Here is a 72,089-nt window from a genome sequence, read left to right as displayed (position 1 = left end):
CTATCTTTGTCTTTAAATCTGGGTGGTTTTATTCATGCTTTATTTTAGCTAAGTTTTCAAGGGTGCCCACAACCGAACCACGAAATGAAAATGTCCAAAATGTCAAATTTTCTAAATTGTCAATATTTTTTTCTTAATCGATGAAATCATATTAATTTCTTTGCAGTAGTAAGGTTATAAGTTTAGCTTTCGACTTATGCAAATGTCAACATAAGATCAACCAGGGCCAAAGTTATGACCAAACACAAAAGGGTGCCACAACCAAACCTCCTCCCCACATTTTGAAAAGTATTCTGCTGAATCATGCGTTTAACAACTAGATTTTATCCTAAATATTTATTACACATTTTCAATTTGGTCAAAAATACTAGCTATCATGGGCATGTGAATTTAATCCTAAACATCTTTCAGCACACCATTTATTTCATTTCAATTTCACTAATGAATATTGTATCTTTTGTTTGATCTGGAGCGAGAGTACGAAATATGATTTCGTGTAGTTTGATTTCACCTGTCGATTCAATTCAATTCGTAAGTTTATTATATTTTATCATCAAATAATATAATTCTATGGTCAAAGATGTAAATCTTGCAAATTATTTTGAAAACAATTTTCAGATTTAACCAAAACAAAAGTAAACAGAACACATGATGTTTATTTTCACAATAAAAACGGACGGTATTGCGAGAAAGAGAAAAATTCTAATTTTGCGGAGCAAAGAAGAAGAAGCAGACTGAGTGTAAACTTCAAAATGGCACGCACTGTACGAAAAGTGTTGATATTTCTTGATATCAAGAAGATTCGAGAAATCTAAAATGTTTCAAAATCATAAATATATGACAAAATGCTCAGTACCATAAAACTTGTTTAAAAATATAGCGGCATGAAACACTCGTTTAAAGATGCATATTCTCGTTGATTTTAATAATCAACATTCACACTAAAAATAAACCAAAAATTTTACTCGCAACAAGTGTTTTGACGTTTGCGGAACAGCTTTCGACAGTCGACCGTCGGACCCACGTTCGATTTTTCAATCTTCTCGCAATAATGAGCTACCGTCCGTGGACATGGTGCTATTGTCAAACCCTTGATAGTATAGGACGCCAGGGCAAAAGTAATGGGACTAGTAGCTATACAAAGTGGATGGTATTTGTGATCATAGTTTGTGCTCTCCATTAACATTGATATTTACTCTTCCTAAAATCTCAGTCTTTTTTCCTCATCAAAGATTGTCCCTGATAAGAGCTGTTTTAAGTGGGTGCCCGAAACAGTCCATTTCGCAATTAACTTTTTTTCCATAAAATGATGGTCCTGAAGACCCAATTTTCTTTTCCCAATGCGCCTTTCTAAAACTAACTGCATCCAAACGCTTATCGGCACCTTGCGTTGAAACGTCCGACCACCACTCGATGATTTTTCGCTGCTCCACCATTTGGAAAATTTTCAGTTGCTCACTGCAACCCACGCCTTCGTGTGCTGTGTCTCCGCTGCATCAAATGGAATCGATCAAAATGGTCTTGGCGCGGGCAGCAGCCTTCTTGTATTCAATAAATTAAGCCCGTTAGCCCCGGCAGAAGAAAGTGCAACAAAAATAAAATAAAGAAAAAATAGGTTTTACGTAAAACAAATCGTAATACGTAATACGTTAGTTGGAAAATGCATCATAAGTGAAAAAAAATTGTTTTGCTCTTTGCTCCCAAGCAATTTTGTCAAAAATCCAAAACGTGATGTAGTGGATTGGTTGGATTACCTATTTCAAACTTTTAACAATTATCGATAATAAATACTTAAAAATTAGTATAAAATACAAAGAAGCGTTGACTCATTTTAACTGAATGGTCCAAAAAATTGAAAATCCATCGAGAAACGGCTGATATATTAAAGTTAAACAGACAAACAGACGTAACACTAGAGATACCATCGACATGACTTCAACGATCAATTTGAATTTGATTGATTAGGCACACAACAGAGGCGCTAGTGTCGTAATCCTTCGGGTTTGACATTTTACTCCAGCGCCTTCTGGTGACGATGTCATACGAAACATCGTTTCGTGTAAATGCCTCGCAAGAGTGGTAGAGAGTTGAGGATGGATTTTTTGAAAAATGTTCAAGCTGTTACGTCTGTTTGTCTGTGGTTTAAATCTATCATATTTGACGGTCCCGATTTTCGCAATCGTAAAGTGTAACTAATATTGAAAAGAAAGATAGTCCTACGTCAAAGAAGTCACCACCCAGAAAACGCAAAGTTTCAGGCGCATTTTGACGCGTGCCGGATGTAATTGTACCGAAGGTCACTGTGTTTGAATTGCATATTGCAATTATTAGAGTAAGATCAGCAGAATAAAATAAAGGGATCGTTTGAAAGATGCGTATTAAACTATTTACAGTGGTAGCTTCAATCGATCTTTTAAATTAAATATTTTGTTACATGAAAATAATCGAAACGTTGATTAAAGAATTGTACACATGGATGTCAATGTAGGTCCACTGTTTATCTAAAAGTATATCTTTCCAGATTAAACTGTTCTACCCTTGAATTCAAGATTAAAACACTTGAGAACTCAATTACAGTCCTCACCAACATCAAGTGTGTGTTTCTATAAAGTGAATACACGTGGTCTCGCCCTACTAGTCAGAAAAGTGACTTCAAAGTGTAAAACACTTTCGATTCAATCGTTTTGGATTTGGTAATAAGAGAATTCTGTTCTGCTGGAAGTCAAACTATAATCGAAAGTGCTTTACACTTTATTCAAACATGTTCTAGTTTGAAAAAAATGCAAGTTGTGGCAGTTCAAAGCGATCCACGTTCTAATAAAATAAACCAAGATGTTTTCAGAAGGTAAAATTGATAGAAACTTATAAATTATTGTGCATATTTGTTCATATATGATGCTTATGATTATTATTAATTCGACAGGAAAAATCATTATTGTATAGAGCAAAGGAACATGGCTAGTATGTATATGAGGTAGATATGATTTATTTAAATAATGCTAATCAAGTTGAAAACGGAATGGAAGACTATCGAAGGTGGATTTTTTCCTAATTAATTAAACCTATTTCGCTAGTAGTGCCAGTCTTATTAGCCCCTAATTAGATTGGCGCACCATAGAAGTTCGGTTTAACGTACGGATTGCGAGAAAAATCAACCTCAATAGTCTCACATTTCGGTTTACATTTAGATTAACGATACAGTTATCATTTAAATCATACATTTCTTTACAGTACTCTGCAAATATTCCGACCGGAGGAACAATCGAAAACAACGGTCCGAGAAAATAATAAAATGTGTGTCATGATTATGCAGAAAATGAAAAATGATAAAATAAAACTATAATTATTCTACCAAAACGAGTTTTATATTATTGTCGAAAATAATTGAAATAAAATGTTAAAACATGGGATTTGAACAGCTAAAACATTCACTTTCAAGTCATATTCTGTTTCAACAAATAACAACACTTTTCGAATTCAATAGAATTTAAAACAAATTGTCTCGAAAGTAGCTGTTGAAACAATATGTGCCCGGTGAGTTGCGAAAGTGTTTCACACTGATGTCTCGTTTAACCAGTAGGACAAATCAAAGGCCAACACTTGTCGCGTGTATTTTTTGAGTGTAGAAAATAGCTGTACGGATTATGAACCTAGATTCGAAATTTGTCCACGGTTGGATTTCGAATCAGAATTCTTAATTTTATTCAACATTTTGTCATATTTATCGTTTTTTAAGTACAGTGCACATAAAAATATAGATCCTCGCACCTGTATCAATAACTAACGTTCTATTTGAATTTGATTTGCATTTCTAGAGGCACCAACACGGTAATATTATGCATCTCGAGATAAAATAGAATACTGCGGCTTTCTGCTGGTTGCTTCTCAGGTAATCGCACTATCCAAACACGACAGAGACAGAAAATCTTACCACCGTATGCACTTGCCATTAAATACTCTCCGTACTTAGTGACCTGGTTGCTCTCACTAATACAATCGAACAGATGTCATTTGGCGAAAAGCACGTGGTTTCGTTTTGAGCGGGGAAATTCTGCTATCTTTAACACGGCGGCTATCTTGACGTTTATCTTCGCAGTCGAGCCTGGGCGTAAGACCGCCGCGGTATTCTAGAAAAGATGAGGCGACAATAATCAAATCGCTGCGAAGCGTAATTAATGAGAACGAGTGATTCGATCAAAAAGCAAATTCATTTCACAAATGATGTGGCTCTTTCAAATATTTTTAACAAATTACCATACCAGTTTTTATGATATCCAGGTATCAGTACAGAACGTCGGCTCAGGAAGCACGTTCCCTCAATTTGGAGAGAGTGCCATTGTTCACTGGCTTTTCATCATTTACCCACGGAAAATGAAGTGAAAAGGGAAAGGAAGAGGAAGTGAAGTTGGAAAGGAGAATGGAACAGGTTTCTGGAGAAGGAGGATACAAAACGCATAATGCGAATCCATGTAGGTGACTATTTTTAAAACTAAGTAAAACTTATTCATAACTGTACCTTATTTAACCTCACGTGAGATTGAACGAGAGTAGCAAAGACGAATGTCAAAGACGAAACACAGAGTACACTGTGAAAACCGTATATGGAACTCATATAGGTGACAAACCCAGGGTACATTTGAAAAACGCATAATGCGAATCCATGGTGACAATTTGTTGAAAAACTAGAAACACATATTCCTAACCCACCCTTATTTAGCCTCAAGTTGAAAATGAACAAAAGTAGCCAAAGCGAACGTCAAAGAAACACAGAGTACACTGTGAAAAACGCATAAGCGAATCCATATAGTGTCAAGCAACACCATTGTTTCTCAGTGAGTAACCTCAACTGTGGTGTGACTTACTAAAGGTGAGTTATGCACAACAAGTCGTCTTTAACTCCTTTAGACACAAAAGCGCAAGAGGTGGAACCTATTTGCAACATCTTGCGGCTACAATGAAAATAAAACACAAAACCCAACCACGAATCGAACCATGGACCTTGAGATTTGCAACCTTCTACATAACCAGCACAATCAATTCCATTTGGAGATACTGTTACAAGTGCACTATATAAACAACAAAGTCATTTGTAACTTTATTGTACCTTATACGAAACATGAGGATTGCAAAATAAAATCTACTCAGCTGAGCTCAAGGGCTTTGTAACATATCAGAAACATTTTCGTAACAGCAATGAACCGAAGTGCTATCAATTCTGCAACTTAACTGTTTTGTTTCTGATATGCAACATTGAATTCAAATCATCCAAGAAGTCAGATGCATTGCGTATTGCGACGCCACTTAAACGTAAATGAAACGTTTGTGTTCTGAAACTGAAAAGTGGCTTTGATGTGACTTGATGTATTGCTGCGTCTTCAATGAAATTTAATAGGAACAAACAGTTATTTGAAAGATGTTGCGCGTATGTTATAATCATTTTTTTTTTACCGGAAATAAGCGTTAGTTTTCCTGATTTGGCATGGATTATAATTTAAATGAAACCAGCTAGCTTCTGGTTACCCAAAGGATACCAAATCATTGCTCTTATCTACAGTATGCTGCCTTAATTCCTGGTGAAACTCCTGTTGGAAATCATGGAGGAATTCATTGAACCTGAGATCTTGGAGTCTCCCAGAGGTTCTTGGTGAACACAGATGCTGCTTACGGCAATTGCGGGAAAATATGCTAATTGGAGTAGCAAATCTTTTTTATTCATAAATATGATTACAAAAATTCAGGACATTTTATGAATTTGAAAAGGACGAATGAAGATATGTACAAGCAAACGCAGTGTGAAGCGATGAACTATTTGAAAAACTTTATTTGGAAAGTGTTTTGAACCATTTGAATTGTGAATAAGTTATGATCTTACAAAAGGATTCTGTTAGAAACCTGTAGAAAAGTATAAGTTTTATTCTACGATAAATTAAAACCCAGATTAATCCACCTAGTTGGGTGCCTTTCTCGCATTTAGTTGAGAACCAACCTTATATGGAGTATATGGTCCGATGTACCATTTTCTTCATAACTTCTAAATGCAACCGATCGTTATAAAATTCAATAGTGATCAACAAGGCTTGTCCCTGTCGAATAAAACTTGTTGCGAGAAAATCGTTAAGGATTACTATACGAAAAGTTGTCTAATGTTTTTGTAAGCACACACATACACACACACACACACACATACACACATACACACACACAACACACGGACAGACAGAATGTGCTAGCCGCGAGCTGAGTCGATTATATAATAATTATGGGACTCAGAGGCTTCTAAAAAGTTCGTTTTGGGAGTTATAGCCTTTCGGTACAACTTAGGTGTAAGAGAAAGGCAAAACAAAACAGTTAAACCAGAGAAAATTTTAAGATATAGCAATTAAGATAGAAATCATGTGGAACTAAAAATCCAACATCAATTTGATAATTTCATGAAAATCCTCAACGGAATTGGAGCCAAGATTTTTTCGAAAAATATCTTAGATGTTTTATTTAACTACTTCAGAAATGATATGTATATTTCTGTTCTATAGTTCTATATAGACTTTATTTAATTTCTGGAAATACTCATGAAATTTTCTGATAGTTTCTAGAACACTATTCTGATGGCACTCTTGGAGGAGCTCTTGCTGGAACTCCTGAGGGGTTTGGAACTGAAACTCTTGAAAGATTTCTAGATGGAACTCTTGAAGGAATTCTTGATGGAACTCCTGAAGGGTTTCTTGAGGTAACTCCTAGAGGATTCTTGGTGGAACTCATGGAGGAGTTTTGATGGGACTCTGGAGTAATTCTTGATGGAACTGTAGGAAAGTTCTGAACTCCTGGAAGAGTTCCTGGCTTGGTGAACTCTGGAAGAGTTCCTGAAATCCTTTGGTGGAACTCCTGAAGGATTTCTGAAGTAACTTCTAGAGGATTCGGAACTCATGGGGCAGTTTTGATGGAACTCCTAGAGGGATTCTCGATGGAACTCTAGAAGAGTTCTTGATGGAACTCCTGAGGAGTTGAAACGAAACTCTTGGAGGAGTCTAGTGAGCTGCTGGAAGAGTTCTTAATGGAAATCCTGAGGAGTCTTCTATGATTGATGAACTCCTGAAGGAGTTCTTGATGGAACTCCTGAAGGAGTTCTTGATGGACTCCAGAGGAGATCTTGACGGAACTTCTAGAGGAGCTCTTGATGGAACCTAGAAGAATACTTGATTGAGCTCCTGGAGGTTCTTGATAAAACTCATGGAGGAAGTTTTTAAGGACCTCTCTGGTGGAACCCTGGAGAGTTTTGATGGAATTCCTGGAAGAATTCTTGATGGAACTCCTGGAGGAGTTCTTGATGAAACTCCCGGAGGAGTTCTTGATGGAACTCCTAGAGGAGTTTTGATGGAACTCCTGAAGGAGTTTTGATGGAACTCCTGGAGGAGTTTTAATTGCATCTCCTGGAGTAGTTCTTGATAAAATCCTGAAAAGTTCTTGAAAACTCCTGGAGGAGTTCTAATACTCTGGAGGAGTTTCGATAGAACTCCTGGAGGAGGTATTGATGGAACTCTGGAACAAATCTTGATGGAACTCCTGGAGCGTTCTTAATTGAACTCATGAAGGTTCTTGATGGAACTCCTGAATCATGGAGTTACATGAAACTCCTGAGGGGACTCATAATAAAATTCCTTTGGGAATTTCTGGTGGAACTCCTGGAGGAGTTCTTGGTGGAACCTGCAGAAGTTATTGATGGAACTTTGAGGAGTGTTTGATGGAACTTAGAAAATTCTCGATGGTGCTCCCGGAAGAGTTCTTGATGGAACTCCTGGAGCCATTGCTAATGGAAACTAGAGAGATTTCTGTGAAACACTTGAGGACCTGAAACTCCTGGAGGAGTTTTGATGGAACTCCTGAGGAATTCTTAATAAAACTTCTGAATGAGTTCTTGATAAAACTCCTGGAGAAGTTCTTGGAGGAACTCGTGATTCCTGGAGGAGTTCTTGATAAAACTCGTGGATGTGTTCTTAGGAACTCGTGGATGAGTTTTAATGGAACTCCTGGAGGTGTTCCTGATGGATCTTGGTGAAACTCCTGGATGAGTTCTTAATTAAACTTCTTAAGGGTTTCTTGATGGAACCCTGAAGGTCTTAATGGAACTCCTGAGGAGTTCTTGATGAAACCCCAACTAACAATTTCAGCTGAATAAGCCCGTTTATCAGATAACGAAGTCTATTTTTGCCTAACATGTGGTGTTCCTCGTGAATTTCCTGTTGAATTACTGATTAATATCTAGTGAAGCTTCTGGAGGAACTGATGGTAAACTACTTGGGAATTCTGATAACCCTGAAGACTGACTGCGGAACTGCTTAATTTCTGATGGAGTTCTTTGGGAACTCTGAAAGAATTTCTTGTGGAATTCCTGATAGAACTACTGGATAAACTCCTGGCGAATCTACTGGAGGAATTCTTATCAATTTCGGTGGATTATCAAATTCTGGAGGAAGTTCTGACGGAACTCCTTGAGGAATTCTGTTTGAATTCAGGCACATATAGCGGAACTTCTTACATAATTATTACTGGAACTCCTGGAAGAATTCTTTCTTGGAGCAATTCCGGATATTTTGAAGGAATTCCCAGAGCTTCTGGGGATTCCTGCTGATTCGTAGGAATTCCTGGAGGATTTAATGGTTTCCTGGAGGATTTCTGGTGGGATTCCTAGAGCAATTCTTTGGCAACTCTTATAATTGACTAAGACGAGTCTTTACCACTAGTTAATTTTGTTATCTTTGAGATACGTATTTCGACCACAACTGTGTGGTCGAAATACGTATCTGCAAGATAACGAAAATTAACTGTGGAATTAAATGACAGTACTTAATTCGTCTTAGACGTTTAATACATTCCATAAAAGAGCTTAATATATTTTTCTGAACTCTGGTAAATTTTCTGAAGGATTTTTTATGGAACTCCTATGGATTTTAAAATTATATCCGCGAGGAATTTTGAACAAATTTGGCGGATAACTGGTGAAATTCCTGGAAGATTTACTGATGGAGTTCATGGAACTTCTGGGAAATTCTGTAATTCCGTCATTAATTTCTTCATAAATGGTGGTGTATTTTACGTGCTAATTCAAACATTCAGGACAAATTATATGCATCTTCTACACAATTCCTTGCATTTCTGTATGAAATATCTGTATTTCTGCTTAATTTCGAGTATTCATCGACTATTTTTCGCATTCAAAACATCTTAAGATTTTGTTGGAAGTTCTAGAAATTCTAGGCAAATCCTCATTCAGTACCGAAAGAAATAAGCGAAAAGTACTGTTTATTTAATGAGCAAACGCGTTTGGGATTACTTTTAATGCATTTCATTTTTATTACACAATTTTGATTAGGTATATTCTTTATATTCATGTTTTTTAACAACACAATAACTTCTACTCGCTTATAAGCTTTAGTCCACATATCGTATTTATGCTGATTCCAACGCATCTGAAACGCAATCAATCAGGTGGTTTCGAATCGTCCTTAGTTCCGATATTTTTCCTTGAGAAAATTAGACAAATAAATCAAGAGCAGATCATCAGTAGTTCAGAGTGGGGTCCTACAAACCGAATGCGTTTCAGCTACCTTCGACCGCTATTATTGGCATTGTCTTCACAAGATCTGAAAACTGGAAGATTCAAGATTTAACAACTTATCCCGAAATTCAATGTTAAACAATAAATTCGAAAGTGCATCACCCTGCTTCAATCCGTCTAAGGTCACAAACGATGTTGACACTTGGTCTGCAATCCAATTTTACAATCAAACCTTCATGCCAAACACTGTCAAATGCTTTCTCTATATCAAGAAGAAGCAACTCCAGTCGAATATCCTTCAGATTTGTTGAGCCGAATTAAGTTCGTAACTCTTAATAACTGATGAGTGGTTGAATGCCCATGGCGAAAACCAATTGCTCATCAGCAAAATAGAATTGTCATTAATATGAACCATCATTCTATTTAAAATAATCTTTTCAAACAGTTTGCTTATTGAAGAAAGCAAACTGATTGGGCGATAACTAGAAGCCTCAGCTGGATTTTTGTCCGGCTTCAAAATTGGAACAACTTTGGCGTTTTCCATTTATCTGGGAAGTATGCCAATTGAAAACATTTGTTAAATAAATTAACCAAAATGATAAAGAGCTCTCAGGAAGTTTTTGATAAGTATGTAGAAAATACCATCATCACCCGGGGCTTTCATATTTTTAAATTTTCTAGTAATAGATCTCACTTCATTCAAATTGGTTCCCAACGAAGGGTCAAAACAATCTCTTGATTGAGAATGTCTTTGAAGCTCCGTGTAACCTGATCCTCAATTGGACTGAAGTGAGACCTAGACTAAAATTATAGGGACTCTCGAACTGCTGAGCAAGTTTTTGAGCCTTTTCGCCATTTGTTAATAAAATTTTATTTCCCTCTTTAAGCGCTGGAATTGGCTTTTGAGGTTTTTAAGAATTTTGTTAATTTCAAAAGGGTTTCGAACTGGGATCCAACTTCGAGACATTATTCTCAAAGTTGGTATTTCTCAGAATAGCGAAACGTTTTTAATTTCATTTTGCAAATCTCGCCAAATAACTTTCAACGCGGGATCGCGAGTTCTTTAGTATTGCCTTCTTCTCACATTTTTAAGACGGATCAGTAGCTGAAGATCGTGGTCAATAATAATGGAGTTGAATTTAACTTCACATTTCAGGAATTGCAATGCCTCTGGCTTCGACAATTAAATTTGTCAAAGATACGAGAGCATTATCAATATCACTTTTGGTATCGAGAGGAATATCAACATCAAAATTCCTATCGATATACGTTTTATAGAATCCCAATCAGCTCTATGATAATTAAAAGTAGAGCTGATTGGATTATAAATAAGCTTCTTGTGAGATTTCAAATGTCACAGGAAGGTGACCAGAGTCAAAGTCAGCATGAGTTACCAATTGGCCACACAATGACTTGAATCCGTTAAAACTAAATCAATTGTAGAGGGATTTCGACTGGAAGAAAAACAAGTTGGTCCATTGGGATATTGAATAGTATAACATCCCGCAGAACAATCTTCAAATAAAATTTTACCATTGGAATTGCTTTGAGCATTATTCCATGAACGGTGTTTGGCATTGAAGTCACCAATTACGAAGAATTTTGATTTGTTGCGAGTCAGAATTTGAAGATCAGCTTTCAACAAATTCTTTTGCTGCCCATTGCATTGAAAAGGCAAGTAGGCTGCAATGAAGGAAAATTGTCCAAAATTTGTTTCAACAGAAACTCCCAAGGTTTCAAAAACTTTGGTTTCAAACGAAGAAAATAATTTATGTTTGATACGTCTATTAATGACAATGGCGACCCCACCACAGGCGCTGTCAAGACGATCATTTCTGTAGATAAAATAGTTTGGATCTCTTTTAATGGAGAGTCCTGGTTTTAAGTACGTTTCAGTTATAATGGCAATATGCACATTATGAACTGAAAGGAAGTTGAATAATTCATCTTCCTTACCCTTTAGAGAGCAGGCATTCCAATTTGGAACTTTCACACAATTATTTGGATCCATTGAAAACGGAGTCCGATAACAATTTTTGTATGTACTTTATACCAACCTGAACAGCTTCAGGAATGGTATTTGCTTTGAACATTGCATCAATCATGTGATGCAATTGTTCAGTTAAAAAATCAAAATCGGAAGCAGTCATGCTACCTGAATCGGCAACATGACCGTTATTTTCCGTTGGGACATGGGTATAAACCTCATTTTGAGAAGAGAAATTTGGTCTACCAGCAGCGATGTTTGCATACGTAGGTGCATTGGAAAAATTGGAATTTACTGAAGTGCTTGCTACCCGTTGACGAGCGGCAAAATTTGTTTGTGAATTGTGGTGGGTATGAATTGCTCGACCGGTAACCGGTTTAGAAATTTGAGCGTTTGAAAAATTTCTACCCGCCGAATCTGGGATCCGATTGGAATTTCCCGTCATCAATTTTGCACGGGAATTCAAATCTTTTTTGCGTGAAGGGCATTCCCAGAAATTGGATTTATGATTGCCCCCACAGTTTGCGCACTTAAATTTATTGGAATCTTCTCTCACAGGACAAGCGTCCTTGGCGTGAGAGGTTCCACCACAAATCATGCATTTAGCATCCATGTGACAATGTTTGGTTCCATGACCCCACTTTTGGCACTTACGGCATTGGGTAGGGTTTTGGAAATTTCCCCAGGCCTGCGGAAATGTTCCCATGTAACACGGACATGAGACATAATACAGGCCTTTTCCAAACTTTTCATATTATTTAGTTCACTTTTGTTAAAATGAACTAAATAAAATTCTTGAGAAATGCCCTCTGGGAAGTACCAGAATGGGATTTCTTTTTCATCTTAATTACTTGGACTGGTGAAAATCCAAGTAATTGAGAAATTTCAATTTTAATCTCATCCAGTGATTTGTCATCACTGGGGAGACCTTTCAAGACGACTTTGAACAATCGCTCAGTTTTGTCGTCGTATTTGAAGAATTTATGGCGCTTCTCAGTTAAATAGTGAAGAAGACGTTTGCGATCGTCAAAGGATCCCGGTAAAACGCGGCAGTCACCCTTCCTAGCAATCTGAAATGAAACCTTGATCCCCTGAAGGTTACTCAAAATCTCATTCCGGAAGCCAGAAAACTCGGCAACAGATACCACAATTGGCGGAATCCTTTTGCTTCTTCGCATGAATCGTATCACACCTGGGCTAGAGGTAGATTCGATTTGCTCAATTTCATAATTTTCATTAATCAAATCGAACTGATTGCTCAGTTCGATTGGAGAAAATTATTTCCGATATTAGAGTTAGAAGGAATATCTGAATTCTCCAGCTTCCTTCTATTTTTTCCGCGCTTGGGCAGGACGGTCTTGAAACCTTGTTTCTTTGAAGGAAGTGGAGAATTCAGAGACTCCCCCTTCCTCTTGTTTTTGTTAATACTCATTGCTGAGCGTGGAGACGTGACCTTCTAAGAGTTTTTTTTTCCCAGAACGGTGTCCCTGCAGGATTACCACCGCTTGTCGGAATTTTACTTCCGCAAACGGGTCCAACGTAAAACGAAGGCACGGGTCCTTGCAAAGATCGTAACGGGATCAGTGGGTACAAATAGCGCTAAGAAGCACCGTTGAAATTAAAATAGCTTCGGGTAGTATTAAAAACTTCCTTCCGCAAAGAGAGAAAGAACCGCACAGCACGAAAGCACGATGCGGTCTGATCCGTAGCGTTATTCTTAGCCAGACAACCGGCTGCCGACACCACACGGCTATCTTGGCTGTTCGGGGAGAGAAGTTGACATTGACTTTACGTCAACTCTCAATGTGGCCGAACAGCCGTCTAACACCGTTCCTGGAATAATGCTTAAAGCAATTCCAATGGTAAAATTTTATTTGAAGATTGTTCTGCGGGATACTATACTATTCAATATCCCAATGGACCAACTTGTTTGTCTTCCAGTCGAAATCCTTCAACAATTGATTTCGTTTTAACGGATTCAAGTCCGCTGTGTGGCCAATTGGTAACTCATGCTGACTTTGACTCTGATCACCTTCCTGTGACGTTTGAAATCTCACAAGAAGCCATTAACAATCCAATCAGCTCTACTTTTAATTATCATAGAGCTGATTGGGATTTATATAAAACGTATATCGATAGGAATTTTTATGTTGATATTTCTCTCGATGCCAAAAGTGATATTGATAATGCTCTCGTATCTTTGACAAATTTAATTGTCGAAGTCAGAGGCATTGCAATTCCTAAATGTTATTAATTCAACTCCATTACTAATGACGACGATCTTCAGCTACTGATCCGTCTTAAAAATGTGAGGCGAAGGCAATACCAAAGAGCTCGCGATCCCCCGTTGAAAGTTATTTGGCGAGATTTGTAAAATGAAATTAAAAAACGTTTCGCTATTCTGCGAAATATCAACTTTGAGAATAATGTCTCGAAGTAGGATCCCAGTTTTGGAAATTAACGATAATTCTTAAAAAAAACCTCTTCCAGCGCCTAAAGAGGGAAATACAATTTTATTAACAAATAGCAAAAAGGCTCAAAAACTTGCTCAGCAGTTCGAGAGTGCCCATAATTTTAGTCTAGGTCTCACTAGTCCAATTGAGGATCAGGTTACACGAAGGTTCGAAGACATTCTCAATCAAGAGAATGTTTTTGACCCTTCGTGGGGAACTTTTTTTTATTTCTTTATTACTGAGACTTTCAGCCCGAGGCTGGCTTGTCTCGGAACGTGGGGAACTAATTTGGATGAAAAAAAAAGACAGAATCACCGTCTTCGACAAGAGGTCGTACAGTCTGAACATTTAATGGCGTGTTTGGTAGAACAATATTATCACAAAAAATGAGCATCACTAAAATTTCAACTACGTGAAAATATAGCTTCTTATCTTTCATTTTCTGGGTATTTAAAAAAAAATTCCCAAGGGATCCCGAACAACTTTTTTTTCTTTTCCAAATGGAACCTGCATTCTAATCTAATACCAGCAGCCAGTCACGAGTCACTCCCAAGTTGAGTCTTTCATTCATTTTTTAACCATTCTTCATGAATCAAATGCAATGAATGAATATTCTTCTTATTCTTTAATTTAAACCTAATTTCAACGGCTCACATGTGGATAAGCATAACGGAGCCGAAATTATTACATTCACCATTTGGCTAGCAAACATTACCGCTTCGCAATGGTTAAACTCACTGGTATGCAATCTCTCTCTAAACAATATACTTTTGTTTTGTTTATCCAGATATATGAGAATTTACAAATTGTTTAAGTTTAAGCTCGAAAAACGATGGATTCCGACATTCAAGACAAAGGATTTTTGAAAACCTGACAATTAATTATCAAATTTCCAAGGATGATATTATCAAACCATTTTTACGTACCTGTGTGCTGAGCATGCCCAGTCCATGCTGGAGGTGGCTGATCTGTATCCCCGGTTCAGGCTAGGCAATATTTAGGTTAGTTATTTTCTCTGTATTTCTATGTGGGACGATTTTTTGGTTTTGATGATTTATTGATTTTGATCATCGGAATGTCAAGATTGTCATCGGGGATGCACATGTGCAGAGCGGAAGAGAAAGTTTCGTTAGCCCTGTTATAGGTACGGAAAGCCTTCATTCCGCTGCCGACGATAATAGATTGTGGGAACATATCCACGAAGCTGTGACTACAAAAGCATAGGAAATGTTGGGCACTACACAGCGACGCCAACGAAATGGTGTCGGACGAGAAAAATGTCGAATGGAGTCGGATGCTAGTGGCTCGTACCCGTTGCAACAGAGAGCGGTACAGTGTAGCAAGGGCAGAAGAGAAACGAATCCACCGCAGAAAAAAAGCCAACACGAAAAGAGTGTGATAGCTGAAGCGTGGGAGAACATGGACGCAACTGTCAATGGCGCGCGGCATAAGACTGCCCCAGTGCCCCCCATGTGCAATGACCGAGAGGGGAATTTGCTGACAGACAAGACTATGGTGACAGCCAGGTGGAAGGAGCACTTCAAAGATTTGTTGAACGGTGAAAATGAAGGTGTATTAAGGAGCAGGATGGACATAGTCGGCGACGGTCAAGCTGTGGAACCACCAACGCTGGACGAGGTTAAGAAGGCTTTAAATGAGCAGAAAACAGTAAAGCTGCTGGGAAGGACGAGATCCCGGTCGAGCTTTTCAAACACGGAAGTGAGCAGCTGCATCGATCAATCTACCACATTATCCAGAAAATATGGGAGGATGAAGAACTGCCTGCTGGCTGATTGGATGGTCATATGCCCAATCTATAAGAAAGGGCACAGACTAGAGTGTGTCAATTACAGAGGGATCATCCTTCTGAACTCGGCGTACAAAATCCTGTCGCGTATCCTGTTTAACAGATTGAGACCGCGTGATGGGTCCTTCGTCGGAGAATACCAGGCAGGGTTTCGTAAGGGCCGATCTGCGAATGATCCCTGATAAATTCCGGGAGTACAACTTGCACCACCTGTCCATTGATTTCAAAGCAGCGTACGATTCAGTGAAAAGAAATGAGCTGTGGCAGATAATGTCCGAACATGGTTTTTCGGCGAAACTGATTAGACTGATACATGCAACGCTGGATGGCTCGAAATCAAGTATTCGGATTGCAGACCAAGTGTCAACCTCGTTTGTGACCTTAGACGGATTGAAACAGGGTGATGCACTTTCGAATTTATTGTTTAACATTGAATTTCGGTTGATAAGTTGTTAAATTCTTGAATCTTACAGTTTTGCAGATCTTGTGAAGACAATGCCAATAATAGCGGTCGAAGGTAGCTGAAACGCATTCGGTGTTGTAGGACCCCACTCTGAACTACTGATGATCTGCTCTTGATTTATTTGTCTGATTTTTTCAAGGAAAAAATATCGGAACTAAGGACGATTCGAAACCACCTGATTGATTGCGCTTAACAGATGCGTTGGAATCAGCATAAATACGATATGTGGACTAAAGCTTATAAGCGAGTAGAAGTTATTGTGTTGTTAAAAAAGCATGAATAAAAAGCAATATCTAATCAAAATTGTGTAATAAAAAATGAAACGCATTGAAAATAGTCCCAAACGCGTTTGCTCATTAAATAAACAGTACTTTTTCGCTTATTTCTTTCGGTACCGAATGAGGATTTGCCTAGAATTAGCTAGAACTTCCAACAAAATGCTTAAGATGTTTTGAGAAATGTTGAAAAATAGTCGATGAATACTCGAAATTATGCAGAAATACAGATATTTCATACAGAAATGCAAGGAATTGTGTAGAAGATGCATATAATTTGTCCTGAATGTTTGAATTAGCACGTAAAATACACCACCATTTATGAAGAAATTAATGACGGAATTACAGAATTTCCCAGAAGTTCCACCATGAACTCCATCAGTAAATCTTCCAGGAATTTCACCAGTTATCCGCCAGAAATTTGTTCAAAAATTCCTCGCGGATATAATTTTAAAATCCCATAGGAGTTCCATAAAAATATCCTTCAGAAAATTTACCAAGAGTTGCCGAAAATTGCTCCAGGAATCCCACCAGAAATCCCCCAGGAACACCATCATAAAATCCTCCAGGAATTCCTACAGGAATCACAGCAGGGAATCCCCCAGAAGCTCTACCGGGAATTCCTTCAAAATATCCACCAGGAATTGCTCCAAGACCTCCACCAAGAATTCTTCCAGGAGTTGCAGTAATAATTATGTAAGAAGTTCCGCTATGTATGCCCCTGGAATTCGAACAAGAATTCCTCAAGGAGTTCCGTCAGAACTTCCTCCAGAACTTGATAATCCACCAGAAATTGATAAGGAATTGCTCCAGTAGATTCGCCAGGAGTTTATCCAGTAGTTCTATCAGGAATTCCACAAGAAATTCTTTCGAGAGTTCCGCAAAGAACTCCATCAGAAATTACTTAAGCAGTTCCGCCAGTCAGTCTCCAGGAGTTCCATCAGGAATTCCACCAAGTAGTTTTACAATCAGTTCCTCCAGAAGCTTCACTAGATATTTATCCAGTAATTCAACAGGAAAATCACGAGGAACACCACACTTATTAGGCAAAAAATAGACTTCGTTATCTGATAAACGGGCTCATTCAGCTGAAATTGTTAGTTGGGGTTTCATCAAGAACTCCTCCAGGAGCTCCATTAAGGACACCTTCAGGAGATCCATCAAGAAACCCTTAAGAAGTTTAATTAAGAACTCATCCAGGAGTTTCACCAAGATCCATCAGGAACACCTCCAGGAGTTCCATTAAAAACTCATCCACGAGTTCCATTACGAACACATCCACGAGTTTTATCAAGAACTCCTCCAGGAATCCAGGAGTTCCTCCAAGAACTTCTCCAGGAGTTTTATCAAGAACTCATTCAGAAGTTTTATTAAGAATTCCTCCAGGAGTTCCATAAAAAACTCCTCCAGGAGTTTCACAAGGAGTCCCTCCAAGTGTTTCAACAGAAATCTCTCTAGGATTTCCATTAGCAACGGCTCCAGGAGTTCCATCAAGAACTCTTCCGGGAGCACCATCAAGAAATTTTCTAGTAGTTCCATCAAACACTGCTCAAAGAGTTCCATCAATAACTTCTCCAGGAGTTCCACCAAGAACTCCTCCACGAGTTCCACCAGAAATTCCCAAAGGAATTCTATTATGAGTCCCTCCAGGAGTTTCGCCATGTAACTCCATGTTTCAGGAGTTCCACCAAGAACCTTCATTTTGAAGCCGGACAAAAATCCAGTTGAGGCTTCTAGTTCAATTAAGAACGGCTCCAGGAGTTCCATCAAGATTTCTTCCAGAAGTTCCATCAATACCTCCTCCAGGAGTTCTATCAAGAACTCCTCCAGGATTTTTATAAGCACTCCTTCAGGATTTTTATAAGAACTCCTCCAGGAGTTTCATCAAGAACTTTTCCAGGATTTTTATCAAGAACTACTCCAGGAGATGCAACAAAAACTCCTCCAGGAGTTCCATCAAGTACTCCTTCAGGAGTTCCATCAAAAACTCCTCTAGGAGTTTCATCAAGAACTCCTCCGGGAGTTTCATCCAGAACTCCTCCAGGAGTTCCATCAAGAATTCTTCCAGGAATTCCATCAAGAACTCTGCCAGGGGTTCCACCAAGAGAGGTCCATAAAAAACTTCCTCCATGAGTTTTATCAAGAACTCCTCCAGGAGTTCAATCAAATATTCCTCTAGTAGTTCCATCAAGAGCTCCTCTAGAAGTTCCGTCAAGATCTCCTCTAGGAGTCCCATCAAGAACTCCTTCAGGAGTTCCATTAAGAACTCCTCCAGGATTTTCATTAAGAACTCTTCCAGCAGCTCCACTAAGAACTCCTCCAAGAGTTACAGTTTCAACTCCCTCAAGGAGTTCCATCAAGACCTCCTCTAGGAGTTCCATCGAGAATCCCTCTAGGAGTTCCATCAAAAACTGCTCCATGAGTTCCACCAAGAATCCCTCTAGGAGTTACTTCAAGAAATCCTTCAGGAGTTCCACCAAAGGAGTTTCACCAGGAACTCTTCCAGGAGTTCCACCAAGAAATTTCCCTACAGTTCCATCAAGAATTACTCCAGAAGTTCCATCAAAAACTACTCCATGAGTTCCACCAAGAATCCCTCTAGGAGTTACTTCAAGAAACCCTTCAGGAGTTCCATCAAGAATTCCTTCAAGAGTTCCATCTAGAAATCCTTCAAGAGTTTCAGTTCCAAACCCCATCCAGGAGTTCCAGCAAGAGCTCCTCCAAGAGTTCCACCAGAATAGTGTTCCTAGAAAACTATCAGAAAATTTCATGAGTATTTCCAGAAATTAAATAAAGTCTATATAGAACTATAGAACAGAAATATACATATCATTTACTGAAGTAGTTAAATAAAACATATTTTTCGAAAAAAATCTTGGCTCCAATTCCGTTGAGGATTTTCATGAAATTATCGTAAATTGATGTTGGATTTTTATTTCCCACATGATTTCTATCATAATTGCTATATCTTAAAATTTTCTCTGGTTTCAACTATGTTTTGTTTTTGCCTTTCTCGTACAACTAAGTTGTACCGAAAGGCTATCATTTCACTCCCAAAACGAACTTTTTATAGAAGCCTCTGAGACCCATAGTATTATATACCAATCGACTCAGCTCGGCGAGCTGAGCACATGTCTGTCTGTCCGTGTGTATGTATGTGTGTATGTATGTGTGTATGTGTGTGTGTGTATGTGTGTGTGTATGTGTGTGCACAAAAGCTATAAAAAACATTAGACAACTTTTCGTATAGTAATCCTTAACCGATTTTCTCGTACAAATTTTATTCGACAGGGGACAAAGCCTTGTTGATCTCTATTGAATTTTATAACGATCGGTCATTGCGTTTGAAAGTTATGAAGAAAATGGTACATCGGACCATATATACTCCATATAAGGTTGGTGTCTCAACTAAATGCGAGAAAGGCACCACCAACGCTAGGTGGATTAATCTGGGTTTTTAATTTATCGTAGAATAAAACTTATACTTTTTCTACAGGGTTCTATAACAGAATCCTTTTGTAAGATCATAACTTATTCACAATTCAAATGGTTCAAAACACTTTCCAAATAAAGTTTTTTCAAAATGGTTCATCGCTTCTACACTGCGTTTGCTTGTACATATCTTCATTCGTCCTTTTCAAATTCATAAAATGTCCTGAATTTTGTAAGCACATTTATGAATAAAAAGATTTGCTACTCCAATTAGCATATTTTCCCGCATTGCCGTAAGCAGCATACTGTGTGTTCCACCAAGAACCTCTGGGAGATTCACCAAGAGCTCCTCCAGGAGTTCCATTAAGAAATCCTCCATGATTTTCAACAGGAGTTTCACCAGGAATTAAGGGAACATACTGTAGATAAGAGCAATGATTTGGTATCCTTTGGGTAACCGGAAGCTAGCAGGTTTCAATTAAAATTGCATAATTCATGCCAAATCAGGGAAAACTAACACAACAGCCGGCTTATTTCCGGTAAAAAAAAATGAAATTCCACCAAGATTTCAGAAATTCCGATAACTTTTTGAAGCGAAATAATAATAAAAATAAACAACAAAACAAATTGTCATATATATGGATTCGCATTATGCGTTTCTCGCAATATACTCTGTGTTTGTAACCTATATGGATTCGTATTACGCGTTTTTCACGTACTCTGTGTTTGTCACCTATATGGATTCACATTATGCGTTTTTCACAGTGTACTCTGTGTTTCGTCTTTGACATTCGTCTTTGGCTACTCTCGTTCAATCTCAACGTGAGGTTAAATAAGGGTACGGTTATGAATAAGTTTTTACTTAGTTTTACAACAAATAGTCACCTACATGGATTCGCATTATGCGTTTTTGTATCCTCCTTCTCCAGAAACCTGTTCCATTCTCCTTTCCAACTTCACTTCCTCTTCCTTTCCCTTTTTCACTTCATTTTCCGTCAGGTACCGTGCGGGACCGAAATCCGTACAGCACCGAAATCCGTCCACCTCATGAGATATCAATAAATTAAGAGAGGTTAAAGGTAATTAATGTAGGAATAATTAATCCTATTCTGTTCAGATACTTGACAGTAAGCTTTTAGGGCATAGAATTGGAAAGAAGGCTTTGAAATTAAAACCAGAAAAATCAAAAACAAATCTCCACCCACCAAACGCGGAGTTTGTGCCGCCATCTTGTTTTCGGGTAGAGCATAATTGCACCAAAGGTAACTGTTTTAATTGCTAATTGCAAATCATTACATAAGATAGCCGGAATACAAATCGACGGGATCGCTTCTCAATGTGCACATCGAACTATTTACAGTGGTAGTTTAGTCAATTAGGTTGTTTCAATTTAGATATTTAGTTAAGAAATAGCTGTACGGATTTTGATCTTTTGATTCAAAATCCGTCCACAGTGGACGGATTTCGAGTCAGGAGTAGTTGATTGAATTCATTATTTTATCATGTTTTTCGTAGTTTTTAATAAGTAAATGTAAAAAACTTCAAAAGTAGAAGCCTTCATGCGCCTGTGTCAATGACAAACGTTCTATTTACATTTTATTCCTATTTTCTAATGATTTTTCCATATACGAAGGTGCTTAAGTGTACGGATTTCGATGCCCCACGGTAAATGATGAGAAAGGCCAGTGAAGGCAATGGCACAAATCTCCCATATTGAGGGGAACGTGCCTCCTGAGCCGACGTTCTGATACCTGATACCTGGATATCATAGAAAACTGGTGTGGTAATATTTGTTAAAAAATATTTGAAAGAGCCACATCATTTGTAGTGAAATGAATTTGCTTTTTGATCGAATCACTCGTTCTCATTAATTACGCATCGCAGCGATTTGATTATTACCGTGGTGCGTCGGTGCCTCTAGAAAATGCAAATCAAATTCAAATAGAACGTTAGTTATTGACACAGGTGCCCGAGGATCTATATTTTTTATGTGCCTCACTGTATTGCTTAAAAAAAAACGAAAAATGTGACAAAATGTTGAATAAAATTAAGGCATTCTGATTCGAAATCCGCCCACCGTGGACAAATTTTGAATCATAGGTTCATAATCCGTACAGCTATTTTCTAACAAAATATTTAATTTAAAGCAGATCGATTGGCCAAGCTACCACTGTAAATACAGTGAACTCTCCCTTACTCGATATTGAAGGGACCATCGAGTTAGGGAGGTATCGAGATAGGGAACACATTTATATTTGACCGAATGCCGTTAAACCGAACAGTTAAAATTGATTTCCTTATTAAGTGAAGTGAGAAGAGAGATGTTCCGAGTGAATGTTGAACAGCCAGAACTGAGAAGGGAGAAATGAGATTTTTTTTTAAATGAGTACAGAGTAGTGAGAAGTGAGTACTGAGAAACGGAAATGAGTATTGAGTAGTGAGATGTGTGCAGTAACATGTAAGTAGTGGAAAGTGAGAAATGAGAAGTGAGAAGAAAGTGGTGAGAAGTGAGTTGTGATAGTTGCGAAGTGAGAAGAAGGATGTGAGTAGTGAGAAAAACAGAAGCAAGGAGTGAGAAGGAGAGAGAGGATAATTATGAGGTGAGAAGCGAGATGTTAAGTAGTGAGAAGTGAGTGGAGAGATACAAGACAGGAGAAGGAGATAGAAAAAGGAAGAGAAAAAAAGAAAGGAGGAAAAAGAAAGAATATCGTTTCTCACTTCTTGTTTCTCGGTTCTCACTTCTCATTTCTTATTACTCCCATCTCATAACTTACTTCTCACTCTTAATTTCTCACTTTTCACTTCTTACTTCTCTCTTCACACATTTGGCGTCTCATCTCCCTTTGAATTTCTCACTTCTTACTTTTAACTTTTCATTTCTCATTATTAATTTCTCACTTCGCGCATCTCACTTCTCACTTCACACATCTCACTTCTGACTTCTCACATGTAATTTTTATTTCTTACTTCTCACTTATAACTTCTTATATCTGACTTCTGACTTCTCATTTCTTACTCATCACTTTTCACTTCTCACTATTGCTTCGATCTTCGTACTCTAAACTTCTCACATCTCACCTCTCATTTCTCACTTCCACTACTCACCTTTCAATTCTTACTTCTCATTTCTCGCTTTACTTTTCTCACTTTGAATTTCTCACTTTTAACTTTCCATTTCTCACTATTAATTTCTCACTTCTCACTTCGCGCATCTCACTTCTCACTTCACATATCTCACTTCTGACTTCGCACATATTACTTCTCATTTTTCACTTTTCACTTCTAACATATAACTTCTTATATCTCACTTCTGAGTTCTCATTTCTCACTTATCACATTTCAATTCTAACTTCTAACTTTCCACTTATCACTTCTCCCTTCATACTTTTCACTTCTCATAACTCTCTTCGCACTCCGAATTTCTCACTTCTTACTCTGTATTTTCCACTTCCCACTACTTATTTCTCACTTCTTACTTCAAACTTCTCACTTCTCATTTCTCATTTCTCTTTTTCCATATCTCACTTTTAATTTCTCATTTCTAACTTTTCCTCTCACTTCTCATATCTCACGTCTCATATCTCACATCTCATTCTTCACTTCTAACTTCTTATTTCTCATATCTCATTTCTTACTTTTCACTTATCACTTTTCACTTCTAAGTTCTAACTACTAACTATGTCGTGCATGTACTGCTTCTAACAACATCGAGTTAGCGAGGTGAAAATGCTTTAGAAAATTACTTCGACTTAGAGAATATTGAGTAAGGGAGATATCGACTTACGGAGAGAGCGCAATATGCTTGATTCAAGGGACTTTGAATTTCATCGAGTTAGAGAAAATATCGAGTTACAGAATATCGAGTTAGGGAGAGTTCACTGTAGTTTAATACGCATCTTTCGAAACGATCCCTTTGATTTTTATTCTGCTGATCTTACTCTAATAATTGCAATATGCAATTCAAACACAGTGACTTTCGGTACAATTACATCCGCCACGTGTCAAAATGGCGCCTGAAACTTTGCGTTTTCTAGGTGGTGACTTCTTTCGACGTAGGACTGCGTCTGTCTTTTCAATATTGGGGTACACTTTACGATTGCGAAAATCGGGGACCGTCACGAAAATATGATAGATTTAAACCACAGACAAACAGACGTAACAGCTTGAACATTTTTCTGAAAAATCCATCGCTCAACTCATCTACCACCATCTTGCGAGCATGTTACACGAAACGATGTTTCGTATGACATCGTCACCAGAAGGCGCTGGAGTAAAATGTCAAACCCGAAGGATTACGACACTAGCGCCTCTAGTTGTGAATTGCCTAATCAATCAAATTCAAATTGATCGTTGAAGTCATGGTCGATGGTATTTTCTCTAGTGTTACGTCTGTTTGTCTGTGTTTAAACTTTAATATATCAGCCGTTTCTCGATGGATTTTCAATTTTTTTTTGGACCATTCGATTAAAAATGAGTCAACGCTTCTTTGTATTTTTTTTTAAAATACTAATTTTTAAGTATTTATTATCGATAATTGTTAAAAAGTTTAGAAATAGGTAATCCAACCAATCACGTACATGCATCACGTTTTTGGATTTTTGACAAAATTACTTGGGAAAAAAAGAGCAAAACAATTTTTTTTCACTTATGATGCATGTTTTACGTAAAACCTATTTTTTCTTTTATTTTTATTTTTGTTGCACTTTTTTTCCGCCGGGGCTAACGGGCTTAATTTATTGAATACAAGAAGGCTGCTGCCCGGCGCGCGCAAGCCATTTTGATCGGGATTCCATTTGATGCAGCGGAGCAGACACAGCGACACGAAGGCGTGGGTTGCAGTGGCAGGCAACTGAAAATTTATTCCAAATGGTGGAGGCTTAGCGAAAAAATCATCGAGTGGTGGTCGGACAGTTTCAACGCACGGTGCCGATAAGCGTTTGGATGCAGTTAGTTATTAGAAAGGCGCATTGGGAAAAGAAAATTGGGTCTTCTCAGGACCATCATTTTATGGAAAAAAAAAGTTAATTGCGAAAATGGACTGTTTCGGAGGCACCCACTTAAACAAACGGCTCTTATCAGGGGCACCAATCTTTGATGAGGAAAAAAGAGCTTATACTGAGATTTTAGGAAGAGTGAAATATCAATGTTAATGGAGAGACACAAACTATGATCACAAATACCATCCACTTTGTATAGCTACGTAGTCCTACGTCACTTTTGCCCCTGGCGTCCTATACTATCACAGACTATCACAAGGGGTTTGACAATAGCCACCATGTCCACGGACGGTAGCTCATTACTAGGGGTGGTGGAAATTCGCGATTTCGCGGAAGCCGCAAAATCCGCGAAATTTAAACATTTTCGCGAAAAACCGCGAAATTAACCTTTCCCGTCAATAATTTTATTCCATTCTATTGCCTCAGTCGATTTCTTGACCTAGTCAATACCAACTCGACAAACAACGCATTTTTTGACGTCTCGAAAATATTTTGTTTTGGTGCAAAGTCCGAAATTTGTCGAATGTTGAGCCAAAATTAAATTGAAGAACAATTTTGCCCTTGTCATAAGACGAGTTTGCACCTTCCCATCCAATTCCACCACTTGATTGTACCTTGACAGATACGTATACGAAGCACTGAAGACGACCTTACTGTTAAGGTCGAAATACGTATCTGTCAAGGTACAATCAAGTGGCGGGACCGAATGAAAAGGTACAAACTCGTCTTATTACAAGTGAAGACATTCCACTTAAAAGCTCAAAATAATTTTCTTGAACAATTTTGTTTTTTTTTTTCAATTTTTAAAAATAGTTAGAGACGTAAAAAATATTGGTTCTTTAGGAAAGTTAGAGGTTCTCAAAGGGCTACTACCGAATTGCATTCACATGACCTGCAATACTCACATTAAGGAATTGCTTGGCGATGCACAGAAGAGTAACTAGAACAAATTCGTGGACAAAACCCCAAAAAAAAATTTTTTTTTTTTTGACTTTTATACATTCTTATATTATTGTAAGATACTTAAAAACATTCTGCATACTATGACTGTTTCAGAAGTGACCCAAAATTTTGTAAAAAAATATAATTAGGGCTCAAAAATGAGGTATTGAATTGGATTTTATTTACTTTATTTGTGGAGTATTTGGAAAATCTGATTTTTACACAGCATAAATGTTATCAACAAGCTATTATTAGTACACAATGAGTAGATTATAGTTGTATGTCTACATTTTGTTCATGTTTATGATCAAATTATAAATTTTATATTTCAGTTGATGACCACTTGGAAATCACCATTTTTTTCTATTTTTTATGTTTTTCTTCAGAGGAAAAGTTAATCTATACGGCAAGATCCGTGAAAACCCGTCCGCAAACGTCCGCAAATGAGGTTCTGAGCTATTTGAATAAAATGCGATTTTTCATCATTTTAAAACAAAATTTTAACATTTGTTCATAAATTACCACATTTAACGAATCCAGGAAAAAAAAGTAAAAAGCATGCTATTTAGCATGCATTTTGTCAAGACACAAATAGAATAATGGGTCTCCCATGAGTTGCGTTGATATCTTTTTGGAAACCTTATATTGAAATCGCTTATCTATAAATTCTGCATTGTAGAGAAATCTGTTACAACCTAGATTTAGGATGAACCCGAAAATTGAAGTGATCATAATTCATGAACGGTGCCTTAGGGGTCGTGCACATATTACGTAAGCATTATTTTCTGGGTTTTTCGACTCCCCCTCCCCCCATGTATGATTTTTTTTCATGCAAATGAGGCCCCTTATTATGATAGTTTCGTCATGGCTAGCTATGATATTTTGTGGGCTTCGACTCGGACATGGTAATAGTTGTTGTTTCAAGCCATGGTAGGGGAAATGTTCTGATCTCCATCTCACTGTACATATATCCATCTCATCGCTAAACAAAGAAATACGGCACCAAATTCGTCGCTTCTTTTTGTCAACATGCGTGCTTACTGCTGAAAAAAATCACAAAAATAATAAACAAACCAAATTCCTTTCCATTGCTTTGTTTTAGATGGGATGGAAAAAGGAGCTATGAGATGAAGTGGCGAACCGTTCCCCTATATAAAATACAGGTGATATATATTTTTACTACAGGCTTCACCTTTTCATACACGATTTTTTAAGGTTTAGGTTTAAGTTAAGGAGAAAAGAGTGTTCAAGCAAAAAATCGTGTTTACTTTTGTGCATGCGAATTTATTCAACCATTTTTCTTTTTGGGTCTTGTGCATGGGTTAAAATAGGTTAGATGTTTTTTTTCCTATATAAATGTTAGAAAATCCACGCGAGGTTTTATTTGAAAACATATGGTTTTTTAACATTTTTATCTGGTTTTACACTGTTAAGTGGATAGATTTAGCCAAAAAATTGCATTCTCCTGCATAATTGGCAAAATAACACAGGCCCAAATAACCACAAAAAATAGTTTTGGCCAACAATTGGCTTATTTACTTCTATGTGCGAAGTTCGGAGAAAAAAGTTTCCCAACGTTGATCGTTTCGTGGCATGTTTCAAATCTATTTTTTCTCATTCGGTCTCTTTCCGCTTTCCTCACCTCTTTAAAATAGCGGTGAAATATCTGTCTATTCCTGGAATCTCGGTAGATGCTGAACGTAGTGTCTGCCAGTACAATTTAATCAACACTTCCCAGCGCCAAAAGTTGATGCAAAAAAAAAATTAGCTTTTGACCAGTAATGCAAAAAAAAAATAAAAAATAAAAATTTGAAATTAATAAACACAACAATTTAATTAAATATGGAATCTAACTAAATTGTCTTTTTTATTTTTGGTAACGAATTATAATTTACCGCGAAATTGTCGCGAATTTTTCAGATTTTCTGAATTGGCTGACCGCGAAATTTTGAAAATTTTGCCGCGAATTTCCACCACCCCTACTCATTACCGTCCGTTGTTATTGTACGAAAATAAACATCATGTGTTTTGTTTACTATTTGTTTTGGTTAAATCTGAAAATTGTTTTCAAAATAATTTGCAAGATTTACATCTTTGATCATGGGAATTATATTATTTGATGATAAAATATAATAAACTTACGAATTGAATTGAATCGACAGGTGAAATCAAACGCTACACGAAATCATATTTCGTAACTTGTTCTCCCGCTCCGAATCAAACAAAAGATATTATTATTGTTTATACTGTGGTGAGCATCACAGTTGAAATGGTCCGGGGATGCAAATCGAACAATATTCATTAGTGAAATTGAAATGAAATAAATGGTGTGCTGAAAGATGTTTTAGGATTAAATTCACATGCCCATAATAGCTGGTATTATTTTTGACCAAATTGAAAATGTGTAGCTAACAATATTTAGGATAAAATCTAGTTGCTTGTAAACGCATGATTCAGCAGAAGTACTTTTCAAAATGTATGATGGACATACTCATAAAGATGTTCGCTACGCTGAGAAGCATCTCTTGCCTCGGGGTTGGGCGGCACCTTTCAGTTTTTAAATTGTTTTATTTTAATTGCAGAGCATATTTTCCACTTCAACGGCTAGAAAGCTTACTGTTCAGGATAAGATAAATGATTTATAAATGTATTCTCTTAAGTCCCCTTTAATGCAGTGATATCTCACGAAGTGGACGTTATTCGGTGCTTTACGGATTTTGGTCGGTAGGACAAAATACATTTTTTTAAATTTTTAGACGCTTGTTATTTACTTCCATTTCCAGCCACGTTCAGCATGGTATTGCTTTGTAGACACATATATTACCGCATGGGTAAGGAGGGCCCTCATAATACCATGGTAAATTATTGTTTAAGGTGAAGGTGGGTTGAGTACCAAAACAAAGCTTTGATAGTATTGGTACAATAAAAACTTTCATATACTGTAGTAGTATTGGTGTCGTATTTATAAAAAAACAAAGAATATTAGTAGGGTGGTTCAAAAAACGACACACCCGAGCAGCACAAGTCGGACAGAAATGGTTGCAGCAACTTTATTGTGACTAAGTCTGGTCACATATGAATTGCAGTAACCTATGTGGATCATATGTGCTGCTAGGGCAGCACCACCACGCTCACTCGATTCCGTCCCATGCTCCGAGTGTCCTCAAAAAACCGATTTGAACAAAAACTGGTTGAGCGCAAGCCGGTTTAAGTTTGTATGAAAACTATTTTTTTTATTGTCTTTATTAATGAGGTTTTCGGCCCTAGACAACTGTATGAAAACTAGAATGGGAAACTAAACCTTTTATTACACTGGCTACGGCGCTTTCTCTCCAAACGCTGGCGAAAAGAGAACCCACATAGCTGAAAGCAACATTCCAGAGACTTCAGTGAACGAAAACCACACCGCAGGAAAGATCCATTGATTACGTAACGCAAATATAGCTCTCACCCTTATGTCACACTTTTTGTATGAAGTATCTGCTCCTGGTACGATAGTGTAGACTAGACTAGACTAGAAGTATCTGCCCCTGGTGCGATAGATATCACAGACAAATTCTGGGTATTTTGTTGAATTGCACGTTTCACTGATGCCTTTTGAGAAGCCTAATTATCATGCGAAAGAATCGCAACCTCGATTAAAATCGACTCCGAACTATTGCAACGACCATTCAATATGGATTGTCTATGGAGTTGAAGCTCTTAAATATTTCATCCAGTCATATGGTCTCGCCCCTCGCCAATGACGGGGTGCCAGAATCAGAATAATGTTAAATTCAACCTCGCCATATCAACTGTCATACAAACCTGAAACGACCTGCGCACGGTAAGCCTCTATTCAAACCAGCCCAAACCATTGGATGACACCCAAATTATAAATCATAATCAACTGAGCGTGGCGAAGCAAAATTATTTTTTGAGCCACCCTACTTATTAGTTTGCTGCTGCCGGTGCCGGTGCACCGCGGTGTTTACATTCGCTCCGCGATCAGTTTTTAATCGTTTTTTTCGGGCAAAACTAGCAGTTTATACTAAGTTTTCGGTTCAAATAAGTGAGTGATTCCAAAAAGTGGTGTTTAATTTGCATTCTATCAACATTTCGGGCTGCTCATGTGCGGAGAAGTGAGTAAAAAATTGATTTTTCCAATGCCCTTTGAGAAGAAGTAAAGTGCAGTGATGAACTCACCAAATCGCGAACGGCTATTAAATTGGCACGAAACTGCTGATTTATGCTACAATTCAAGCCGGAATACATAGGATTCATTGAAGAAACATGTTCATTATCACGGGAAGTAAGGAAATATGTTGTGAACAGGTTAGTAATTTGAATATTAAACTTTTGTTCGATGCTGTTCGATGCATTCGAATGTTGGTGGGAGAGGAGTACGGGAGGTGTGGGGTTGGCCCGTGGAAGGTCCGGTGCCATATTGGCTGCCATCGTGGTACTCTTCCAACTATGTCCTTAACATGATCAATCGTTTTGAATAATTTAGTGACATCAGTGAAACTTATTCATTCATGTAAGAACAATTCAATTTTGGCATGTGTTGGGAAAGAATTGGGTGTAGTTGTGAATACGATGACGATGCAGCGAATAATCTCCTGCCAAGCCTTTCTTAGCTGTTTTCAGAGGACAACATACATTTATCGAGTTCGGCTTCGTTATGCTCTTTGACACTTGAGCTCCATCAAACAAACTATTCAGACTATAACTAAGTAACAATCGATTCTCCCTTAGTTTTTATATGATGATTGGAAGAAAAAAAATCCAGGAATCTCATTTAAAAGGTAAATAGTCGATGGTTTTCCTACTAAAAAGTTCCAATTCAGAGGGAAAAAAAGTTGTTCGGGACCCCTCGGTAGGTTTTTTTCAAATAGTCATGAAATCAAAGCTGAAGAGGTATAATTTCACGTAGTGAAAGCTTAAGCGATGCTCATTTTTTGTCATAAAGGTCTAGCACTAGACAGCGGACAGGACACCAAATGGACCAGTGGAGAATTTTTCGCTTTACGAAAAGTTTTCTCCTTACTTAATCGAACCCACACTCCACAGCGCATGCATCTAGACGACTGACGTCATTAACCGCACGGCCACGAGATCTATTACTAGAAAATTTAAAAATATGAAAGCCCCGGGTGATGATGCTATTTTCTACATACTTATCAAAAAACTTCCTGAGAGCTCTTTATCCTTTTTGATTAATTTATTTAACAAATGTTTTCAATTGGCATACTTTCCAGATAAATGGAAAAACGCCAAAGTTGTTCCAATTTTGAAACCGGACAAAAATCCAGTTGAGGCTTCTAGTTATCGCCCAATCAGTTTGCTTTCTTCAATAAGCAAATTGTTTGAAAAGATTATTTTAAATAGAATGATGGTTCATATTAATGACAATTCTATTTTTGCTGATGAGCAATTTGGTTTTCGCCATGAGCATTCAACCACCCATCAGTTATTAACAGTTACGAATTTAATTCGGCTCAACAAATCTGAAGGATATTCGACTGGAGTTGCTCTTCTTGATATAGAGAAAGCATTTGACAGTGTTTGGCATGAAGGTTTGATTGTAAAATTGATGAATTTTAATTTTCCTCTGTACATCATTAAACTGATCCAAAATTATTCATCAGATCGCTCACTGCAGGTAAACTATCAGAATTCTAAATCTGATAGATTACCTGTAAGGGCTGGTGTCCCCCAAGGCAGCATACTGGGGCCCATATTGTATAACATTTTTACTTCTGACTTACCTGATTTACCACCAGGGTGTCAAAAATCTTTGTTTACAGATGACACGGGCCTCTCAGCCAAAGGGCGTAGCCTTCGTGTTATTTGTAGTAGATTGCAAAAAAGTTTGGATATTTTCTCCACTTACTTGCAAAAATGGAAAATTTCCCCGAATGCTTCCAAAACTCAGCTTATAATTTTCCCACATAAGCCGAGAGCTTCTTATTTGAAACCTTCTAGCAGACATATTGTCACTATGAATGGGGTCCCAATTGATTGGTCTAGCGAAGCTAAATATTTAGGACTTCTGCTAGATCAAAAATTAACTTTTAAAAATCACATTGAAGGCCTTCAAGCCAAATGTAACAAATATATTAAGTGTCTATATTCATTTATAAACAGAAAATCAAAACTTTGTCTTAAGAACATACTTTTGATTTATAAACAAATTTTTAGATCAGCCATGTTGTATGCTGTGTGTATACCAGAAAAAAGGCACTTCAGAGGATTCCAAATAAAATTTTGAAAATGATTCTGAAGTTGCCTCCGTGGTATACTGCCGCTAACCGCAAGTCGAGCACATCTGTATATGGGCCTCCGTATAGTACAGTATACAGCAGCATAGTACCATATAGTACCATAGCAGTATAGTACCAATGAACTTTATAGAATTTCTAATATTGAGACATTGCAACAAATGTCCAACAAAATAATTTCCAATTTTAGACTAAAATCGTTGCTATCTTCTATTGCTATTCCTTGTACCCTTAGTAAAGCCTGTCCACGTTAAATTTCGGACACTTTAATAATGTCCATGTGATTTGTCGCTAATTCATGAATTTGGGCAGAGCTAAAACATACTGTAAGCATCACATAAAATATAGATATGGATCTGTTATAAAAATGGATCGTGTAATTGGTTTGTGAATTTTTTTAAAAATTCGCATTTGCAGATGGGTGTCCAAAATTTAACGTGGACAGGCTTTACAAATTAGGTTACGTTTAGTTTAAGTTTAAAACAATGTAGTTCCTACATGGTTCAATTCAACAACTGCCAGAGGCAATTGAAATGTATTAATAATAATTAAAAATGTAACATAGCAAATAAGGATGATAGTGTTAAGAAAACACGGAACACCTAGTCTAAGAAATAAATGCATGTATTAGATAATTAGCAAATAAAATTATTAAAAAAAAAACTACAAGTGACGTTGACGGTTTAGAGTTACTAAAACGACATTGGATTAAAAGTGTCGTGTAAGCGAGTAACGAAATTATTGCAAATTTTGCGCGATTATACCACTGAAGGGTATCCTCCTGAATATTTACGTGCCCTTGCCCGGTCTTTAAGGACTGCGGTTGCCTGGAACGAAACTCAGATATCGGACAATAACTAGTGACAATGGTTCTCGAATAGAATGCAAGTAGGATGAGAGACATATGGCTTAGAACTTTCATCTGTAGGAGAACTTTAAATTCGATTTAGTATGTTATTTGTACCACATTTGTGCCGCTATTCCAACATTTTTGTCCAGTTATCCTTGAGTTAAATTTAAGTAGACTTTTAAGTAAAATTAATAATTTTAACAACAGCGCACGTTCTCTTCAATTTTTAGACGTTTTGGATGGAATTAAAACACATTTTAATGATATTGCGTATTTGTCAAAGTTAAGTTTATCAATATTTAAGCCAAAGCTACATATTTCAAAGAATTAGTGAAGCTTATTAAAATTATAATATAGACTGTTGAACAGGAACCTCAGGAGCAGGATCAACAGGAACAGCACAATAGATAGATACTTCAACGGCGTATGGTAGTATTGGTCCCGAACCTCGAATCACAAAGCCTACTGAGTTCATCTGCAGTCCACCGTTGTTGATCCCAAGCGTAAATCCTTCCTTGTGGAATTTCGATGCTTCTGCTAAATAAGCCGTGATTGACAGCTGAAAGCAAAATCAAAATCACATTAGATGTAGGGATAGTCTTGCAAAACGTGATCAAATCAGTAACCAGCTTACCGGTGTCGCAAAGTAAATGTTTGCTGGAAGTGTGGTCCCTTTGCCAATCACTCTATGCGCACAGAGGATATCGTTTTGGGCTATTCTTCCGTGAAAGTGACTGAGCTCTCCGAGTGCGCTCGACCATGGCCATATTCCGGTGCACTGGTCAATGATGATCAGCGTCAAAAACAAAAGTGACGCAATGTAGGTCAGATTGAGGAACGACGGTGTGCGTTGGAACATGGCTGGTGAGAATCGTCTGGCCTGGTCGAGTACCTTTTGTCTTATGATGGACTTCAAGTTACGGCGAGTGCTCATCGACATCCGCTGGCTTCTCGCACATTTGACAACATTTTATACATAGCGTGAAGCAGCGTAATAAAGGTACATGAGAGCCAAAATATAATTCATTAATATCAATGGAAAGGAAAGCACGGGAGAAAGTCTTTATTTATCACGGTTCAATATTAATCGGAACAGGTTCATATTCGAAAAAGTTTTTTGCTTGAACATATTCAAAATAAAACATTAATTTAAATATTCGCTTCTTTAAAAACCATCTGGATTTTTAACAATCAATTGAAACATAATTGCGTAGTTTGTTTATCTATTTTTGTTAAATATATTTTTGGGACAAGACGTAGCGTATAAGCGTAATCTAGGCTCAAAACTACCGGTAGAAGAATGTCTTGTTTTTTCAAGTCTATGAGAAATACGAATTAACAAAAAAAAAAATTTTTTTTAATAAGCTTTTGACAAAGTAAATGTCTCATATTAGTAAACATACAACCTATATCAACTTAATTAATTTAACTCACTCTTCTGCCTGGGCGTTTCCTATCATTTATTTTTATAACATAATCGACAAAGTATAAAATTGATTAGCGGCGAAAGCAAACCTTTCCCGACCGTGCAATTAATAATCATAAAACTTCCTCCGAGTTCCAACTGCACTCCCAGAGTGTGCTAATCTCATTAAGTCATTTCTCATACCATGTAACACATGCCCTCCCATTGCGCTTGCAACTGCTATCAGCGGACGTCCAGTAGGCAATTTACAATTAACGCAATCCGATAGTGCGTAATGCAAAAGCTGCCTATCTTCAGCCCAGCCGCAAATTGGCGAGCATCAAGCAAGGTAGCGGCCCACTTGCCTCGGGAAGAAGCAATTTTTAATTAAATTAGCAATCTTCCACTATGTATTGCCTTTAAGGTTATGGAGGTGGGTGTTGGCTATCAGTTACGCATACCCACACGCACCCATCCATCGGGTTGCGAGCGGCACAACCGAAGGGATCCGTCCGTCGTAATTTAATTACACCGGGAGTGAGTCGATACTTCTTGCCTCCATATGCCGTATTCCCTATCTGGTTCAGCTGGCCATGTTGCACACCTTGGGCTTTGGCGATGCATTAAGTACGCTCAACGCTGCCCTGTGTACGCGGTTTGAAAGTACCTGAGCCTACATTATGTAAGCCGTCTAAAGCGGAAGGAGGAGAGAACAAAGAAAATTCGATCACTAATGGCATTGTTTTACAAGTTTTATCCTCTTGTGGAATCGAATGCCCTTTGATGCTATTGTGATGATTGGCCAAGAAAGGTGACCGGAGCAGTGGTGTAGCCATGCTGAGGTAATTTCCCTAAGAACTCAGGGTGAGCGTTAAAGCTTTTTTGTTTCAGTATAAAAAAAAAACAAATTTTAATTGCAGGAAATCAAAACGTTATCGTTTATGATCTTTAGCCACAAGACGAAATTACAGAATTTTTGGTTCACTGGTTCAAGTTCACTTTTATTTAATTTTATTATCATTTTTACTCAAATCCCAAACAATCTCATATACCGAACACTCGTCACATGGAGATTTATCTGTTTAAGATTCTCTTAAAACGTTAATGTATGGTCCATGAGAGGGCTTCCGACGAAAGTGGCCACTACTGGTACATGCAAGGTGCCCCCGGGGAACCCGTAGGAGGGGTCATTTCCGTTTTAGCACCGAAATATGCCGTGCGGTGGCTCTTTCAGTGTGTTTTTCCACCAAAGAGATGGTTATTCGCTCGAAATCGATAAGTGACCACATTGGCCACTCTTGGAACCAATGAGGTGCCCTCGGGGAACCCGTAGAATGACATTTCCGTTTCAACACCAAAATATGCCGTGCGGCGGCTCTTTTGTCATGATTTTCCACCAAACAGATGGTTATGCACTTGAAATCGATTATTGACCACATTGGCCACTATTGGAACCTATGAAGTACCGCCGTGGAGCTCATAGGAGAGGACATTTCCGTGTTTACTCTCACTCACTTAAAATCGATTAGCGACCACATTGGCCACTTTTGAAACCTATGAGGTGCCTATGTGTCCATCTACCCTTAGTGAAACTGTCTGCCTGCCTGTCGTGCCGCGCATTTCGAAGCACTCTATGTCTTCACCGATAACGATGTCAATAGGCATCATACCGGTGATGACGCAAAGTGCATCGTGCGACACGGTACGGTACGTGCTCGCAACTCTTAGGCACATGAGCCTATATGTACTTTCTAACTTCGTTCTGTAGCAGTTAATACGCAGGGCCGTGCCCCAAGCTGGCCCCCCATATCTCAGTATGGACAGAGCGACACTAACCAGAAGCTTGCGCTTGCTGGCATAAACCACGGCCAAAGCGTTGAAGTCCCCCGCTATCACCACCGGCCTACGCCCCATCAAGTTAGCCGTCAAACAATCCAGCATACGACCGAACTGCTCGATCGACCATCGAGGAGGCGCATAGCAGCTGCAGAAGAAGACCCCATTGACTTTGGCAATGACGAAGCCCTCATGTGTCGAAGACACCAACTCTTGGACTGGGTATTTCCCCGTTGTCCATATCGCCACCATTTTAGACCCATCGGTGACCCAATAACCGTTCCTGGCGGGTACCCGGGGAGGATCCGCTATGATGGCAATATCCGTCCCCCAGTCAGCAACTGTCTGACACAGCAGTTGCTGGGCTGCATCACAGTGGTTCAGGTTTAGCTACGTTACGAGATTTTGCAGCACGCTTAAACGCCGAGCACTTCGAACCCCCCAATTGGGGGGGTTCGTGCAGCATTGTGCCTTATGTCCTTCCAATCCGCAGCGTCGGCAGAGATTGCTTCTATCAGGGCCTTTGCAGTTCTATTGCTTGTGCCCTGGTTCCAGGCACTTGAAGCAAACTTCGGGTTGCTCGTATATGCCCATAGGGCACACTGACCATCCCACCTAGGCACTCCCTAACTTGACTACCTTGGAGGCGTCCGCAGCAGATAACCGAACCAATGCTACCTGCGTCCCTGCCGGACCTTTCCGTAGCCGAACGGCCGCGGTGGGCGTCTCCACTTCACACTGTCGCCGCAGTGCCGTGACGAGCTCTTCGACTTCGGTGATCTCGTCCAGGTCTTTAACCCTTATACTAGGAGCAGACATACCGTTGTAAATGCGCTGTAAGTATACAGAGCATGGTGACAGACTTACATTTTGTTCTTACCTGAGAGAATAGGAAGAAAAGCGAAGAGAGAACAACCTTCAGAACGGGTAGATTTCGGCTGATGCGAGTATGGTTGTTGGCATTCATTTGTGTTGTTTTTTCATTCACGCTAAAAATGAACTACTCAAAATTGAGTCGAATCCGACTCATTTTCATTAAAAACGGAACAACTCAAAATTTGAGTAAAAGATACTACTTCAATAAAATGATGATTTCGCGAAAGTTAAGCTTGGCCTTCCAATACGACAGATGCGAATCAAGTTTATCTATCTATCTAAGTGCATTTTACGACAAACAGACAGTTTAAGTGCAATTATCATTTTATTGAAGTAGTATCTTTTACTTAAATTTTGAGTTGTCCCGTTTTTAATGAAAATGAGTCGGATTCGTCTCAATTTTGAGTAGTTCATTTTTAGCGTGTTGCTATCCTGTATGCTCACATAGGTTTTGTTTCTGATTGGAAACTCTCCCGCTATTCAATTAGAAACTGCCAAACACCACCATGCTCTCATTTCGGCTACACAAAATAGAGAGAAATACACAAAAAGAGTGAACCCTATATCGCTGTGGGAAGTACGCATTTATACTAAAAATACTGTTCTGAAAATCAAGATTTTGCTAATTATGTGAAAATTATATAGGGGAAAAGACGGCTTTGGCAGGTTTTGTTCTATTATTGGCAGGGGGGTTTTTTTCGACCGAATTTTATGAAATTTGGCCACAATATTCTTTGATATAAAAAACCCCCCTGACAATAATAGAACAAAACCTGCCAAAGCCGTCATTCCCTAAGAAAGTTATAAAAAATGCTGCGTAAATTTCATTCAAGTACCACAAATATAATTCACTGTTAAAAAAATTAAAGCATGGTATAAATTATGGCTGTGCCGAACTTCGATAGGGGCAGCGAAGAAAAAAATTGGTTCGCATTTTGATCAGCTGATCATTGATGGAATATAGAGGAACTGTACCGATTTTGGCCATGTTCCTAATTTGGTCAATTTTGCTAATAACTCCAAAAATAAAGCAATTCGCGAGGGTTTTATTAGTTCTATCAAAAGATATATCCCTCACGGTTCAACGCTGCTTTCAACTGATCGATTATTTTGGAAAAGTATGTATTTTCCAGGGTTGGCCAAATTAGGCACTAAGTTGGCCAAAACCGGTGCACTTCTTTTAATCCTTTTTTGAAAAACCAAAATTACTTTCTATTTGTCAAATAAGAGACAGTTGAGAAAATGCGAAACAAAAGATTTAGGCGTCCTATCAGTTAATAATACAATTTTGATCAGCTAACCGAATTTGCTTCCTAAAATGGCCTATAGCTGATTATTTATTATACGTTTACGTTTCAAAGACGAACGCATCTACAACTAATTGAAATAACGATATTAATACATTCATGAACCGTCTCTGATTTATGATGAAGTTAGATCTCAAAGCAATGTATTTTATAAAAGAATATAAAATAAAGAATATTTGATTCATATATTCTCGGGATAATTGGTCAAGTTATTAATTCGTGAATTTTTAATGGACTTCTTCTAAAAAATCTTCAGCGATTCTTCCGTTAATAACTCCGAAACTTCTTCCAAAACTAATCCAGGAGTTTATCCGGATATCCTTCAAGAATTCCTTTGGAAGATTCCTCCAGCAATACATTCAGAAATACCTCCTTAATGAAACCCTTCAGAATTTTCTCTAGGAATGTATCAAAAGATTTTCAAGAAATTCCTCCTGAAATTCCTTTAGAATGCCATCCCAAAAAAATCAAAAACTCTCCGTAAAAATGCCCCAAGGATTCTTTCGGAAATTTTATCAGGTCTTTTGATAATTCTAAGGAAAATTCTTTCAGATTCCTCCGAGAATTGTCCAGGAATTTACCCAGAAACACCTTCCCAGACTCCCTCATGGAATTTCTCTGGGAATTCACTCAGGAGCTTCTCGGGAGATTGCTTATGAATATCTTCGAATCTTCTTCATAGAATTTCGACAGAAAATTCCGACAAAAGTTCCTCTAGGAATTTTGCTGTTATATAAGCTTCATTGTAAATGTATCGATAAATATATAGAAATGTACTTATTTCTCAAGTTTCAAGGAGTTTTCTTTATAGCGTGAATTGATTTTCTTTCATCACTCGAACATTCTGGATCTTAGCAGTGTTGAGAAATGTAATTTAGATATTATCAGAATTTTTTATTTATAGCTTTTTCCAAAAGCTATTTCCAATTCGGAATTTTCAAGAACCTGAAAAACTTCAATGATCCTATAAGTTGGTCAGTCGTGATACACCCGGTTCTTTTTTTACACGGATGGGTTTCAGTTGTTTACGACCTTCAGCGTTGATGAAACTATGAGTTTACCCCCTGAAAAAATTCACAAAAAATCAAAGAAAATTCAGGTGGAATTTAAAAAGCTGTGAAAATCAGGTTAATCCGGAAATTAAAGAATACCAACCGTGTAAAAAAAATATTGGGTGTATTACTCTTTTTTCCAAAGGGAATACTGTAGAAAGCTTTTTTTCTTTTCTTTTTTTTTGGGCTGGCTCGTCTCGAGTAGAAAGCTCAAAAAATCGCTTACGTAATACGTGTATAATCCCTCCAAGTCATTCAAAAGATATTTGATTTCGGTTTGATGTTCTATTATTCACCCTTATTTTTGTTTACGGGCGAACGATACTTTCGAACGAATGTGATTCATTCGAACGGTTTCTCCATTTGATTTTGCTGGCGTAAACGAGAATGCGCTTCAACTTTCGTTCGAAAGCACGTGCGTACGTAAACAAGAATATGGGTAATTATTTTAGTGAATGTTCGAACAAAAGTTTAATAATGCAGAATGCAATTCAGAGTAACATACAAAAAACAATTATTGATCAAGCGGAGCAGGAAGTATAGAAACCTATCTTAATTTCAAGAAAAATGGGGAGAAAATTTAGTTTACGAATTCCTGCAACGGATCAATCACCAAGACAGAGAGTTTGGTCCAATGTATAATTTTTCTTCTTGCGCTTTTCTTTTCGCTTTTCTTTTCTTTCTCATTGCGCTTGTCATATTATAATTATACGTATCCTAGGTCGAGATATCCAAGTACTGGAGAGAGAGTCTAAAAAATATTTGTTATATCATAGAGCAGGTGTTGGCAGAATTTATTTCAATTTACAATTTTTCACGTTAATGATTTTTACACAAACTTAACGGAATATTTGTGGAGTTTATTCAAAAGTTTCTTATTCAATGTCTTTAACGATCTCATAAAACTTTACGAGTGCTCTCTCGATAGTTTTTTATTCAGGAGTTCTCAATGAATTTGTCTAGTATTTTGTTTACGAAACTCCATGAATTTCTTTGAAAAATGTTTATATTCCTGTTTCTCAAGTTCCAATATTGATAATGATTCTAAAAAGTCCATAACAGTATAGGACGACAATGTTTAAATATGTGATTTTTTTAAAACTTTATCATCGAGTTTATTAATGGATGTGATTAATGTACATTAACCTTCAAGGGAAGTCCAGAATTACTTCCGGCATTCTACAAATTCTTCTTGCTATATAGCTTACCTTAACTCAGGATAACTTCGAGGATTCAAACTCGCAAGGATCGTTATATCAGGCTATACAAATCTTTATTGACTTTCAGTCCAACTTACATTGTGGACGCTTGAGAGAATTAACTGGGATCTTGTTTATGTCTCGTTCCAGTTATTTTAACATTTCATTTTCTCTTATGCCAAGAATTATTTTGAAAATTCAGGAATTTCATGAGTACTAATAGTACATGCTTGAGTTAAAAATATGTCTCGATGCTATGACCGCTTTACAAAAAGAAAATGTAAAATTGGAAATATATTTCTGTAAGCAATGATACTCTCTATATTTTGTATTCATCATATTTTCATGGAATTTTATTAGGAATGGTCTGGAAAGTCAGAAAAACTCTGGCTATTTAAATCGTCCATATTTCTTGTGTTTTTCTTTTTCTCTACTTGAATATTATATTTTAGATTACAGATACTAATTTGATTCATTGGATTTTTAAATATACAAGTTTATTTTGATAATATTCGAATCGCTTATATATTTATTTATATTTCAAACAAACTGGCATATATGTATTCATACACATATGTGCTAATGAGGAGTTTTGCACTAGTTTCAAAGATAAACAAAAACTTTGTATATTGGATTATATATAATATTATATTGAATTATAGATAAAAAATCTTCTACTTAAAATATGGTATATAAGTTTTCTAGTTTTTGTTTATCTTTGAAACGAGTGCAAAACTCCTCATTAGCACATATGTGTATGAATACATATATGGCAGTTTGTTTGAAATATAAATAAATATATAAGCGATTCGAACATTATCAAAATAAACTTGTATATTTTAAAATCCAATGAATCAAATTTGTATCTGTAATCTAACCAACAGTAATCAAATGAGAAAGAAAGCTTTTTTTCTTCTGAAAATGCGAGATTCAATTAGAACAACGCTGGTACAACGCACATCGAGGTTGGTACGGGTACACCGGTTGTAGCGCATAATTCCTATTCGATTTCATCGTTGTGGATGGAGAAAGATTTACAACGCTGTACGATTATGGTACAGAAACCACGCAGGTATCGCGTTGCTTTCGTGGTTCTAGAGTTGTAAATGGTGACAGACATACAATTTGAGGCGTGCAACGCATTTACAACGGTATGTCTGCCCACAGTATTAGATTCACCTCCGCCATGAGTGTCCTCACTTTGACCGTCTTGCCTAGGACTTCCTCCGCCAACTTCTTGTAGGCGGCGCCCTTTTGCGAGACGCCCCGTTTCAGCTCGAGGATCATCTCGCCCGTCCGGGTACGTCTTATATGACGTACGTCGGCGCCGAGTTCACCGAGCTTGACGTCACTCCTCATCGCCTTCAAGACGTCCGAATACTTAGTCTCGTCCGTCTTGATGACTAGAGCATCGCCCCTGGAGCGATTGGCGCCTACCCTAGACTTCTTGCTGCCCTCATTCGCCTGGGCCTTCTTCGGCCCTTGACGTCTTCGGTTTCATCTTTTTCTTTACCATGATCCAGGAGGCGTCATCCCTCACTATTTCCTTGGTCTGGGGCGGCTCAGAGCTCTCAGCCTGCCGTAACTCCTTACCACCGTCTTTCTTGGGTGGACGGATCTTGCCACCCAAGTAACCAAAAGTTCCTTTAAAAGTACGTTTTTCGCTTAATCAGCTTTACTGATCTGCTTAAGCGGAAAACGTACTCTCAAAGGAACTTTTGGTTACTTGGGCAGGTCCTTCCTCTCCCGGTTTTGGAGGTACCTGGCCGGGGCTCAGCTTCTCAGCCCCACTACATTTGTTCGGGGTAGTAACCCTCCGCGTTTTGGAGCGGCCCCCAGGGAGCTCATCCCCTGGAGACTGTCTCCCCCGTTTTTGTGTCTGCTCTGTTGGAGCAGTCACCCCCGACGTGCCCGTGAATACTTGAGCCTCAGTCTGGGTAGACTTTGGCACCACCGTCTTCGCTGGCACGCCTTCGGTCGATTCGATCTTGCCCGAGTCCGCGAAACCTTGGGCCTCAGCCAAGTACGACTCCACGGATTTCACGGGTTCGTACTTGGCCGTCCCGACCGCCCTCTCCAGCTTGGCGTCCAACATAGACTTTCGAAGTTTCAGAAAGCTCCCCTTGAGGCAGAGATGCATCTGAACACGAGAACGCGTGTTCGTGTTCAAAACGTTCTGAGCACTGCACACTGTTCAAGAGCACTGATGTAACTTAGCAACTTGTATTCTAGGAAAACAAATTCAAGCGACGGCATGCTACACATTTTTCGGCTAGTAATAGAATACGTGGACATCTAACGGATAAAAAACAAGCATGCTCGTATGTTTTTGCATAGTTCCAAATCTAAGGAATCTTAGTTACCATGATCGTTTTGCTTGTGTAACAACCCAGTGTACACTGAACTGTGTTCAGAGTTCAAAACTAAGAACACCTAGGCACGCTCTTGGCGCATGTTTTGTTCAGGATGCATCTCTGCCTTGAGGTCCTTACTGATATTATGCTTCGATGACGCAAAGTCGATGGTGTCATGGACAAAAGGTCAAAAAGGACAAGAGGTCGAAAAGAACAAATAGTCGAAAGGGACAAAAGAACGATCAAGAACAAGTTGATAACAAGTTGGGTGTATTCCAGAAGAGTTTACAAAATGCGTTTAACTTCAAGCAGAAATAACACATTCATCACATCAATCAAAGATGAAGAATGAGCAATTTTCAAAGAAGGAGTAATTACTATGAAACAATATTATAAATATGTTAGAGATAAAACTTGTATTGCAGAGTTGTCATATACAGTTTACAAAAAAGTTGCTCTTTTATTTTAAACTAATTTGAGCAATAAATAAAATTCATTCAATGAGTGTAAATAATAGATGAATATCTAGGTTTTCTGAATATGTCACTTCGATCTGTTAAAATAGTGCACTCCTCAGCCATGCAGGCGCACGCATTGAAAATACACCGGCGTGTAATATACGTCGGTGTATTTGATGTGCGGCGTACACCATTTTGACAGATCGAAGTGACATTTAGAAAACTCAACATCCATCTTTTAGCTGTACTCACCGAATGAATTTTATTTAATTGTTAAAAATTGTGAAAAATAAAAGAGCAGAGTAGGGCAACTCTGGCGCTAGATTGACTCTCTCCGTTTCAGTTCCTTGTAGTTTTCGACCTTTTTTCCCTTTCCAACTTTTGATCTTATTGATCTTTAATTTCTTTTGAGCTTTTGTCCTGTTCGACGTTCTGTCCTTTTCGACTTTTTGTCTCGTTCGACGTTTTGTCCTTTCGACCTTTTGTCCGTTTCGACCTTTTGTCCATTCGACATTTTGTCTTTCGACGTTGTGTCCTTTCGACCTTTTGTCTTTCGACCTTTTGTCCCTAACCCAATTGAAGAATTGACTTGGTTTTCCATCCCACGCCAGAGGCCAGCATGACGCGCTATGGGACAATTACTGTGGGTGGTGCCCAGGTACCCCACAGGCTCCGTTAAAGGCCTAGCTCATTATTTCACCCCCCCTGGCCATGCATCCCCCCGGCACGGGTCGTTTAACGGCTTGGGATTAAGGGTTAGGGACGATGGTCCCCTTGGTCGCACTCCCTCACTCTAGCCGATGTCACCAAAATCGGTGATGCGGTGGCACCAAAATCCATATTTTTCATATGAAGAAAATAACTTCCTCCACTTGGATAACATATCCACACTGCACTGCTCGCAAGCTGCCCACTTTAGCAACACTTTCGAATCGGAACCGTACAAAACTCGAATCTAACACTCCCGGCAATTAGCTAGGCTTGTGAGGGACCACCAATCAAAACTAGTTTAAAACGGCCGATTGGTTCGAATAGCGGAAAGAATCACGAAAGTAAACATTTGAACGTCATTACTCGAGCACGGCACACTACGATCACTCCGATGATTCCGAATTTACTAAAGCAGATTTTTCTGGATGTCGTCAGAAATTTTCACAAATTTTATGGATGAATTTTTTAGGTTAGAAACTCTCGGAACTATGGTCAATTGAAATACCGAAAAATCGTTAAATTTTGGATGTCGATGTTTTCTAATTACCTTTGGAAATTGAGGAGAATTTCCCCTTTGAAATTTAGAAGTTTCTCTCATGGAATTGCGGAAAAAATATCCTTCTAAAACTTCAAAGCTAGGTTTTTTTTAATATTAGTAATTTTCTTTTTCATATCTTTATTAGGGATACTTTCAGTCCAAGGCACATAAGTAATTAATATTTCCGTATAAATAATTCAACTTACAAACTAGTTTCTAACTCACGATCCAGAAAAACATCACAACTCTTAAACTATCACAATATAAATCAACATTTCAGTATGCATGTATGGGTTAATAATTCCAGTCAAAAAGCCAGTGTTTCCATATTCACTATTCATTTCAACTCTTCTCAACAGCCCCGTTGTAATTCATAAAGATTTTCCGTGCACGCTTAGATAAGATTACCTAATATTAGGTTTTTATTTTACCTAAAATTAGGTATTGTATGTTTACTACAAATATCGGTAAAAATTAACGATAATTAACGATAGTTTTTACCGACTTTTAGGTATTTGATGTTTTCTGACGAGGACACTATTTTTTAAAATAGTTCTTTATGCACTTAGTTAAAAACGAATCTATTGATGCTGATATTCCTCCGTTGAGTTGCTGCACCAGATTTTACTGATATTTTTGGCGGCCTCTCCCTGCCCCGAGCTTACGGATTTTTTCTAATCAAAAATAAAGGTAAGTGGACGGATTCTATAACTATTTCATTTTCAGAATTTCGATAATTATCAAAGGTTTGCCGCATAGAACCGCAATATGTTTATTAGGGTGGTTCAAAAAAATGAATTTGCTCCACAGCGCTCATCTGATTCTTCACCATGTTCTGAGTGTCCTCTGAAAATTTGAGCTCATTTGGATTAAAACTGATTTAGCACAAGCCGTTTCAAGTTTGCATGCAAATTAGTATGGGGAAATTTATTTTTCCATTATACTGTTGATGACGCTTCCCCATCAAGCACAGGTTAAAAGAAAACCTACAGAGCTGAAAGGAATACTCAACAGCTTTCACTCAGTGGAAACCGCATCTCAATTAATCGTTCCAATAATTAGTAATCGATTTTAATCTATACCGTGGTTTCATAGAGCTAATTGCAGAACTCATCAACAGGCAACATTGCTGCTCGTGGCGCGAAGATAGCACACACAAATTCAGGCTACTATGTTGCACTGCACGTTTCAGTGATGCCCTCAAAGAAGTTTAACGATCATGACTAAAGATTCGCAACCCGTCTTAAAATCGATTACTAATTATTGGGGCGGTTAATCAACATGCGGTTTTCGTTGGGTGAAAGCTGCTGAGTATTCCTTTTAGCTATGTAGGTTTTCTTTTAACCTGCGCTTAATGGGCAAACGTCATTAACAGTATAATGAAAAATTAAATTTTCCCATACTAATTTGCATGCAAACTTGAAACGGCTTGTGCTAAATCAGTTTTAATCCAAATGAGCTTAAATTTTCAGAGGACACTCAGAACATGGTAAAGAATCAGATGAGCACTGTGGAGCAAAATCGATTTTTTGAACCACTCTAATGTTTATACAGCAGGATTCACCATATCGACACATCCGTCTATGGTGGGCATTTGAACTTCTAGTTCCGTCCATTCTGGATCCCGAAGTCTATCTCTTCCGGCTGCTGAGTTCCAACCAACCTGGCAAGCCAAGCTTGAGTGAAAAAGGAGGGTGAGTGGCTGATTGGCAGAAGTCAGTTTTAGTTCGCAATATTCAGAAACATTTTCCATTACAGAAAACCGAAAAACCTACGAAATTTCCCGTACATGAAACCACCGAGTTTCTCGGAGTCAACTTCAAAATTCTCAAAAAAGATTCCAGCGATTCCAGATTCCAAGTTGTTTTGAGTGATAAATGTATCGACTAATAAAAAAATGTTTGTCAGGCTTCCATTTGGCGTCCCACTGTTCCAATTTCATCCTACCAAAACACATATTTGCGTATCAATTCAAATCAGCTTGAACATGATGGAACTGGGAACGTGAGATAGATAATAGAATGTTTTTTCCTTATTTTGAATGAATTAAAATTAAATCCTGGTAATAAATATTATTTCCATTTTCATTTTCAAAATCAAAATAAAGAATAAAAACCTAATTTTCGGTAAAATTTACCGATCCCAAGGTAATTTTTATCGTTTTCGCATGACCAAAATATAAAATAAAAACCTTTTTTTCTAATCTAATCTAATCGAACACAAACGCTTTTTTTTCGGTAAAAAATAATGATTAAAAACGGTAATTTATATGGATAATTTTTGTTCACCACCATTACCTACACTGAAACCAAGTGTGAAGTAAATTTAACCATGGTCGCGTAGAAAAATTTACAATATCAACATGTTGTTAAATGAAATGCACATATATTTAAAATAACAACAATGTTTTAAAAAATACCATAAAATTTACCATGTGCATGGTAAAAATAACAAAACATTTTCTGTCATCTTTCCCTCTCGAAAAAATCAAAGCTGTTCATACAGTTCCTTTGTTGTTTAAGTGATTTAATAAAACAGAATGCACAAAACAACCAAAAGATGTTCGGAATATCTGTGTACGCATATAGGGACACGGCAGGTATTTCCGTCCATCGTCGTAGGGTCTAAAACCAACGAAAGCAACGTCCATTTGCCATAATTTCACTATAGCAGAACGTTTCTCCTCAGCTTACGATTTCGTACGGATGAGTTTAGCAAAAAAGTGTCTCTTCTATTGGTTTTTGAGACTATGACGAAAAGACGAAAATACCTGCCTTAACCCTAGTTGTCTATTCGTTGATGGTTTGTATGAATATATTTTAGGCCAAATGTGTGGTAAACTTTGATATTTCTTCTTTAGCTCGAGATGAGAGTCCGGGATTCCATGAATTGTTATTACGACCTGGAAGTTGGATTCATCGATTATTTATACTTTGAATGGTAAGATTCATTTTTTGTGATTTTTCCATCAATTTATTTATGCTTTTCATAGACATGGAATTACGGTGGCATTGGAGATCACCGACGAAGCGATAAACGACCGTCATTTTCAGCCGTGAGGTGGTCAAAGACGTGAAGATTGTGTTGGAACGATCTGGTGAGCAGCAATTCACCCGTCAGCTGTACCTTTGTTATGTCGGCAAAATAACTAGAAAATCTAGAAAATTTTGCGAGCGTTATGTTCACCATAATCAGAATATTATGATTGAAGCTACAATTCAAAAATTGCTAAATAAAGATTGAAAATTTTATGTTTGTTTACCAATTTTAGTTCGTTTGACAAATGAGTCCTTTAACCATAAAAATACGACACAGCACAGTAAAATATACTACAAATTTGAATGCAACAAATACAACAAATAGTTAATTTTTTAACTATAATTTTCGTTTGGGTTGACTATGTTCTGTGGTAATTTTGACATTTGTTTGTTTATTATGTAGCTATGGTAAAAAATACTGCTCATACATTGTTGAAATAAATGCAGTATGTAGTCTGCACAAATCAATTGGAGTTATGCATTTAATTTAAACTATCAATATGGTAGTTTTTACTACAATGCTGTTTTCAGCGTACATTTAGGTAATCGATAATTACCTACATTTTAGGTATGTGCACTTTAGTTCGATTATCGGTATTTTTTACCGAATTTCAGATTATCCAGTCTAAGCGTGTGGAAATTGTGGAAATATTTCCGTGAAATTTCAGAAGACTGTTCGATATCCCTTGAGAAGCAGCGAAAGTCACAAGCCGCGGATCATTATTGTTGGTACACATAAAAAATTGTACCGAACTCGGTTATATTTGAACCGAGTTTTCATCTGCTGAACGCTCGGTTCAAGATAGCTTAACCGAGTGTTCTGTAAACTTATTTTAGCTCTCACTTGTCAAACTTACCGAAAAAACTCGGTTTACTAGAAATATTCTTAACCGACAATCGGTTAAAAAACCATACCGAAAGCTGTCAAATAAAACCGACTGAACTGTAGAAACTGCGGAGTTCGGTTGTTTATATTTTTGTGATGCCCGTAGGAATTACTTTCAGTTTTGAACAAAAACAAAACACAGCAGCATTCTTTAAATACTTGTTTTATTAAATTTATTGTTAATGCTGTGTAACAAAAATAACAGCAGTTTTTTGCTTGTTCCTAAATCGAATAAGTTGTCTTTTGGGTCGTTCAATATTCAATATTGCATCGTGTGTATTGGTTTCAATATGAGGATTCTTTTTTAAATCATTTCATTGGCGTAATTGGCCTGAGATGAAAAAAAAACTTTTATTATAAATTTTAATCTGTTTCCAATGTTATTTCCTTACCTTACAGTAGTTTATCCCAGTTTCAGAAACTATTTTGTTATCATTGGAAATGAAAAATTTGTTCCAGGACGTGTACATACAATGATGGAATGCATCTTGTTTTGCACCGAGTTCTTTCGTTCAGAAATTTTAACATCTTGCTGCAGTGACACGGATGTTCGGTTCCGTGAAATAATTTTACCGAGTTTTCTCGGTTTCAAAGTACCGAAACAGTAAACAAGAATGATAAACCGAATTTTTCGGTTCTGTTCCACATCTTATCTGTCAAAAACTACCCAATGCAACCGATCAATCGGTTTTATTTGTAAACATGTGACTGAAAACCATGTTTTTACCGAAACATTCGGTACTTTGATGGCAACCGATCATGTTCGGTTTAAACAAAGAACCGACTTCGGTGCAAAATTTTAAGTGTGTATGCAACATTGTAATTGCAACAGAAGAAAAAGCATAATGTTTGATATGTGAAATTTTCTGTCGCTGAAACAAGTAAAATAGGGGAAAAGACGGCTTTGGCAGGTTTTATTCTATTATTGGCAGGGGGGTTTTTGTCGACCAAATTTTATGAAATTTGACCACAATATTCTTTGATATGCAAAGCATGTTTAGGCCAAATTTTAACATAATCAGTCATAAAAAAAAACCTGACAATAATAGAACAAAACCTGCCAAAGCCGTCATTCCCCCTATGTACAGAGTTTGAAGTCTAACTATTATAAGTCTAAAGATTTATATTATTGGTAGCATTTACAACAATATAAAAAGTGAATACATTTGTGTATCAAAATAGTGAAAAGTCGATTATCCGATTAGTCCCTCCTTCCACCTTCCAACAACGCTAGTGGACACCAGAGTCAAAGATACGTCTTCTGAAACGAGTTTATCTAATTGTAAGCTGATACGCCTCCTGGCCGGTCTTGCTAAGTGGTTGGGCGTAGCTATCAGTTCGAACAAATTGAATATATATGCTAATATCGGGGCGAAATGATTTGCTTTTCCCGCGGACGAACTGACCCGCGATGGACGTATCGTGAGCCCGTACTTGACACCGGTGACGATGATTGATTGTTTGTTGCTACTGCGGTTGAAGATACCTAATTGATTTTTTTTCTCCCGTACTCTCTCGGAGCATCAACCAACAAACGCAACGGTGTGTGGTGGTAAGACGAGATCATTTTTCTATTGATTCATCAAGAATAGCGCGGCACTGTCGTTGCCGGGTCAGGTTTCCGCTACGTGACACAAAGAGCGATCCCTTTCGAAATGTGCAATTGCTGGTCTATTGTTGAACCCATATGAGGACCAACAGCGGCGAATGCTCTGCCAAGTCCCGCTTCCATGCATGACACCACTCAATTCCTCGCACGTTGTATGCATACTAATGAACGCCGATGCGATGACCAGCATCGTCATTCCGCGCGTGAACCAAGGGATTCGATATTCACTGCGCCAGTGGACAATGCTGTGCCATTCTTTGTTGTTTTTTCGCCAAAGCGGACTGAGAGCTGGACGACCGAAAAGGGGTAAAAATGCATTGTGATGCACTCGAATAGACGTTCCACTTGTTCGCTGGCAATAGCTACATTATCGAGTGTCTGCTTTCCAGTTAGGGAGCGCAAGGGTCAATTCGGATGCAATTAAAAGTGCAAGCGATGCGATGATGGCTGCTTTTTACAAATTAGGTTGGTGAACGGATCATTGTTGGAGGGTGGCCCATTGACCTAGATTTGGGATGTAATGAAGAATCATAACACGATGAAATAGGACGATAACTGTGCTTTACGTCTGACTGACATTATGTATTCAATTACAACATACAACTTTCAAAACTATTGTTTCCAACATACGGTTTTAATACAGTTTTATGAAATTTTGCATAATCTGTATGAAATTTTTGTATAACCAAATTTGGAAGATTTTAAAACAATCAATTTCTTCTGAAGCCTGTAGTAGGCCCAATTTCCAATAATGTGGCGCCTTCGTATTTCAGGACCAACGGCGTATTTCAGGACCCATGGTAGACGGATTCTTCGACCACCTCGAGGGTATCCCCGTCTATCGTGACACTGCTTTTCAAGGAGGACCTGCGGCACTCAGTTTCGCCCGCTAATATCTACTTTGTTTTCGATGCATTCACCACCAGTCTAATTTTTGTTGCCTAACGTTTTAGAATACCATTCTTGTAAGTTCAAATAAATTGACTGAATCTGTTTTAAATCGTACCGTGGCTGATACCCCCGTCATTCCGCATTACACCTTCTAATGCACCATTGCACAAAAAGCACGAAAGTCTTTCACAATGTCGTAGTCCCAAGCGGTATTTGAACGGATTGTTCGCCGAAATCTTCACATAATTGAGCACACCATTCATTGTTGCTTTTATCAATCTTAAATAAGCTTACGGATGGGTCAGCAGGGACTATGCCTGCGAGCTGTGGTGCCTGCCTAGGATGTGGTGGGGTTTGTGAGTCGGTTTGTTAAACTTTTATAAAAAGCTGCATGTTTCCGCATGTAGTCTCTGCCAAAGTGACCGTGTGCTAGGTGCTAGGTGGAACGCTAAACAGACCTGACACGACGGCCCTCCGACGAGACAGGAGGTTTGTGCAAGCCCAATAAACCGCCTTCAAAAACAACCATTACGAATTACATAGAAGATAATATGACTCGATATAATCGGCAACGACCTAGGGGACAAATAGAAGGATAACGGTTTGAAGCTTGGAATATGGAACTGCAAGTCGCTAGGGTTGATAATCTACGATGAATTACAACCAGCAACTTTGACGTCGTAGCGCTGCAGGAAATCTTCTGGACAGGACAGAAAGTGTGGAAAAGCGGGCATTTAGCGGCTACCAAAGCTGTGGCACCACCAACGAGCTGGGAACCGGCTTCATAGTGCTGGGCAAGATGCGCCAACGCGTGATTGGATGGCAGCCAATCAACGCAAGGATGTGCAAGATGTGGATAAAATGCCGTTTCTTCAACTATATCATCATCAACGTGCATTGCCCACACGAAGGGAGATCCGACGACGTGAAAGAAGCGTTCTATGCATCGTCATCGGCGACATGAACGCTTAGGTAGGAAGAGATATAAGACCGGTAATTGGACCGGATAGTCTGCATACCGGATCGAACGACAACGGTCAACGATGCATAAACTTTGCAGCCTTGCAGAATGGTAGTCAAAAGCACCTTTTTTTCCAGCAAGAATATCCACAAGGCATCATTGAGATCATCTAACCAAGAAGCGGAAAACCAAATCGACCACGTTCTAATCGACGGTAAATTCTTCTCCGACATCACGAACGTACGCACTTACCGCAGTGCGAATATTGAATCCGACCACTACCTCGTTGCAGCATGTCTGCGCTCAACACTCTCGACGGTGTACAACACGCGTTAGAGTCGTCCGCTGCGTCTAAACATTGGGCGGCTACAAGGCGGTAGACTAGCCCAAGACTAAGCGTGGCAGCTGGGAGTGGCACTCCCAGCGGAAGAACAGCTAGGCACAGCGTCTCTTGAGGATGGTTGGAGAGATATTAGATCCGCCACCGCAACCGCTGCACTTGGCACGGTGCCCCCGGATCAGATAAACGACTGGTATGACGGCGTATATGAGCAGTAAGTGGAAAAGAAAAATGCAGCATGGGCGAGGGCGAACGAGGTGCGATACAAACGGGCGCAGACAGATTAAACTCGATTTTTTGGAAGAAAAAGCACCAGCAGGAAAATCGAAACCGTGAAGAGCTGGAGCAACTGTACCGCGCTAATAACACACGAAAGCTCTAAAAGAAGTTAGACGGTTCACGTAAGGGCCACGTGCCACAGCCCGATATGTGTAAGGACATATACGGGAACCTTCTTACAAACGAGCGTAAGGTGATCCAAAGGTGACGGCAGCACTATGAAGAGCACCTGAATGGCGATATGGCAGACAACGGAGGTAAGACAACGGAGGTAAGGATCCAGGTGGAGATCGGCCGGCTGAGAAACAACAAAGCTCCTGAAGTTGACCAACCACCAGGAGAGCTGTTTAAACATGGTGGTGAGACACTGGCTAGAGCGCTGCACTGGGTAATTACCAAGGTTTGGGAGGATGAGGTTCTATCGCAGGAGTGGATGGAAGGTGTCGTGTGTCCCATCTACAAAAAGGGCGATAAGGGAAGATCCATAAAGTACGTCACGCAAAAATTAACGATTTTCAACCCCCCCTCCCCCCTTTGTCACACTTTTTGTATTAAACCTCTAAAATTTTTGTATGAGTCGTCACGCTGCTCGGAAACCCCCTTCCCCCTAGGAGCGTGACGTACTTTGTGGATAGCCCCTAAGCTGGATTGCAACTACCGCGCAATAACATTGCTCACATTGCAAGAGAGTTCGTGGGGGAGTATCAAACGGGATTTATGGGTGAACGCTCTTGGAGGAAAAAGCGCCAGCAGGAAGATCAGGTGTTTGCCGCACGTCAGGTATTGCAGAAAGGCCGCGAATACAACGTGTCCACACATCATCTATTTATTGACTTAAAAGCCGCATATGATACAATCGATCGGGACCAGCTATGGCAGCTAATGCACGAAAACGGATTTCTGGATAAACTGATACGGTTGAAACAGGCATCGATGGATCGGGTGATGTGCGTAGTTCGAGTTTCAGGGGCATTCTCGAGTCCTTTCGAAATGCGCAGAGGGTTACGGCAAGGTGATGGTCTTTCGTGTCTGCTATTCAACATCGCTTTGGAGGGAGTAATACGACGGGCAGGGATTGACACGAGTGGCACGATTTTCACGGAGTCCTTCAAGATATTTGGTTTCGCCGACGACATTGATATTATGGCACGTAACTTTGAGAGGATGGAGAAAGCCTTGATCTAGACCTGTGCGCCGGTCATATAATCGGCGGCGGCGGCGTGGTGGTCACTTTTGCCCCAGCGGCGACGGCGTGCTGTTGGCTTTTATCGGCGGCGATGGCGGTAGCGTGAACCGGTGTGAATAAAAATCAATGGCTAAAAAAATCAATTTTAACGCGGATTTTTTAATTCACGCGGTTTTGATTCACTCGGTACGAATCGCTCGTATAAAAATCGACTTCAGTGGATTAAAATTGTAATATTCGATCGATCATCAAACAGCACATTCCATAGTAAATTACCAGCGACACTAATAAGTACCTGATCTCAAAATGCTACACAGAAAGAAGTTATGAAAAATAATCATCGCGTAAAACTTGACATGCGGAAATTTACGCTATTTTACGTTTAAATTGTCCTTTTGCTAACAAGATTGCTTACAACTTGTATGCAATATTGACGATTCACGTCAAATGTTATATACATTTAGACTATATCCCGTGTGAAATTACGCTTATAATGGCGTTCTATTAATGTGCATGATTTTTAGTGTAAATTTCAGAGATTTTTTCTATCTGCGTATTTTAATTAAAACTATTTTATTTTTCTCTGATTTTGATGAATCAAAATTTAACAACGACTAATTTGTTAATATTTTTTTCAAAAGTTTTCCTAATTCAGGATTTTGATAAACTTCAGTCAATTTACTTCTCAATATATCTAAATTTCAGAAAAATTCTAACTACTATTCTTTGAGTTACATATATAATTGGGCAATGTCTGAGCGGCTGCATATCTAGTATATTTAGAGAATTTGCAGTTCGCTCACCTGATGTAACCCTTGGATCCTGGAAGGACATTCACGATGGAATCCATCAATAACAATCACAATGGACAGTTCACTTCCCACCTCGCGTTCTTGTATGCACAAATCATAATAAAAATGAGCTACACAGTAAAAAATAAAAAGTAATATCACATCAGATTTGCTGCACATCATCGCCGTCGTAAATATAATGTATTATTACATCTGAATGACGTAATGAAAAGTTGACGTACTTGATATTTCGCTTTCAAATAAAATCAATGTAATTCATTTTCGACGTAAAATTTTCGATGTAACTGAAAAACGACGTAAAAACCGGTCAGGATGAATCCCGCTTTCAGCAGCGGGGTTGGGGGCATTCGGATTTTCTTCTTTCATGCTTTAAAATACATTTTAAGATGCAACATATCAGATTTTATTTATTCAAGACGCATTTTATTGTATCCACAAATACTTATACAATATTGACCCAATTTTGTCACTCCCCGATTATGTCTATTCCCGATTTTCTCATGTCCCGATCAATGTTTTTTCAAGGGATCAAGGTTGTTTCAATCTGTCAATTCGATGATTTAGTCATCTTGAATTTTAGTATGGCCGAACCAGCAAGTTTGTTTACGTTTTGTTTACTCCCACAATCGTCTCTCCCATCTACTAATGAGGTAGTTGAAACTTGACCTAAGAAACTTGGTTCCAATTTAATCATGTTAACGACCCAATTTTGCTCAACCAAAAATTTTAGATTTTTTTATTTTTGTAAATTCCTCTAGGAAATCCGCACGAGTTCCTCCAGGAATTCCATCGGAAGATCCTCCAGGAATTCCACCGGAAGATCCTCCGAAAATTCCTCCGGGAATTTCTCCGGGTATTCCTCCGGAAGTTCCTCCGGGTATGCCTCCGGAAGTTCCTGTGTGTATTCCTCTGGAAGTTCCCCCGGGAATTCCGCCGGAAGTTCCTTCGGTAATTCCTCCGGAAGTTCCTTCTGGAATCCCTCCGGAAGTTCCTCAGGAATTCCTCCGGAAGTTCCTCCGAATTCCTCCGGAAGTTCCTCCGGGAATTCCTCCGAAGTTCCTCCGAATTCCTCCGGAAGTTCCTCCGAATTCCTCCGGAAGTTCCTCCAAATTCCTCCGGAAGTTCCTCCGGGAATTCCTCCGGAAGTTCCTCCGAATTCCTCCGGAAGTTCCTCCGAATTCCTCCGGAAGTTCCTCCGGGAATTCCTCCGGAAGTTCCTCCGGGAATTCCTCCGGAAGTTCCTCCGGGAATTCCTCCGAAGTTCCTCCGAATTCCTCCGGAAGTTCCTCCGGGAATTCCTCCGGAAGTTCCTCCGGAATTCCTCCGGAAGTTCCTCCGGGAATTCCTCCGGAAGTTCCTCCGGGAATTCCTCCGAAGTTCCTCCGAATTCCTCCGGAAGTTCCTCCGGGAATTCCTCCGGAAGTTCCTCCGGAATTCCTCCGAAGTTCCTCCGAATTCCTCCGGAAGTTCCTCCAGAATTCCTCCGGAAGTTCCTCCGGGAATTCCTCCGGAAGTTCCTCCGGGAATTCCTCCGGAAGTTCCTCCGAAATTCCTCCGGAAGTTCCTCCGGAAGTTCCTCCAGAATTCCTCGGAAGTTCCTCCGGGAATTCCTCCGGAAGTTCCTCCGGGAATTCCTCCGGAAGTTCCTCCGCAATTCCTCCGGAAGTTCCTCCGCAATTCCTCCGGAAGTTCCTCCGCAATTCCTCCGAAGTTCCTCCGAATTCCTCCGGAAGTTCCTCCGGGAATTCCTCCGGAAGTTCCTCCGGGAATTCCTCCGAATTCCTCCGAATTCCTCCGGGAATTCCTCCGAATTCCTCCGGAATTCCTCCGGAAGTTCCTCCGGGAATTCCTCCGGAAGTTCCTCCGGGAATTCCTCCGAAGTTCCTCCGAATTCCTCCGGAAGTTCCTCCGGGAATTCCTCCGAAGTTCCTCCGGGAATTCCTCCGGAAGTTCCTCCGAATCCCTCCGAAAGTTCCTCCGGGAATTCCTCCGGAAGTTCCTCCGGGAATTCCTCCGGAAGGTCCTCCGGGAATTCCTCCGGAAGTTCCTCCGAATTCCTCCGGAAGTTCCTCCGAATTCCTCCGGAAGTTCCTCCGGGAATTCCTCCGAAGTTCCTCCGAATTCCTCCGGAAGTTCCTCCGAATTCCTCCGGAAGTTCCTCCGAATTCCTCCGGAAGTTCCTCCGGGAATTCCTCCGGAAGTTCCTCCGAATTCCTCCGGAAGTTCCTCCGGGAATTCCGCCGGAAGTTCCTCCGGGAATTCCTCCGGAAGTTCCTCCGGAAGTTCCTCCGGGAATTCCTCCGGAAGTTCCTCCGGGAATTCCTCCGGAAGTTCCTCCGGGAAATCCTAAGCTAGTTCCTCCAGAAATTCCTCCGGAAGTTCCTCCGAATTCCTCCGAAGTTCCTCCGGGAATTCCTCCGGAAGTTCCTCCGGGAACTCCTCCTAATTTCGGAAGTTCCTCCGGAAATTCTCCTAAAGTTCCTCCGGGAATTGCTCCAGAAGTTCCTCCGGGAATTCCTCCGGAAGTTCCTCCGGGGCTTCCTACGGAAGTTCCTCCGGGAATTCCTCCGGAAGTTCCTCCGGGGCTTCCTACGGAAGTTCCTCTGGAAGTTCCTCCGGGAATTCCTTTTGGAAGTTCCTCCGGGAATTCCTTTTGGAAGTTCCTAGAGGAATTCCTCCGGAAGTTCCTTCGGGAATTCCTCCGGAAGTTCCTCCGAAAATTCCTTCGAAAATTCTTCCTAGAATTGTTTCAGATTTCCTCCGTTTATTCTCCCAAACATTCCCCTGGATCGTTCTTCTGGAATTCGTCCAAGAACTCATTCGGATATTCCTACAGGAGTTTCACCTAATATTCTTTCTGGAATTCCTTTGGATTTTTCTCCTGAGATTTTTCCGAATATTCTCCCAGGATTTCCTCAGGATATTCCTCCAGAAAGTCAGCCGGATATTCCTCCAGGAGTTTTCTCGCTAGAATTCTAAGAGGATTGTTAGAGGAATTCCTGAAGAAATATTCGGGGAAATTTCTGGAAAAATATCCGGAGGAATTCCTGGTGGAAATCCACAAAAAAATCTGGAGGAATTCCTGGAAGTATATCCGCATAAATATCTGGAGAAATAGCCAAAGGAATTCTTGAGGGTATATAAGGCGGAATTCCAGGAGGAATATTTGGAGGAACTCCTGGAGGAACATCTGAATTAATTCTTGGAAGAATACCCAAACGAATTGTTCGAGGAATATCCGATGAAATTTCTGGAGAAATTCCTAGAGAAATATCCGGATGAATTCCTGAAGGAATATCCGGAGAAATTCCTGGAAGAATATCCGTAGGAATCTTCAAAAGAATTGCTAAAGGAGCTTTCGGTGGAATTCCTGGAGGAACTTCCGGAGGAATTCCCGGAGGAGGAGTATCTATACGAATATCCGTACGGTGCCCTGATGGAATATACGATGTAATGTTTGGAGGAATTCCTGGTGGAATATTCGGAAGAATATCAAGAGAGATTGCTGGAGAATATCCGTTGGTATTCTTGAAGGATTATCCAGAGGAATTCCTGGAGAAATATCTGAACGAATTTCTGGAGAAACTTCCGTAGGTATACCTGGAGGAATCTCCGGATAAATTTCTGATAGAATATCCACACGAATTTCTGGAGGATTATTCGGAGCAACTCCTGGAGGATAATTCGGAGCAACTCCTGGAGGAATCAATTGTCAAACTAGATACAAAATTGATCGCTCTCATCGCTCTTTTGTATGGAATTTGGAAAACTTGGTTGAAGTAAAAAGACTTCCCTTCAAAATTTTACACTGTTATATATACTTTTTATTACATCGTCGGAAAATTTCAAAGCTTTTGTCAGTTGGGTTTTGCAAAATTCGGTTCTTTTAGCCTTAGTTTCCGCAACTTCCTGGAGGAACTTCCGAAGGAGGCAAAATTCCTGGATGAAATTTTGGAGGAATTTATGGAGGAATTTTTGTGACTAGGAGCTTCAAGAGGGACTCCTAGGGCACTTCCGAAGATATTCCTGAAGTAGGAATTTCTGGATCATCTACCACAGGAATTGCTGGAGACACTTACGAAGAAACTTGTGGAGGAATTTGCGCAGGATTTTCATGAATTCCCGGAAGAATTTCTGGAGTGATTTCCAGAGAAACTCATAGAGGAACTTTCGAAAAAATTTCTGAAGGATTTCCCGGAAGAAATCATGGAGAAACTGGAGAAAACCTGGAGGAACTACAGGATGAATTTCTGGATGACCTTCTAGAGGAATTCTTGGAGGAATTTCTGTAGGAGCTTCCGAAAAGATTCCGGGAGGAATTTCCGGAGGAAATTCTGTTGAAATTTTCAAAAGAAAGAACTGAAAGAACTTCTGAAAATTTGAAATTTTGATATTTTTATTATTAAAATTTTAATTAAAATATTGCTGATTTCACCAATTTGAAGAAATTATAAACAGAAAATCAAACTTTTTTGAGTGTATTGAGTGTGAGAAAAAGATGACTGTGAGAAAAAAAAATCTCGCAAAACTCTTATAAAGTGCAAAAAAAGCAATAAAATTAAAATTAAAATTAGAATTAAAATCAAAATAAAATTTAAATTTAAAATTAAATTTAATTTAAATTTAAATTTAAATTTAAATTTAAATCTAAATTATAATTTAAATTAAAATTAAAATGAAAATTAAAATTAAAATTAAAATTAAAGTTAAAATTAAAATTAAAATTTAAATTCAAATTCAAATTCAAATTCAAATTAAAATTAAAATTAAAATTAAAATTAAAAAAATTAAAAGGTTAAAATTAAAATTGAAATTAAAATTAAAATTAAAATTAAATTTAAATAAGTTGAAAAGCAGGCCAAGTTCCTGTTGGAATGTAGAGCCATTGAAGAAGAAAAAGAATACTTTAAACTTAAATCTTTAAAAATCAAAACATCACATTTTAATTCTTTACACTTTTTGGTATGTTTGTTTCCCTTAACAGCCCTCCTCACACAATATTTTTTACGACGGATGAAACAACCCTGGCCTTTATCATGAATACAATTTGCTATTTTGTGGTCACTCTGATAACAATTTATCCAAAACATTATGCTTAGCATACCTTCCGGTCAAGTAGCGCTCTCCACGGTAATTGTTTGACGGATCAGCTCCAGAATTGGTCACCCAGAAACTTTTGTTTCGCAAGACGCCAGATCAATATCCAAGACTTTTTTCACTGTAATAAAACCAACCATTGAGCAATTCGGCAGCTGGTTTAAAACTGTCGCCGTTCAGAGCTTACCTTTGAAACCGAAAATCCGTTCCATTACCGTCCATTACCGTCAAAGCACAATCTGGCTTTTTTTCCGCTGGCGACCAGCCACAGTTACCTACCCGAATTAATTGTGTTGGAATATAATCATTTTATGGATCACTAACCACTTTCTTTTTCGCGGAGGAACACATTCTATAATTTTTTCTGAAGGTACACATTTCTTTTCAAATAGAACTTGATTTATAGCGTTTATATCTGCGACTTTGCCTGCGGCCATAGGCGGCCATCTTCTTGCTGCAGCAAAAGAAAATTATCTGCCCAGCTGTCAGTTGAGGATGTTATTTTAGATGCGATTTCGCATCGTCGCGCTGTAAAAATACATAAAATTTTACGCAATGGCTGCTTTTAGAGGTAGTATTAAGTTTGATGATCATTTCGAATGTAGTTGAATGCGCAGTTATACGGGTAATCTTCTGTCAATTTCACGCAACGAATAAAATGTTTGAGTTGATCAGATATTACAACGAGCAATGTAATAAGACATTGGTTAGATGTGAAAATACATGAAATCTATTATTACATAGAATTTTCGGATACGTTTACGGTAGCTACGTCCCAGCATATTAATATTTTTTTTGCTGTGTATAGCTGAGTAAGACTGGAGCACGATGACCTACCAAATTGAATATTTTCCTCAAAAGTTGGTTAAATATGACAAAAAAAAAGTTCTTGGTGGAGTTCCTGAAGAGACTTCCGCAGGAAACTACGATTTTTTTGACGTGTCATAAATTCCTTTGTTAAACCCTATAAAAAATTTCCCGAAACTCATATAGGCATTCTTTCAAAAACCATTAAGGCTCTCGTTGGGAAATTCCTTTAGTAAAACCACAGGTAAAACCATAGAATATTCTTTCAGGATTTCATTTGGAAATTTATTAAGGAATGAAATAGTTTCCGAAAAAATCCTAAAACAATTTCCGAAGAAATTGCTGAAAAAATCTTCGAAGGGGTTCAGAAAGGACTCTCCGAGGGAATAGCGAAAAGAGTTTAAAAAGACATTTCTGGCAAAATTTTTGAAGGAATTTTCGAAAGAACTTAGTGTAAAAATACTTCGTCCGAACTTGGCCAACTTCACTTCGTGGGATCGACTGACTTCCCACAAATCACACCTAGGAAATACAAAACCGAACTAGCTTGTTTGCTTGCTAAGAGTAGACTCGTTTATTCGTCATAAGGAACAAAGGTTTGGGCACGCAGGCCTTACTTATTATATGTATAGGTATTATATAATTTTGCCCAGAAGCACCGACTTCAAAAATAGTTTACATTAGGGAACCGAAGTAATTTCCGCAGAAAAATCAGAAAGAATCTTTTCAGTAAATTTCGAGAAAAAATATTCTAGAAGAAATTCCGAATGATTCCCAAAAGCAATTTCCGAAGAAATTTCTTTGAATGAATTTCTGAAGAGATTCCCAAAAAAATAAAATAAAAAAAGGAGAATATTGTGACGGAATTACTAAAGAATTTTCAAAGGGTTACCCGTAGAAATTCTCAAGGAATTTCTTAAGGTAGTTCTGAAAGAATTCCTATGGGAATTTCAGGAAAAGATGTCAAAGAGCTTGCTAAGGAACCCCTAGAGGAATTTCTTAAAAATTTCCAACTTTTTTTTTCTAAAAAAAAAATCCGGAGGAATTCCTAAAATAATCCTCCATATGAGTTTTCGAAAAAAATCCTAAGCAAACTTTCAAAGACTAAACATATTTCCGAAGGAATCTGTAAATGCATTTCTGAAGGAATTTTTAGAGAAATTCTAAAAAAATTTCCGTCGATATTTCAAAAGAAATTTGCGAATGATTTTCGGAAGGTACATCCGAAAGAATTTGTAAGGGAATTACGAAAGAATTCCTAAAGGATTTTATGAAGAAATTTCTAAAGCAATTTCCTACGAAATTTTCAAAGGAAATTCCAAAAGAACGAACCTTAACAAATTTCCTATGGTTTTCTTAAACAAAGGAATACGTGTAGGAAATTCTGACGTAATTCCTGAGGTAAATTTTAAGGAATATCCGAAAGAATTTCCGAAGAACTTTCTGGAATTCGTTTCCGGAGGAGTTTTTGTAGAACTCTTTGAGGCAATTTCCTAGGGAATTCCTGTACGAATCTTCAAAGGAATCTCTGGAGGAAATTGCGAATAAGCTACTGGGAAAAATTCCAAAGGAATTCTTGAAGAAATCAAGGAATAACATCAGAAATACCAGTAGGCATTTTCTCTGAAATTCTATTGGGAATTTCTTCGTAATTTCTTTTGAGAATTCCTTCGGAAATTCCATCATAAAATCCTTCAAAAATACCTTTATGGATTTCTCTGGAAATTCCTTTAGGAATTCTTTAGGGAAGTATTTTACCTTCAAAAACTCTTTTAAAGTTCCTTTAGGATTTATTTTCGAAAATCCATTCAGGTTCTCTTTTGGGAATGCCTTCAACAATTTATTTGGAAATTCCTGCACTAAACCCAACACAAATTTCTACCGCCCAGAATTCCTTCGGATATTCCTCCAGGGACTTCTTTAAAAGATTATTCGAAAAACTTCCGAGATTTCCTTCGGAGAATTCTCCAGATTTTTTTTCGGTAGATCTCCCAGGAAAACCTTTGAAATTTATTGAAAATGAAGTTGTTTGCGATGTTACTCATTGAATTTTCGAAAAAAAAATCCAAAAATAAACAACAAACACCAAACGACTTTCGGAAAGATGAAGGCATTTTCGAAGAAATTCCTCCAGACAGTTCCGGAAGAATTCCCGGAGAATGTTTTAAAGGAATTGCTGGAAGAAGTTCTGAAGAAATTCCTTAGGCAAATTTTGAATGAATTCCTTATGGATACCTAGAAGATTTTTTTTTCCAGCTATTCATGTAATAATTGCTGAAACAATTTCAAAAGGAAAAATTTCCGAAGAAATTCTCAAAAAACGAATGGATTTTTTTAAGGAATTCCTTAAGAGCCAGTTCGCGAGAAGCGCGACCCCCTTTCCAAGGGAGGTTGCAACGATGTTCTCCGATTTGGATGAAATTTTCAGGGTTTGTTCATATATGTAAGAGAAGACATTTCGCAAATTTTCAGATTTTTTCATTGCGGGGTAAAACGGCCCTTCAAAAATTATTGTTCAAAAATCGCCAAAACCAAAAAAATGCAATAACTTTGGCAATGACTGACCGATTTTGTTTAAATTTTGCACGCTTTTTCTACTGAATTAGTACTTTATATCATGTGGTTAAAATGGTTATAAAGTTGTTTACTTTAGGAGAAAATGGACTTTTTAGATAAGAAATGGTCGTTTTTCCAAAGGGAATATTTTTTACCAACAGATCTAGAATAAAAAACTAAACCCGCAAGGCAATTAAGGAACTAAAGAGCTTTCATCTCATATATAATTCAGGAGCGCCAACTCAAGAATTTCTAAGAAAATCGCAATTTTCTGCAACACTGTTTATTCAAAAGAAAGTTCGCCCAAATTTCGACCCTACTTATGTTGATGTTTTCCGATCTGGTGAAAACTGTTCAAACTTTTTTGTCTAAGAAGAAATTAAAAATCAGGATTTTCCATTAGGGGAGTATAGGGTAAAATAATCCTTTAAAAATAAATGTAAAAAAAATAAATTATGTGAGCTCAACCAGAATGTACATTTGTATAAAAACATGACGTATTTCCTTTCTAACTTGACAACTTATTGAAACTTATTTCAGTGTGCCAACTTCAGAACAATCAATCAAATCAAAGTTTCTGCACGCTGCACTATTTGTTTGCAAGGCAGTTTGTGAGAATTGCAGCTCCATTTTTATCGATGCTTCAGCATCTGGCTGAAACTTCCAAGGTTTATTTCTATATGTAGATGAAACTATTTGGCAAAATATTAGGATGGGGAGAGAGGGGTAAAATAGATCTCCAAATATAAATAATGTTACGAAACCAGATGATCGTAACCACACTTCTTAGATTTGATTATTCCGACCCACCTAGCAACTGATCTAGCGATTTTACTAGTTTGCTTCGAAATTCTTCCAAGCGTAGTATTTTTATAGTTTTTTATCTGTCAACAATTAAATACTTCACAATCTCTCAATCTTAAAAAAATAACGTGAACTGATCATCTAGTCATGTCATTTATATTATATTCCGGCGGAGGTATTGTAAACTTAGCGCCGACTTAAACTCCCGTTCAAAAATATTGTCCCACCAAAATATATTCCCACCAGTTCCTTCATATATGGGTGACGTCTTAACTGCAAGAACGATAGTTCAAAAACGACGTAAAGCACAGTCCAGTGCTTTAGCTAGTTTCCATCAATTCGGAAGTGCGAACATTTGTTTTGGTACTTCAACACGGTAGTCTATTCCTCGGTGGAAAAAGCAATAGATAGATTTCTCAAAAAGTATTGCAAGCTGTTACTACCCAAGTACTACTTCTTAGCAAACCACACCTTGGATGGTTGGTTGGAAATATGTTCATATAAGGTTAGAAAAGATTTTAATAGAAAAAGGCTGATACTCAAAGCATCTTTTTTACACATCAACTACACAGTCTTGTTAAGGTACTCAAGCACTTTCAGGTGGTGTAAATTATGCCGAGAATAAAGCAGTTTTGCTTGGTAATCTTTTAATTAATTGGTTAAGTAATCTACAATTTATATACTTTATCTATGAGTGTAGAAACGTGAAGCCGTGCGTGACTTACATGAGTTTTAGACAAAGTTCCGAGTGCGGGTTGTTTAAATATGAAGTGTCCCATGAAATATTGCAGGCGGAGCTGTGAGAAATGTCTGGAACATCACGCTTGCGGGGAGATTAGGTATTCAGAGCAGCTTATACCCGAATTATACAGAAAATGTTGAGGTTTGGTTTAAGATAAAACGTATGACAAAGAAAGAGGGTGGGTTGAAAATCGCCGGTTTATACGTTACGTACTTTATGTATCCTATAGTTATTTTTTGCCTCTATATGGAGGGAATCACAAAATACCGGTGGATTAAATACTGCCGCTTGAATCAGGATGTGGAAATCAAGCCAAGTTCTCGAAACGAAACTGTTTTCACCGTGGATCCGAACTCGGATACTCGGACGACGAACAATTTCGTCGAATCTCTGATCTTCACGGTCAAAATTACGCAAATTTTGTTACCGTAATTGCGGATTGGGTTGACTTTGAGGATTGTGAATCGAACGATATGCGAATGAATATTAAAGAGTGATGGACAAAGGAAATCAGTGCAAGAATATAGTGCCGTGGGAATGGAATTGTCTGGTCATGTGGGATAGAAAACGAAACGCAAAAGGAAAAGCAGAATATTTTTTACAAAAAAATAGAACGACGGGCGCTGCAAGACAGTAGTGCAAATGGAGATTTGCAGTTTTTCCTCGAATAATGTGTACAAAGAACTAAATGGGGATGCAGAAAAGGAGCAACGAAAGTTTGACAATAGAAGCATGATAAATTTTGTTTTTGTTGTTTGAGTTGTTGAAGTAAGAATTATCTCGTTGTTTATCTCCAATTCCAAAAAAGTAATGATGTTAACTTAAAGCAAGGGATAGCACCACCATGTAGTCCATTTGTTTTTCATTTACTTTTCAGCATTTTCTGCTTTTACTGTTCACACCAAACAATTTTCTCTTCTGTTACGTATTTCTTGTCTACCGATTGCGTGGACTGTCATACGTCCTTTTCTGATGTCTCCTTTTCTCTATACAATCGACACAACGAGTTTCACAGTTCTATTGCAAGCTTCTTTTGTTAGGGAAGATCCATTAATTACGTAACGCAAAAATTGGCCTTCTTAACCCCCTCCCTATGTCACACTTTTTGTATTAATCATTAAAAAAAATGTGTGGATTATCACACTTCGGCCAACCCCCCCCCCTCCACCTTTGAGCGTTACGTAATTTATGGATGCTCCCTTAAACAATGATCTTTTCAAAAATTGGTTGATAATTTTCAATATAATTTTCTGCTCTTAACCGTTTTCAAGCAAATTATCAGTATCAATACTCTTCATTTATAGAAAAAAAAATTGCTAGGTCTGCGGTGACGTTTCATGCCAACTAAAGTTAGGTCTGCACTGACATTCATATTTTTTGAGTCTGAATCTTCCTCCCAGGTATAGTCCATTCAGCCAAACATTTTGCTTAGATTGTATCTCTGTAATATTAGCTAGCAGTTTGAAGGTTAGTACTTCGAAATGTATGAATGGTACACGGTTTGACGTTTTTGCACAATAAACTGATGGTTTGCAAAATTTAGTTTAAATTGATAATGTGGAGGATGAAAGAGAGTTATGAATACCGCATAATCGTTACAAGCTACAAAAAGCCTATGGTAACCTGGTGCAAGTACAAAAGAAAAATATAATCCGAGAAGCAGCTCCACCAACAAGCTATGCTTAAACGCAACGAAATTGCTCATTTGCCTTAAAGAATAATTGTTTTTTTTTTTCGCATAGCTGTAAAAGCTACATCAGTACCGGTACCCACAGTAATTGTAGCTGATTCAAAAAATATCAACAAGCACTTTCGCCGAATCCGTTCATTTTTGTTTTAGTTTGCGAAAGACGTGCTAATGTTTAAGGCACTTATTTTGGTCCTGTTGAAAATTGTACTGCAAACAGTTTGCTATCTAATATAGATCAGCGAAGGATATATGTATCTATTGAGATGAAAAATATAGATGAATTGAAAGGAAGAAGAAATAGTGTATTTTCTTTTAAAGGACTATTTTACCCTACACTCCCCTAATGGAAAATCCTGATTTTTAATTTCTACTTAGACAAAAAATTTTGAACAGTTTTCACCAGATCGGAAAACATCAACATAAGTAAGGTCGAAATTTGTGCGAACTTTCTTTTGAATAAACAGTGTTGCAGAAAATTGCGATTTTCTTAGATATTCTTGAGTTGGCGCTTCTGAATTATATATGAGATGAAAGCTCTTTAGTTCCTTAATTGCCTTGTGGGTTTAATTTTTTATCCTAGATCTGTTGGTGAAAAATATTCCCTTTGGAAAAACCACCATTTTTTTATCGAAAAAGTCCATTTTCTCCTAAAGTAAACAACGGCTTAACGCATTCCAAAGATCAGTTTTACAATTTATGTATTATAGTATCCACCGCTTTTCCGGACCTCGCTAATCCGACGACTCGTTAGTTCGAATCTCGCTAATTAGGAATTTTTCGGATTAAAAAATATCAACATAAATGGTGTCAGTTTTCGAAATTGTGCTGTGATTTTGTTTCATTTATATGGATTTGACAGTCGAATTAACGAGAGAAACCGCGATAGTCCGGCCATACATTTGCCGGATCAGCGGGGGTATACTGTATTATATTAGATGAAGTTCAAACTCCCAAACTAATCAACAACAATCGGCGGCGCGCCGACCCAAAACCTTCGGCGGCGGCGGCGCGAGTAAAACCACCGGCGGCGGCGCACAGGTCTGAGTTTAGATTAAATTGCTAACATAGAGCAATATGTGTATTTATTTTGCTTCAAAACAAATCTTGTTGCTCTCAAATCGAGTTTTAATTGAGTAAACCACAGATGTTTAAAATAAACTTAGAACTTGTGGTTTGCGGATATGGAATTTGCTGAAAGAACCTACAATCGAATCATTAAATGTGCCCTCAAAAATCTAAAACTCATTTTATTCGACCGTCCTTATAATGGTCAATACCACTCTTAATGCTAATTGTACAGAAAATGGCTTTTAATTTCATCAAAAGTACATACCACGTGAAAATAAATAGCAGAAATAGTTATTGGATGTTTTTTAACCTACCGTATGATCTTCTCGTCAAACGATGAAGCATAAGTAACTAAACACAATGACCCTCTTGACCAAGTATGTATTTCTATAATTTTTTGATTGTAATAGTGAATATGAAATCAAACTTGTAATTCCGGACAAGACCGGAAACATACAGCTAGTACACATTGAAACAAAAAAAAGGTTTGATATTTACTTACCTTTTCAAAATGTACATTCAATTTAATAGCACATAACATCTGCTCGTCAACATGCATACGATGTCTGCTAAAAGATGATGCAACTCTGTTGTGATATGACGACATGTTAATAAATATCCTGCTTAGTATTGGCAGTCTGTGAGTAGGCAACTAATTGCTTAGTTCATTCTCTTCCTTTTTCATGTTTAAGAAAATTGTTCAACAACAACGAAAATTTACTATAAAAAAAACTATGAGTCTTAGTCACACTTGACCTTTCAAGGATTGGGCTTTAACATAAAACGATGGGTTATGCCAGGAAATAAGGAGGAACATTAATTTCACCCACGAGATAATGTTTAAGCAACAAAGTGAAGACACTTTAATTATTGTTTTTAATTTATTTTGATGTTTGTTGCAATAGGGCGGTCCCATTACATTTTGATTTGAAATGGTTTACTTCTGTATTTCCATTTTTAATTTGGAGGCTCTTTCCTGTAGAAATCATTTTTGTATGTCTGTTGTATTATTTGTTATGATAATTTCAAATAATTACGATAGGGTGACCTTAAAAAATAAATATTTTACTTGCAACTTTTTATCGAAATTATTCTTCCACGAAGTTTTAGAGCATAAAGAACGCACACACTCCTATGAGTTAGTAATGTGTATGCCTCCTGATTATTATTATCATTTCATTTTTGACGAATTGGGCGTAATTTTCAGTTTTACTACACTTTTAAAACTGATCATTTGGAATTTTTAATTTTTTTTAAATGATAGACAACCCTCAAATTCTCTCGAATTCTACAACACCAAAATATGAAGCACTTAGCCTTAGCCTCCTTAGCACTTCTTCTGTCTAACCCAGGAAGGCCATTAATACAGGCATTGGAAAATGGCGGATTTTTCCAAGAAATGCAGAAATGCATTCCACCAATGTATTCACTCGGTTGTGTCCAAAATGTGCGTTTTCTATACTTTGAGAAAGACATAATTCCGTCATCGACCACAGGTCTGCTAAGAGTACATCATTTTTTTTTTTCAAATTTCTCAATGCTTTTCGATTAGCAATTTTACGAGATTTCCATTGTATTTACTTTCAGGATATATACAATTCGTCCACTCACAGGACTGAATTTATCAAAAGGGATGACAGCTAGACCCAAGTTGCAAAATGATTTTTGATAAAGTTTTATATACTCCAATCGATTATTCGTGTTCACTACTTTCTCTAGGCCAAGCAAACCTTCGATAGAAATGTTGAGAATAGTCTGAATAAGAGTAATTGGAATGATCATGATCTCAGTTTCTAAAAGTGATTTAATAATGTTTAATAATATCAAAAACCTACGTCCCCAAATGTGTTATGCGCATCTGACAACGCCTTTATGCCAGGTAATATTTGCAGCGAAACTGCTAAATCCTAAATCCCTTCCGTAAGGTTTATCAACATATTTCCTGTTCCCTGTCGTTACTTTAGTGTTCTTGAAAATTTCGTAGCACCTTCCAAAGAATGTGACTCACTTTGTTTATAACAAAAAATTCCAAGTGATGTTAATCTATGTTGTGTAACATAATTGTAGTGATCAAATTGCCGTAAAAATCAACCACTCGTTCGGAACAACCAAACATTGATGCATGTTTCCCGTACAAATACCAACTATCAAATTCCGCTGTTGAACCATTTCATTAAAAAGTCATTAAACTTCAATAAACTGCTGTGTAGCTTGTTGGTGATTTTCTCGCTCACCCGACTCGCTCAGGCCCAACAGAAACTGATTCCCTGATTAGGGGTTTCACATACATGCCCTTCGTCTAGCGTAATCGGAATTACCCGTCCACCGGACGCGAAAGGCGAATTTTTAAATTTTGAACCTATAATTTTAATGACCTTTTGCGTCGCAGGGCGACATCATTATATGTGGAATACCAGACACACGCTGTTGGTCGATTCCAAAATAAACTACCAAAGACAACGACTCGGCCAAGTTGAAAGCATATTTTACAAAGAAAAATTGTCGCTGTCGTCCGGAACATCTTTTGCTGGCTGGGAGCAAAATGTCATTGCAAAATCCATACGATTTCAATCAGTCCCCAAAGTTTTTCCGAACAGAAAAACAAAAGAAACTTTTCTTTGAAGTGCGTAATAAATCCTATTTTTGTTTGTTACAGAAAAAAACTCAATTGTTTTTGGCAAATCAAACTAGGAAAACGAAGGAGGGGTCTGGAAAGTCGACATAAATGTTTTCAGCTGAAAAACAGTGCCAATAATACGAATGAAGACAGATTGCGCCTCTATTCTTAATGCTGGCGCAGGTTTAGAATTGCTCCATTAGAATAAATCCGATAACAGTGGTAACAGCGCGCACACATTTTCGGATCTCACTCATTTGAAATGTGTTAACATTCATTACCCTTCATCAATAAATTTAATAGAAAGTAATAACTACTAAACTACTTCTTCCTTTATCTTCCCTCGGCGTTCACCGTTGTCTGACAATGTCTTTACCAACTTGGAACCACGTGGCATCGGGACGGCCTATATCGGTTATGGTCCTCCAGCAGCACCGCGCACTCGACCTGTTCTCTGGTTCGTGTTCCTCTGCGGGTTAAACCAACTACGGAACGATGAACATTGCAACATTTTTGCCCACATGTTGAGAATATGGATGATGAGTCAACGAGGAGCGCACATCGCCAGAAGCAGCAGCACGCACGCGAGCACATGTGTGTACGCCAATGGCCAGAAAATTGCATCAGAATTGATCAAGGTTTTGTTGTTGCTACCACCAGATCTACCCACAACATCATCCAGGCGGGAAACGGACCTGTTTCCGATATTTTTGTGTGTGGCTGTGATTTTTACTGCCCGAGGATTGGGAGAATACTAATGAGGGAGTGAGGAGGTGTGTCGTTTGTTTTTTCATCTGCTGCCTATCAATTCTTCAGTGGGGAAAAGGTTGTTTAGTAGAGAGGTTGGTTTAGTACTCAATACTAGCCTGCAGGGGATTGCACTGGTGTGGCCGCAACATTAACATAATAGCTTCAATGTGTTTGTTTCGGAGGGGAAAACTGTGAGTGTATTTACTTTGAAGGGGTACGAGCCGGGGCTCGGTTTGCTGAATACAAGTAAAGGGGAAACCGGTGCAGCCCTGCAGCGAGTAGTTTGACGAAGGAATCGAAGGGTGAGAACTGGTTGTGACATAGACTGGGCAGGTTTGAGCCCATGGTTGGTTGGTGTACGGAGTATTTGTTTAACTAGTCGCCACCAGGCGTTCGATCATAGTCATATTTGACTGAGAACATGTTTTCATACCCACCACCAGGAGTTATTTTGTCTTGTGGCTGTTTGCCTCTTTCCTATATGCTAGTTGTAACGACCATAAATGATAGCTGCATAAAATTTAATAATTTGAAGTGTTGTCTTTTCGTGCACAATTTTAATTGAACGTAAAATTTTTAAGTAATTGCTTTTTGATTTTTTTTCCATCGGACATTGTATTCCGAAGTTATAATCAAAACACCATCTTTAAACAATCAAATTTTGATCGTTTTTCTCTTATTTACTGCATTCCGTTGGTTCCGGTGGCTCAGAATAGAACTGTCCCATAAACGTATGCGATAACACACTTTTTTCTGGCAACACGTAACGAAACGAAATTTTAAATGTTCAAGATGGTTCGAAACGCAACGAAACGAAATGTATGTTTAGGGGAAGGGGGGCAAGCTAAGCAAACACTGCTTTATTGTCTTATTTGTAACGCTATTCATGGGTATTTTTATATTATGCAACAGTTAAACAAGATAGCTAGTTGATGCCATTCTAAAATTGTCAAAAATCTCAATCATATTGATAATATTTACATTTAAAAAAAGTGGTGATATTCTGTTGCCAGAAAACTGATGAGGCAAAACGCCTTTTCACTGGCAGCTCCTAGGGAACAAAGCACCACGCGTCGGCGAATCAGCATTCTGGTATGGATAGTGCGTGGAGACGCAAGTACATTGTAGGTTAGTGCCGAACTGTTCCCCTATTTGAATGCAAACTAATTTTGAAAAATTGTGCACACAACACATGGCA

At 38.3% G+C, this 72,089-nt stretch overlaps 1 protein-coding gene across 1 annotated transcript; it reads right to left on the bottom strand.

Moving 5' to 3' along the window:
• Positions 1 to 33,304: 33,304 nt before the first annotated feature.
• Positions 33,305 to 70,817, bottom strand: LOC134214543 (uncharacterized). The gene is made up of 3 exons (XM_062693901.1): positions 70,464 to 70,817; positions 33,657 to 33,969; positions 33,305 to 33,581 (listed from the first exon to the last, which is right to left on the bottom strand). The coding sequence occupies exons 2-3, from the start codon at positions 33,960 to 33,962 to the stop codon at positions 33,369 to 33,371; spliced, it is 519 nt and encodes a 172-aa protein (XP_062549885.1). The 5' UTR covers positions 33,963 to 33,969; positions 70,464 to 70,817; the 3' UTR covers positions 33,305 to 33,368.
• Between the last annotated feature and the right edge of the window lie 1,272 nt (positions 70,818 to 72,089).

The sequence above is a fragment of the Armigeres subalbatus genome, chromosome 2 (genome assembly GCF_024139115.2).
Source record: "Armigeres subalbatus isolate Guangzhou_Male chromosome 2, GZ_Asu_2, whole genome shotgun sequence".
Classification (NCBI taxonomy): domain Eukaryota; kingdom Metazoa; phylum Arthropoda; class Insecta; order Diptera; family Culicidae; genus Armigeres; species Armigeres subalbatus.
This window is presented reverse-complemented; position numbering and strand designations above follow the sequence as displayed.

What these genes read in the sequence shown, in the direction of transcription:
- LOC134214543 (XM_062693901.1), bottom strand. Translation starts at nt 33,962, where the DNA reads ATGTCGATGAGCACTCGCCGTAACTTGAAGTCCATCATAAGACAAAAG. An exon ending in ACATTTACTTTGCGACACCG is followed by an intron (nt 33,582 to 33,656) that starts GTAAGCTGGTTA and finishes TTTTGCTTTCAG; the next exon opens with CTGTCAATCACGGCTTATTT.